General features: G+C 47.6%; 1 protein-coding gene across 4 annotated transcripts; it reads left to right on the top strand.

The window, feature by feature from the left end:
* Positions 1–515: 515 nt before the first annotated feature.
* Positions 516–41,128, top strand: APLP2 (amyloid beta precursor like protein 2). 4 transcript variants are annotated; one of them, XM_069948601.1, is made up of 18 exons: positions 517–645; positions 25,812–25,985; positions 26,102–26,231; positions 27,488–27,600; positions 28,008–28,201; positions 28,284–28,501; positions 29,491–29,658; positions 31,755–31,885; positions 31,971–32,045; positions 32,468–32,626; positions 33,638–33,766; positions 35,289–35,388; positions 35,483–35,656; positions 38,050–38,085; positions 39,019–39,095; positions 39,276–39,350; positions 40,202–40,357; positions 41,018–41,128. In XM_069948601.1, exons 1-18 carry the CDS (start codon positions 574–576, stop codon positions 41,117–41,119), a joined length of 2,283 nt encoding a protein of 760 aa, XP_069804702.1. In that variant the 5' UTR covers positions 517–573; the 3' UTR covers positions 41,120–41,128. The 4 variants fall into 4 exon arrangements, with proteins under 4 accessions (XP_069804704.1, XP_069804705.1, XP_069804702.1 ...); XM_069948603.1 differs by lacking the exon at positions 29,491–29,658 and having other exon boundaries at positions 516–645; XM_069948602.1 differs by lacking the exon at positions 38,050–38,085.
* Positions 41,129–60,948: the final 19,820 nt, after the last annotated feature.

Below are 60,948 nucleotides of genomic sequence, written 5' to 3'. Positions count from 1 at the left end.
ATGGATATTATTACAGGACAGTGCTGGATGATGGATATTATTACAGGACAGCGCTGGATGATGGATAATATTACAGGACAGGACTGGATGATGGATAATATTACAGGACAGCGCTGGGTGATGGATATTATTACAGGACAGCGCTGGATGATGGATAATATTACAGGACAATACTGGATTATAGAGCGTATTACATGACATCACAGGACGGTATATAATAATACATGACTGGGGATTATTACAGCTCCGTCACTGGATTATCTCTAATATGTGATGCACACGGGATGCAGCATCTTCTGCAGCGTATCCTCGGTGGGTGTGGCCACGGCTCTGTGAGGGGGCGTGGTTTCAGCAGGTCTAATGGAGAGCCGCAGCTGAAAGGGCGGGCTTACGCGTCTCTTTTACCTGTACCGGGCGGGGCTGGGGAGTTTTAAGCGCTGTGATTGGATCAGTGGGCGGACCCTGCGAGGGCGGGGTCATGTGACGACAGTTCCGGTTGGGCTGGCTCCGGGGCTGCTGCTTCCAAATCTCGTCAGTCCGGAGCTGGAGATTGAGCGGAGAGGAGCTGCGACCATGGGACAGCTATCAGCGCTCTGCGCTTTCCTGGCCGCGGTCATCGTTCCCAGTCTGGCCGGATACGTTGAGGTACGAGCCTCCTGTCACCGTGACGAGAAGCGGAGGAGGGCCCCGGAGAACCCGACAGAGCCCGGGGCGCCCCTCCCCGCGGGGCCGATGCTACATTGTAGCCGAGGAGCTGCACCCTCCCCGCGCCCGCTGATGTGTTCTCGATGCGGCTCTTGTGCGGTTATTTAAGGCGGTTTATAGGGCTTTGAATTCGGGGCCTGTGCTGCTGGAGGATTGTGGGGGAGGGGGCCGTGCAGGTGGTGGGGGCTGCTGCAGGGGGAGCAGGTGCTGGGAGTAGTAGTGCTTCACATATGGGGCAGGTGCTCCCCAGCATTACAGGTAGTATACTGGTGTATATAGAGCAGGTGCTCCCCAGTATACTGGTAGTATACTAGTGTATATAGAGCAGGTGCTCCCCAGTATACCGGTGTATATAGAGCAGGTGCTCCCCAGTATTACAGGTAGTATACTAGTGTATATAGAGCAGGTGCTCCCCAGTATACCGGTGTATATAGAGCAGGTGCTCCCCAGTATTACAGGTAGTATACTAGTGTATATAGAGCAGGTGCTCCCCAGTATACTGGTGTATATAGAGCAGGTGCTCCCCAGTATACCGGTGTATATAGAGCAGGTGCTCCCCAGTATTACAGGTAGTATACTGGTGTATATAGAGCAGGTGCTCCCCAGTATTACAGGTAGTATACCAGTGTATATAGAGCAGGTGCTCCCCAGTATACCGGTGTATATAGAGCAGGTGCTCCCCAGTATTACAGGTAGTATACAGGTGTATATAGAGCAGGTGCTCCCCAGCATTAAAGGTAGTATACTGGTGTATATAGAGCAGGTGCTCCCCAGTATACCGGTGTATCTCCCCAGTATACCGGTGTATATAGAGCAGGTGCTCCCCAGCATTACAGGTAGTATACCGGTGTGTATATAGAGCAGGTGCTCCCCAGTATACCAGTGTATATAGAGCAGGTGCACCCCAGTATACCGGTGTATATAGAGCAGGTGCTCCGCAGTATACCAGTGTATATAGAGCAGGTGCTCCGCAGTATACCAGTGTATATAGAGCAGGTGCTCCGCAGTATACCAGTGTATATAGAGCAGGGGCTCCCCAGTATACCAGTGTATATAGAGCAGGTGGTCCCCAGTATACCAGTGTATATAGAGCAGGTGCTCCCCAGTATACCGGTGTATATAGAGCAGGTGCTCCCCAGTATACCGGTGTATATAGAGCAGGTGCTCCCCAGTATACCGGTGTATATAGAGCAGGTGCTCCCCAGTATACCGGTGTATATAGAGCAGGTGCTCCCCAGTATACCAGTGTATATAGAGCAGGTGCTCCCCAGTATACCAGTGTATATAGAGCAGGTGCTCCCCAGTATACCAGTGTATATAGAGCAGGTGCTCCCCAGTATGCCAGTGTATATAGAGCAGGTGCTCCCCAGTATGCCAGTGTATATAGAGCAGGTGCTCCGCAGTATACCAGTGTATATAGAGCAGGTGCTCCCCAGTATACCAGTGTATATAGAGCAGGTGCTCCCCAGTATGCCAGTGTATATAGAGCAGGTGCTCCCCAGTATGCCAGTGTATATAGAGCAGGTGCTCCCCAGTATACCAGTGTATATAGAGCAGGTGCTCCCCAGTATACCAGTGTATATAGAGCAGGTGCTCCCCAGTATACCAGTGTATATAGAGCAGGTGCTCCCCAGTATACCAGTGTATATAGAGCAGGTGCTCCCCAGTATACCAGTGTATATAGAGCAGGTGCTCCCCAGCATACCAGTGTATATAGAGCAGGTGCTCCCCAGCATTACAGGTAGTATACTGGTGTATATAGAGCAGGTGCTCCTCAGTATACCGGTGTATATAGAGCAGGTTCTCCCCAGTATACCAGTGTATATAGAGCAAGTGCTCCCCAGCATTACAGGTAGTATACCAGTGTATATAGAGCAGGTGCTCCCCAGTATACCAGTGTATATAGAGCAGGTGCTCCCCAGTATACCAGTGTATATAGAGCAGGTGCTCCCCAGTATACCAGTGTATATAGAGCAGGTGCTCCCCAGTATACCAGTGTATATAGAGCAGGTGCTCCCCAGCATACCAGTGTATATAGAGCAGGTGCTCCCCAGCATTACAGGTAGTATACTGGTGTATATAGAGCAGGTGCTCCTCAGTATACCGGTGTATATAGAGCAGGTTCTCCCCAGTATACCAGTGTATATAGAGCAAGTGCTCCCCAGCATTACAGGTAGTATACCAGTGTATATAGAGCAGGTGCTCCCCAGTACACTGGTGTACTTAGAACAGGTGCTCCCCAGCATCACAGGTATACTGGTGTGTGTGTGTGTGTGTATATATATATATGCAAAAATGGGTCCGTGGAGCCTCAGTTACGAGTCTCAAAACACGGGAATAGCCAGATATCCCTCTCTCCAGAGAAGGAAGCCCATTGCCAAGGGGTGCCTCCTAGTGGGGAGAGCACCAAACCACCCTGATACGTAGTCCCTCAGGTCCTCACTCTGTTGCGAGCTTTAGGACCTAAATGGGGAAACACCAGGGTGGCCCCTGTGAGTCAAAGTCTAACTCTGTGGCGAGTATAACGACATAAGACAAGGGTTACCAAGGCTAGGCATCCATCCACAGACTGCAGTTTCGGGGTATTTGCCCCTCGTCAGTGTGGAGCAGGATTCTGGCTACTGGGGCAATGATAAATAGACCAACAAAACACAACAATCACTGAACTCAGGGAGAACAGTGAAAAATTCCAATGGAGTACTCATTTACGAGTCTCCATTGATTGTCCCATACAAAATTTAAATATGCAAAAAAGGGGTCCGTGGAGCCTCAGTTACGAGTCTCAAAACACGGGAATAGCCAGATATCCCTCTCTCCAGAGAAGGAAGCCCATTGCCAAGGGGTGCCTCCTAGTTGGCAATGGGCTTCCTTCTCTGGAGAGAGGGATATCTGGCTATTCCCGTGTTTTGAGACTCGTAACTGAGGCTCCACGGACCCCTTTTTTGCATATTTAAATTTTGTATGGGACAATCAATGGAGACTCTTAAATGAGTACTCCATTGGAATTTTTCACTGTTCTCCCTGAGTTCAGTGATTGTTGTGTTTTGTTGGGGTATATATATATATAATCTGTTGCTCCCCAGTATTACAGGTAGTAAACCAGTGTATATAGGGCAGGTGCTCCCCAGTATTAAAGGTAGTATACTAGTGTATATAGAGCAGGTGCTCCCCAGTATTACAGGTAGTATACTAGTGTATATAGAGCAGGTGCTCCCCAGTATTACAGGTAGTATACTAGTGTATATAGAGCCGGTGCTCCCCAGTATACCAGTGTATATAGAGCAGGTGGTCCCCAGTATTACAGGCATACTGGTGTGTGTATATATTGCTGGTGCTCCCCAGCATTACAGGTAGTATACCAGTGTATATAGAGCAGGTGCTCCCCAGTATTACAGGTAGTATACTAGTGTATATAGAGCCGGTGCTCCCCAGTATACCAGTGTATATAGAGCAGGTGGTCCCCAGTATTACAGGCATACTGGTGTGTGTATATATTGCTGGTGCTCCCCAGCATTACAGGTAGTATACCAGTGTATATAGAGCAGGTGCTCTTCAGCATTACAGTGATATATTGCAGGTGCTCTTCAGTACTACAGATAATATACTAGTGTATATAGAGCAGGTTCTCCACAGTATTACAGGTAGTATACCATTTTATAAGGAGCAGGTGCTCCCCAGCATTAGTTATACTGGTGTGTATATAGAGCAGGTGCTCCCCAGTATTACAGATAATATACTAGTGTGTGTATATAGAGAAGGTTCTCCCCAGTATTACAGGTAGTACAACAGTGTATATAGAGAAGGTGCTCCCCAGCATTACAGGTAGTATACCATTGTATATAGAGCAGATGCTCCCCAGCATTACAGGTAGTATACCATTGTATAAGGAGCAGGTGCTCCCTAGAATTACAGGTATACTGGTGTGTGGTGTGTGTATATACAGCTGGTGCTCCCCAGTATTAGTGTATGCAAAGCAGGTCCTCACCAGTAATACATGTAGTATACTGGTGTATATAGAGCAGGTGCTCCCCAGCATCACAGTTATGCTGGTGTATGTATAGCAAGTGCTCCCCAGCATTACGGTAATATAGAGCAGGTGCTCCCCAGCATTAGTTATACTTGTGTGTGTATATAGAGTAGGTGCTCCCTAGTATTACAGGTATTATACTGGTGTGTGTGTGTATAGTGCAGGTGCTCCCCAGCATTACAGTAATATAGAGCAGGTTCTCCCTAGCATTACAGTTATACTGGTGTGTATATAGAGCAGGTTCTCCCCAGTATTACAGGTAGTATACTAGTGTATATAGAGCAGGTGCTCCCCAGTAATACATGTAGTATACTGATGTATATATAGCAGGTGCTCCCCAGCATTACAGTGATATAGAGCAGGTGCTCCCCAGTATTACAGGTAGTATACTAGTGTATATAGTGCAGGTGCTCCCAAGTATTACAGTTAGTATACTAGTGTATATAGAGCAGGTGTTCCCCAGCATTACAGTGATAGAGCAGGTGCTCCCCAGGATTAGTTACACTAGTGTGTATATAGAGCAGGTGCTCCCCAGCATTAGTGATATAGAGCAGGTGCTCCCCAGCATAAGTTATACTGGTGTGTGTGTGTATATAGAGCAGGTGCTCCCCAGCATTACTGGTGTGTGTATATAGAGCAGGTGCTCCCCAGCATAACAGTTATACTGGTGTGTGTGTATATAGAGCAGGTGCTCCCCAGCATTACAGTGATAGAGCAGATGCTCCCCAGGATTACAGTTACACTAGTGTGTATATAGAGCATGTGCTCCCCAGCATTAGTGATATAGAGCAGGTGCTCCCCAGCATTACAGGTAGTATACCAGTGTATAGACAGCAGTCCCCCCCCCTTGCATTATAGGTAGTATACAGGAATAAATTGGGCCGGTGCTCTCCAGCGGTACAGATAGGATTATGATGGTTAGAGACAAGTATACTCTAGCATTACAGACAGTATACTTGTGTATATAGAGCAGGTGCTCTCCAGCATTAGATAGTATACTTGTGTATATAGAGCAGGTGCTCCCCAGCATTAGATGTTGTATTAAATCGATGTCCAGCACTACAGCTAGAATACTTGCTCTCCAGCATTACAGATGTTGTACCCTGGTGTATGGTGACGGTGCTCTCCAGCATTACAGATGTTGTACCCTGGTGTATAGTGCCGGTGCTCTCCAGCATTACCGGTGTTGTACCGGGGTTTATGATGTCGGTGCTCTCCAGCATTACCGGTGTTGTCCTGGGATGTATGTGGCCGGTGCTCTCAAGTATTACCGGTGTTGGAGCGGGGTGTATGGTGCCGTTGCTCTCCACTACTACAGATGCTGTACCGGGGTGTATGGTGTCGGTGCTCTCCACTATTACAGATGTTGTACCGGGGTGTATGGTGCCGGTGCTCTCCACTATTACCGGTGTTGTACCGGGGTGTATGGTGTCGGTGCTCTCCACTATTACAGATGTTGTACCGGGGTGTATGGTGCCGGTGCTCTCCACTATTACCGGTGTTGTACCGGGGTGTATGGTGTCGGTGCTCTACACTATTACAGATGTTGTATCGGGGTGTATGGTGCCGGTGCTCTCCACGATTACCGGTGTTGTACCGGGGTGTATGGTGTCGGTGCTCTACACTATTACAGATGTTGTACCGGGGTGTATGGTGCCGGTGCTCTCCAGCGTTACAGATGTTGTACCAGGGTGTATGGTGCTGGTGCTCTCCAGCATTACCGGTTTTGTACCGGGGTGTATGATGTCGGTGCTCTCCAGCATTACCGGTGTTGTCCTGGGATGTATGTGGCCAGTGCTCTCAAGTATTACCGGTGTTGTACCGGGGTGTATGGTGCCAGTGCTCTCCACTATTACAGATGTACCGGGATGTATGGGGCCGGTGCTCTCCACTATTACCGGTGTTGTACCAGGGTGTATGGGGCCGGTGCTCTCCACTATTACCGGTGTTGTACCAGGGTGTATGGTGCCGGTGCTCTCCACTACTACAGATGTTGTATCAGGGTGTATGGTGCCGCTGCTCTCCACTATTACCGGTGTTGTACCGGGGTGTATGGTGCCGGTGCTCTCCACTATTACCGGTGTTGTACCGGGGTGTATGGTGCCGGTGCTCTCCACTATTACCGGTGTTGTACCGGGGTGTATGGTGCCGGTGCTCTCCACTATTACGGATGTTATACCGGGGTGTATGGGGCCGGTGCTCTCCACTATTACGGATGTTGTACCGGGGTGTATGGTGCCGGTGCTCTCCACTATTACGGATGTTATACCGGGGTGTATGGGGCCGGTGCTCTCCACTATTACGGATGTTGTACCGGGGTGTATGGTGCCGGTGCTCTCCACTATTACAGATGTTGTACCGGGGTGTATGGTGCCGGTGCTCGCCCTTATTACCGGTGTTGTGCCGGGGTGTATGGTGTCGGTGCTCTCCACTATTACAGATGTTATACCGGGGTGTATGGTGTCGGTGCTCTCCACTATTACAGATGTTATACCGGGGTGTATGGTACCGGTGCTCTCCACTATTACAGATGTTATACCGGGGTGTATGGTGCCGGTGCTCTCCACTATTACAGATGTTATACCGGGGTGTATGGGGCCGGTGCTCTCCACTATTACGGATGTTGTACCGGGGTGTATGGTGCCGGTGCTCTCCACTATTACGGATGTTATACCGGGGTGTATGGTGCCGGTGCTCTCCACTATTACGGATGTTATACCGGGGTGTATGGGGCCGGTGCTCTCCACTATTACGGATGTTGTACCGGGGTGTATGGTGCCGGTGCTCTCCACTATTACAGATGTTGTACCGGGGTGTATGGTGCCGGTGCTCTCCCTTATTACCGGTGTTGTGCCGGGGTGTATGGGGCCGGTGCTCTCCACTATTACGGATGTTGTACCGGGGTGTATGGTGCCGGTGCTCTCCACTATTACGGATGTTGTACCGGGGTGTATGGGGCCGGTGCTCTCCACTATTACAGATGTTATACCGGGGTGTATGGTGCCGGTGCTCTCCACTATTACAGATGTTATACCGGGGTGTATGGTGCCGGTGCTCTCCACTATTACCGGTGTTGTGCCGGGGTGTATGGTGTCGGTGCTCTCCACTATTACAGATGTTGTACCGGGGTGTATGGGGCCGGTGCTCTCCACTATTACAGATGTACCGGGATGTATGGGGCCGGTGCTCTCCACTATTACCGGTGTTGTACCGGGGTGTATGGTGCCGGTGCTCTCCACTATTACCGGTGTTGTACCGGGGTGTATGGTGCCGGTGCTCTCCACTATTACCGGTGTTGTACCGGGGTGTATGGTGCCGGTGCTCTCCACTATTACCGGTGTTGTACTGGGGTGTATGGTGCCGGTGCTCTCCACTGTTACAGATGTTATACCGGAATGTACACTAGTTGTTACACTGTGTGACTCCAGCCTGCCCCCTGTAGACTGGCACAGGTAAGGCTCCTGTTTCTAGACCTGTTGTTGTTATCACCTGGTGTTGATGAGGCGTGCAGGGGTTAATCCGGCGGCTCCCCACCCTCCTGTGTCAGGATATCCTTAGGATACTGTTGTGCTCCACCCGGCTGCTTGGAGGGGGATGGGGCCTGTGCAGGGTTGTCTGTGAGCGGTGGGATGGGGCTGGGGGCCCCGGTGTGGCCCTTGTTGTACTGGTATCCAGCTGTAGGTCGGGCACAGCCACTCTCCTCCTTCCTGCTCTTCTTTATGGCACAGGATGACTCATAAACATGGCTGCCTTGTGGAACCACAAGTCTCAGCCTGCAGGGTGCTGAGTGATGCTGGGGGATGGGGTGGGGTTGCTCATTAACCCTGTAGTGTTTGACATCTTCCTCACCGCTGGCCTGTGAAGAACGTCCCCCCTCCCCTTTCTCATCGTACTGAATCCGTTTTAATAATTGATATTCTCCCGTGGATTTTCGCCCAAGGTCGCCTGTCTGCAGCGAGCGGCACATCACAGTCCGCCCTGCACGCCCTCCTGTCCGCCACCTCCACCCCCCGAGCCTGTGCTGTGTGTGGTCTGGCCCAGCGTCCACCTGCTTGTTTGCCAGGGAGGGGGTCCAGCTCTCTGCATCCTTGGCACGGCCCCAGTTGGCTCTTAGCTCATACCCAGCCCAGGGGTACCTGGGCACAAGGCCGGAGCGGCACACCTGGGGCGGGCAGGGGGGGTGTGCATTGCTGGAATTCCTGCTTGTAATGCTGTATCTTCCAGGTGTGAGTGGGAGATCAGCCTCGGGCTCCTGTCTGCACCTGGACCAGGCCCTCGTGGCTTCTGCTTCTCCTCTTTCATGGCGTCCAGGGCCGAGGACATCGCTGGGGGGAGGGGGATCTGAGAGGGAAACCTAAGAAATCCCCCAGTAATGTGAATCATCTACCTGCAAATTCCCCTTTGTTAATCTGTTCCTGGGAAAGCTGGGTGATAACCAGTATGGCCACCAGTATAGCTCCGTAACCTTTCTAAGAGCCCACGGGAAGCGTTGTCTGTTCTGTTCAGGGCTCAGAGAAACCTGGGTGTCTCCCCCCCCCCCCCCCTTTTTTTTTTTTTCCCCAGCCGTTCTTGTCGCTCCACTTTTCCTAGACTATGACGGTGACTAGATGGTGACTAGTCGCTGCTGTAGGAGCCCTGGCTGGCTGGGTGACCCCTGTAGGAGCCCTGGCTGGCTGGGTGACCCCTGGAGGTGTCTTGCCTGTAGTGGTATCCGGAGCTATGGATAAAGCTCATCCTCTGTAGTGTCAGTGACACCGCATAATCCTCCACCTGCGTCCTGACACGGTGATACTCTGCTGCCGCTGCGCTCGGTATCAGCTGCTGCTAGGTGTGATAATCTGCGGAGGAGGTGTGTGACTGGTGATACCGGACACGGCTTAGAGGATTAGATACGGGAGTGTATCTAAAAGCCTACGGCAATGACTTCTGACACCCTTCAGCTTCCGATCGTGTGTGACCACCGGAGGGTCTGCCGCTCCAGAATCTTCAAAGAAAATACGTCATTTATAAATAAAGTTTTCATTGTCGTTTAGGAGCATTCTACAAAGGAAGTGGATCCAGCGTGTTGTGTCTCCGAGCTGAGAGGAAGCGTCGTCGTGTAATGGGTGGAGGGTCCCATGGGCACCATATCTCTTCCGATAATAGTCGTCCGACCATGTTATCACAGGGGTTCACTCTGGGCTCTGCTTTCCAGCTGTTGCAAAACTGCGGATCCCAGGATGCCACCACAACCTTTTGCTGCCAGTGCATGTTGGGAGTTGTAGTTTTGCCATAGCTGGAGGTTGGGAAACGTGTGTGCGTTCACGTGTTGTGGGGGGTTATTCAATCCTGGAATGACGTCACAGCAGCACAGAGGGTTTTTGCTGATTAGGGTAATGTTTTTCTGTCGGTTACGGCTCTTGCTGGGATTATACAAGGCGGACGTGAACGTCTCAGGTGACCGGATCTTTTACATTCTGGGGATTTTACTGATCTCACTGTGGGAAGTTTCGGGGTTGGGTAACTAATGCCGCTGATTCTCACGGGTGATTAGGAGGTAACGTGCGCCAATTCCCGTGCCCTCAGATTGGGGCATAAATTGGCGCCCCCCCCCCCCCCCCCCCTCCATAGGACCCAGAGTTGGCATATTCTGCCACTGGGCAAGTTAGGTAATGTCCATAATGGCCGCCCAGTCTGAAGTGCGTGGGTTGTTCCTGGTTACTGCGTGATCTAGTCTCTGCCGAGCAGTTGCACAAATCCGGGATGGCGACTTCTCTCTCGAAACTTTCCGTGGTTATTTTTGTAAAACGAGAACCAAAATTTCACCTGGGGAATCTGTGTGTCAGGCAGTGACACGGTTATTTTTGGGTCGGCTGACCTTGTCCCTTTTTAGGTTTCTCTAATCGTAAGGGGTGGAAAATCGGTTCTAATCTTACCCAGACTGATACACTGTGACGAAACCTCACCGGCTTGAGCAGGATGGATTGGTCAGGGCAGAGTTGTGGTGGTCTGGCACAGATGAGGGTCTGTTACAGTGTACCAGTGTAAACACAACCTGATTGGTACATGTGACATAAAGGTTTTTCAACCCATTCACTCACTGCAAGCAGAGGTCTTGGAAATGGGGAGGAATGGAAACAACTGTATAAAAAGTCAGAACTTCTCTTTCCACATGGTGGGTTGGGTGGAGCTGGTGGTGCCGTGTTCTGTCGTTAAACGTCCTGCGGTCAGAGTCCGCTCTCGGGGTTATTACTCTCAGGAATGTGATCTTTGTCCTTCCCCTTCTCGTTGTGGTTTTAATCTAACTTAAAGGGGTTGTTTACCAGAGGAAAAAAAATAAAAATTTTCAAAGCAACTGGTGCCACAAAGTGCTAAGAGATTTGTAATGTACTTGTATAAAACAAAACAAAAAACTCAAGTCTTCCAGTACTTATTAGCTGCTGTATGTCCTACAGGAAGTGTTGTATTATTTCCAGTCTGGACAGCAGGTTTTCTATAGGGATTTGCACCTGCTTTTTAGACAGTTCCTGATATGGACAGAGGTGGCAGCAGAGAGCACTGCCAGATTGGAAAAAATACACCACTTCCCGCAGGACATACAGCAGCTGTTAAGTACTGGAAGACTTGATATTTTTTTTTAATAGAAGTAAATTACAAATTTCTGGCACCAGTTGATTTGAAAGATTTTTTTTTTTTTTTTTTGGTGAACAACCCCTTTAATAAGCGACACTTGTCCTGATCCCATTTTTTGGGAATAATTTTGAAACATGGCTTCCTTTTAGAATGTGAGGAGAGAGAACTCACTGGCGGCAGATCCAAAGGACACATTGTATCTCAAGAAACTCTCGACATTAGGTGCTGATCTGGGAAAACGGGGTCGCCACAAATATGGCCGCCGCATTGTCTCCATGGGTAGTGAAGAGTGACAATATGACGGCCAGTGATGTCTTTTAGAGGTCTGGACAAGCTGGGAGGCAGAACGCCATTGGTCCCCGCACCGTCACAGTGGTGGTTCTGGCCTTGGACGCGCGTCATGAGGTTACATGAGTTCGTAGGCCGTGTTTTTGCGCCGCTCGCTTACGGCATCTGTTTACTTATTAGATCCTCGCTCTGTTTGCCACAGAATCAGCCGCCTCAGCGTTTCTTTTTTTACAGGAGGGAACGCGTCGCCCCCCACCCGCACCCTGCAGACAGTACCGCCGCTCATCATATCCAGGCCTGCGCCACCTCCTCACCCCGCCGGGCCTGTCTTGTTTACTGCCTCCAATGCTTACATGGCAGATGGTCACAGTGTAGCATCATTTTCTTGTTGTAGTCCAAACTTTAGACTAACAACGATCACACATCATGGAGACATCCCTGTAATATAGCACTGCTATGAACGTGTTCATCCTGTACCTCCTGGTTCATGGATAGAATGCAAGAGCTACAAGAGAGGGGATGTTGATGTATGCTATGCAGGGGCTATAGAAAGTTGGGCCACTGTGATGGTTGCCTCCATTGTCATGTGGAGACAACTAGCGGACTGTGGTCCAGGATAGTTGTCACTCTTGCCTGTCCCAGTGCTGGTCCCTTTAAGAATTCTCTCCCTCACATGTTTGTCGTTCTCGTTGTTTCGGCTCTGGCCGCTAATGAATCTTTATTGTTAATAATATTCATCACGGAGTGAACGTGTAATAGAGACGAGCGGATTACGCCTCGCTATCTTTTGCTCGCAGTCGTCATAGATACGGAGCGGTTCTGATAACATTGGGCTGATTTAATTATTTCTGGTCTCGGTGATTCGTCACCGGTTATCTCAGCGGCTGCGGAGTCACCTTGGAGACGGGTGTAATCTATGGCGGTCACCTGCACGCCCCAGGCCATGAATATAAGATTACACGTCCCGTGCCGAGCTACAGTGAATGAGTGCGATAGGGGGGGTCGGTACTACTGCGCGGCTGCGGAGGTCGTAGGTGTGGATCACATGACCTCTCTATGTATCTGTATGTTAGTGTGACACCTGTTACTGATCTGCTGGATCAGTGTCTGTACAGAACATGCTCAGCTGTGGTGCATTGTGGGTGATGTAGTGAGTGAGTACTGGAGCAGCAATATATTGGGATGGATGGTTTTACTGGTATGGCTGACAGATATATATAAAGCCTTGTGACTACTAAGTACTGAAGCCGGCTCCCCACCTTCTCCCTCACCTGCGGCTGTGGAGGCGACGGGCACCTTGCAGCATTAGTAATGCCCCCCCATTGGCGGGTTTCTTTGTGGTATAATTGTAGAGCCTGCCTCGCTTGGTATTTTATGCATCGCACTTTTCCGCCGCTCAGAACGTGTGGAGAGCTAATAAGCATGAAATTATAGAGCGGTTACCGCCGCCGACGCCTCGTCTTCCCCTCACGGGACTGTTAAAATCAACACCTTTCATTCTAGAAACTCCACTGGTACCGCGGTGATGTCTGGAAGGAACGTAAATGGCTCCATGTCGCTGTGAAGGTTCTGGTAGTCTAATATGGCAATGAAATCATGGCGCAGGAGACGACGTAGATTCCTGGTTCACAAGTCTGGATATAATGCTACATAACAGTAATGCATTGTCGGGAGCTGTGGAAAGCTGTGTGACTGCACTTCACTGTACTGGTGGCCATTAGTAGTGGTCCCCGAGCAGGCTCGCTGCGGTTGGTGTATTGATCGCCCCTATCACTGGGGCTGCGGGGCCAAGGCGAGCTGGGTTACATAAGTGCAAGAAAACAAGTGAGTGTCTGTTCCAGGAGCGCATCCAAGTGTGACCTCGTAGCGGTGCCCAACCTCTCCTCCTGTGCTGCACTACATTGTCCTGCGTCCTGTAAATGTCCATCCTGGGAAAGCTGAGTGATGGAGAGAGCTGGAACCATGACTGATAATACTACTAACCCTGAGTGATCAGGACACGACGGCTGTGGTGCCAGCTCCTGCTCGGTGGCAGTCTATAGATCTCCGGGGTGGGGGAGTGATCATCTTCATCACTGCTGGCAGCTCATTGTTCTGAGGGGCTTTTAAAATGCCAGCTCCATTGTTCCGTTAATGGTCGCCTTCCATTCACATCAGGTCAATAGGTTAAAGGTCCTTGATGGAGCCATAAAATGCACAGAATAGCACAGGTCATAGGTCACTGCCTCTTTTATGTCTGCTTCATTTATGGTGGGTGGTGGGCTGTAATGGAAGGTCTGGTTGGGAAATTCCTGTAGTTCCTGAGAAAGCTGGGTGACATCTAGTGACTGGCATCCAGCTATGCAGCTCTCCAGCATCTTCAGGAATCTGGGAAAGGAGTTTATCTAAAGTGATGATGATGATGAACATGACCTTAGGGTTCCAGGTTCTTCAGCATTGCATCATGTTCTATACTCATCACCTCCAGAGCTGCACTCACAATTCCATTGCTCAGTCTACAGTTGTACTGACACTGCCATCCCTTATATAGTTTAAAGTGAATGTACCACTTCTCCAAAGAAAACCTATATATCTATATATATTTATTTATTTTTATTCCCTTTTATAGGGGTAGTTCACCCCCCAAAACATTTCTTTCAAATTAACTGGTGCCAGATTTGTAATATTCTATTTAAAAAAAAAAATCTCAATTCTTCCAGTACTTATGAGCTACTGTATGTTCTGCAGGAAGTGGTGTATTCTTTCCAGTCTGACACAGTGCTCTCTGCTGCCACCTCTGTCCATGTCAGGAACTGTCAAGAGCAGGAGAGGTTTTCTATGGGGATTTGCTACTGCTCTGGACAGTTCCTGACATGGACAGAGGTGGCAGCAGAGAGCACTGTGTCAGACTGGAAAGAATACACCACTTCCTGCAGGACATACATCAGCTGATAAGTAATGGAAGACTTGATGATTTTTTTTTTTAAATAGAATATTACAATTCTCTGGCACCAGTTGATTTGAAAGAAAGTTGTTTTTTTTCTTTCTTTTCTGGTGAACAACCCCTTTAAGCTGTATCTTCATCTGATCGTCACCTGGGGTGGGTTATACACCTTACATCAACTCATCTTTAAAAAAAATAAAAAAATAACCTTATAAGATGCATGACAGCAAAGCATACACAGTACAGACCCTGAATCTTCAGGGCTGGTGGTCTAGGCATATAGTGGGAGTGTCTTGTTTTTAGCCACATGATGCCAATTTTACAGGTCCGTCTGTTATAAGAGTGGGTGCGCTCCGCTGTATGGCGCTGTGGGAGATGTGACGTTCGGCAGATCCTGTCAGTTTCCTGGAGCTGCAGTGATTGTGGCTCGGAGCCGCCGTAATCCCTCACTGAGTGACCTACATTCAGCGCTGACGCCGTACATCTCACGCCTCCGTTTATAAATTCACCTGAGATCCAGCCGATAAAGTTCTGCGCGTTTAAAGTCACAACTTGTGCCGTCCAGGGCGAGGAGCCGAGCGCCGCGTTTGTAGTGTGCTATATAAATTATGCGGGGACTGGTCGCCATTGGTGTGTTTAGGGTGTCTTCTCTATATTGGGGCGACCGGTCAGCCGTGTATCATAAATTTGCTTCCTTTTCTTGGTGAACGGCTGCGACCCGGGGAAACTTCTGTAAATTGTCGAAAGTATCAGTAGTGTGAATGGATGAAAGTGTGCAGTCCCATGTAAACAAAGCTTTGTAGTATTAGGACTGACAAGACTCACAATCTTAGCTTAGCCTCTATCCGTAGTATAGGGCAGGGATGGAAACGTTTTAGCTTTTGCAAAACTGGTATAGGGGATAACAAGTTAATCACTGGGGGTCTGACCCCTGAGATGAAGTCACCATCAATGAATGAGAATCTTTAAACACCTCTCAAACATACCTCTTTAGGGTATATTCACACGGACGGACTCGCAGCGAGATACTCGCAGCGAGATTCTCGCTGTAAGTCCGGCAGGTCCTGGCAGTTCCCACACACTATGTATGTAATTCTACCGCCCTTAACCCCTTCTGCTCCCGCCCGGCTCCCCCGCTGTAAGCATACATTACCTGTCCTCGCTGCACGGGTCCGGCGTCCTGCTCTCCCATCCGGCCAATCAGTGGCTGCGGCTGGGCAACACACTGGCCGTAGTACATAGTGTGTGGGAACTGCCAGGACCTGCCGGACTCGCAGTGAGAATCTCGCTGCGAGTCCGTTCGTGTGAATATACCCTTAAACACGCATCTTTTTCCTTCAAATCAGCTGGTGTCAGAAAGTTATATAGATTTGTAATTGACTTCTATTAAAAAAATCTAAATTCTTCCCATACTTATCAGCTGCTATATGTCTTGCAGGAAGTAGTGTATTCTTTCACAGTGCTCTCTACTGACCTCTCTGTCCGAGACAGGAACTGTCCAGAGCAGGAGAGGTTTTCTATGGGGATTGGACAGTTCCTGTCTCGGACAGAAGTGGCAGCAGAGAGCACTGTCAGACTAAAAAGAAAACGCCACTTCCTGTAGGACATACAGCAGCTGATAAGTATGGGAAGACTTTTAAATAGGAGTAAATTACAAATTATACAATTTTCTGAAACCAGTTGATTTGAAAGAAGAGAATTTGCTGGAGTACTCCTTTAAGATTGTAGGACTACACAGTAATGCTAGCCGGCTCGCGTTGCGAACTGACCTGCACGTTTCCACGACTGTGACTAGAATTAGTTCTGGAAAGATATCTGGCTGCGGTAACTTACAGGTAACAACAAGGCCCCATTGACTTTTACTAGCTACAAGTCACCGTGTAGTCTTGGTGCACAAGACAAACCTGTTTGCCATAGCAACCAATCACAGCGCAGGTTCTATAAAGCTGCGCTCTGATTGGTTGCTATGGGCATTGAAGATTTCCTTTTTTTTAGGCAGCCAATTGCAGCGCTGCTTTCAGTTTTCCAAAAACAAAATGGTGGGCGCTGTGGTCTGGTTGCTATGGGCAACAGACAGGATTTCTTTTAGACTGCTTCCCTTTAAAAATGAAGAAGTAGAGATTAAATTGTCGTTTTAACGAGATTCTGTTGCCCATAGCAACCAATCATAGATCAGCTTTCACTTCTCGCATTGCTCTGGTAAAATGAAAGCTAAGCGGTGATTGGTTGCTATGGGCCATAAGGGAATCTTGCTATAAGACTGCAAGATAAATCTTCATCATATCTCTGGTATCTGTCAGTGAATGGGAACCTTTCCTGTCGCACAGTATATAGCACAGAGGTCCTCAGCCGCCGGATGTTACAAGCTGGGATCTGGTAAGATCATTGCAGTGTGCAGTGGATCGGCAGGCGGTAGATTGCTCCGGGCCCCTGGGCCTCGCTCTGATCAGCCATTATCCCGGCCCTATTTGCATTGCTCACATAACTGGTTTCCATGGCGACAGAGAAATTCTAGGACGAGGGAATTTGGGCCAAATACTTCAACCTGTTCCTGTGTTTGCGCAGTGTAGAATTAATCATTGTCTGCGTCCTCGCTCCCGCGCTAATGCCGATGCCAGGGCGCCTAATTGCCCAGATGTTCAGAGCGGGCACCGTGCCATCCTTGCTGGAGTGGAGTCCTGAGGTCCATTACAGTAGCAGCGCTGTGGCCCCTAGATGTAAGTATCCAAGAGCCCAGCTGCACGTCCTAGGTGGCTCGTATTCATCCAGGCCTTAAAGGGACAGTAACCCCAAAGTGTTGCGCTTATAACAGTGAGACGTCTCGCTCGGCTTTCTCAGAGTCTCGATTTAGCGTGATGAAGTTTTCTCGCGTGTGACGCCCTCATCTGGGTGGAGGTGCTGAGGCCTCCGTTGTCCACTTATGTAAGGACAATGGTGGCTGGATACCGCAGATTACAGGAGATTAGGTCTCCCCCCTGCCGCGCTCCGCCGCCGCCTTTTATTGGAGACAAATTACTGAACTAATGAAGCTATGCCGCTGACTGGCCGCCCGTTATTACAAATGCTGAAAGTCCCCACTGCCAGGCCACCTCCGTGGTGGAGCGGGGCCTGATGGGAAAGGTGTTTGACCCATGGTCATAGTACGATGGATACTCGTCAGTGACTGTGGGTGACGCCGCGGTGCTTCTCTTGTGTATTTTTTAATATACAGTGTGACAGTAATAACTTATAATGTGACGTTCAGGTTTCTTGTTGTCGTGGAGACAGAAGGCGCAGTCTCCGGGGAGAAAGTTGTTCCTGTAATCAGGTGACTAAGAGCTCGGAGGTTGTTATAGGGAAGTGGGGAGTTCAGATCCTGTGTGGGTGACGGTGGGTGGACGGGACATCCCTGCTGGGTCAGGGATCCTCTTTTATGTAGCTCTGTCATCTGGATTATAAATTCTGATCTTGAAGGGATACTGCACTCTTCAGTCTGTAGTGATACACTGTGGATGTACTCACCATAAAAGTGGAGGGCAGCGTCTGGTCTGATGGGAAATCACTTGGATTGCCGGGTACATGCCCAACACTTACCTGGAGAAGGGATGCACTATGCCCCCGCCACCTTTCGTCTTCCCAGTGCGATGGGAAAACGTCTGATCCTTGGCTGATTGTATATTTTGTGGGGCTTTAAAATCTATCACTATTGGCTGCGCATGTTGTGTAAACGAAATGTGCGGCCGATAGCAATAGATTTAAAGAGACTGTCAGGACAGCCTAAACCTGCTATCTCAGGGTAGCATAAACTAGTGACAGAGAAGCTTAAAAGAATGGTGTATCACTTAGGCCGCATTGACACGTTCCGTGTTATGTACGGAAGGCCTGTAACGGACTCTAACCATGTGTACGTCCTCTCCATTATGTGCACGAGCCCAGTAGTCCTCAATATTTATGAGAACCAGAAAACTCCACCCACCGGCTTCTGATTGGCAGTTATCTATTCATGCTGTGTATAGTCAATCAACTGTCAATCAGCAGCTGGAGGGCGGGGGAGGGGTGTGGCAAGAATCCTATTCTCCTGCATATTAGAAGAACGGCTGAATAGAATGATCTAAGTAATACACCGATCTGTACAGCATTTATATCACTAGTTTGTGCTGTTACTATGTTAGTGTGCCCCAGTCACTCTATTAATCTTTCCTTCTAAAGGCCCTGACTGCTAGTCGCATGTGGACGTGGAGATCATTAATGTTCATGGTCCCTTACAGAACTGGCTGCTGATACCACAGGGGACATCATCGGTGGTGTGAGGTCTTGGGGGTCTTCACAACCTAGTATTAGTGTCCTTTTTCGAAGCTATTACATTGCCCGATAATTGTCAGATTAGGCCAGTATCAGACTATGTAATAGGGACAGCCATCCGCCATTTGACATGCTTAAAAAAAAAAATCAATGATTGAGGAGAGGTTCACAAGATTACCAGGCCATGTAATAGGTTTAGTAAATGAGCACCAATCGGCAAGGTTGACGCTGCTCTACTAAGGGACCTGGGCCATGTAATAGGACACTTACACTGTCAGGTGGGAAGCATCGGATGAGATTGCTGGCCCTTCAAAGGGCTGATTATTGGTTTCTAGAAAAGCTTCATAGCCTGTTTATCATCTCGTGTAAAAGGTCCAGACTGTTTTAATGTTCTGGCTGATGGGAAGGGGGGAGGGTGTATCGGCATCCATGCCTTTTGAAGACCACAACCCCCTGCTGGACGTTCAGAATGATAGAGGACCGCTTCTCATACGCTGTGTGGTGTGTATGTTGTCTTCATTATTTATGTGTTGCTTTATTGCTGTCTTCCTGTATGACTGTGCAGCGTTGTTGGTTCAGGTGCGGCTCCTGGTTTCCTGCCACCTCGGGGCCCCTCCCCGCACCTGGGTGTCAGTCTGTGTAAACACTACCTCTGCTGTCTGCGCCTTCACCTGCCGCAGCTTGTGCTGGCATTGTACCTGCTCGGGATGTGTGACGCCGCAGTCATGTGACCTGTCAGGATTGTCCTGTTTCCATGGAGCGGTTACCAGGGTGTGTGGAGCTGATCGCAGTATTTCCATTAGATGGGAATTGTGGCGCCTCCAGCCATTTCTCCTTCTTCTCAATCATTGTTTACTGTGTAACATGTCTCCCATCCGTTCAGCCGTCTCTCCCCTAGTCTCCCATCCGTTCAGCCGTCTCTCCTGCATGTGGTTGTAGTCTCTCTGTGCGGACGTTCTGTGGTAATCTGGTTACCTGGTGTCTGCGGTGTGAGGTTAGATCATGGCTCTCACGGAGAGTTAATCCGTATCGCCATCATGAGTATGGGTCAGGTCTGGGCTCTGGGGTGAGGCCGCATTTCTTTTAACACTTACCTGCCTGGATTCCCTGATTATTAACAACTCTCCGTGATCTATGGCCCCAGCACCTCCTGTAAATAACATGGTGATAGCTGTAATGGCGGCCATGTTGGCACCCAGATATAACTGCATGAATGGTAGATGCCCATTTTTTGGGTTATGTGAGGTTAACTGTCAGCTCCTTGGCCTCTGGAAGCAGGAGGGGGCCCCGGGGTGCCGGACCTGTCAGGATGTGGAGAGAGAACAAATCTCCCTCTAAATCTCCTCTCTCTGAGGCCCGGAGCCTCCGGCAGCTGAAAGTCATTGCGGCCGCCCTTGGCGGAGATGTGGACTGAACGCTTATCAGCTCGGCAGCCCCTCGTCTCTGATGGATGGGGGTGACATTGGTGTGTTAATTTTATTTTTTTTGCATCTGTTCTCCTATAGTTCTCCTGCTCTGCTGCAATCCCTTTCCTATAACAGTGTTCATCCTGAGCTTTCTGGTTTATGAATAGAGGCTGATGGAATATACAGTAGGTTTGCACAGTCTCTTCTATACACTATTGTGTGTGCGGAGAAAACGGTGAACAATGGGAGACGTGATATTCGCGGGAATTCACATTAATGTGTCATCCATTTTGGAGGGTGACGGGACGCGTGTTGGCCAAAGAACCCGTCCGACCGGTTTTATGGAGATCCCGGAGGAATGACTTTCTGCATTGTGCTCCTGACTTAACCCTCGGTGTTCTGTGTACGTTTACGGATTACACGTGCTGCGGAAACTGCCAAACCTCCACCAGGGTCTGGGATGGAGGCCGACCACTCCTCAGTATCTGTACTGGAGCATTATACTACACACAGACTGAGGACAAGAGGGGCGCTGTTTCTGGAAGAAGCCTGCTGTGTTCCCCAGTCATGGTCTTTCCATGGTCCTCGCTCTGTTTGTCAGTCAGTTGATGTTGGACAATGTCCGGCCTGTGGTGCGGCCTCTCTGTAGGCGGCTGTGGCCGCCCGGCATCCGTCTTAAGGTTTATCGGGTTGTGTCTTATCCTGCGGCCGCAGCTCAAATGGGATCTTGTGGTTTGTGGACAGAGATCTGCAGATTGTTTGTCAGACTCAAGTGCTCACAAGAGTCTTATGTAATAGCATGGAGCCCGCAATCGAGGAGTCAGGGTTATACTCTGGTTGCCTCCAGAGCTGCAGTTACTATTCTGCCACATCTTATCCTCTAGTCCCCACCAGAGCTGCAGCCATTATGGCCTTACATGCTATTGATGTGGAATGCTTGGCTGGCCGAGATCAGGTCTACGTTTCATTAACACCGACCCTCGCAGGACTTTTTTTACTGGAGGCTTATGGCATAGGGTGGCTGCATTGCATTATTGGAGATTAGGGTACACAACTCCTGGCTTTCCTCAGCTGTGTATATGTAGCTATCGGAAGTTCCATCTTCCATCCGTCAGTATAGATCAGGGTGACTGCTGCTCTGTAGGCCATAGTGGTGCCCATTAGTGGAGGCTGATATACGATCTGGTGCAGGGATAGACTGTGCGTCCGGCTGCCCATCCCCCTCCCACCTCGGCTCTGCTGCATAATCAGCTATTGATCCGTACATCCCAGATCCGTGACAAGGTTATTGCAATGCATTGTGTGAATAGGAAGGAAAAAGCATCAATCGGTGGAGACCGGAGGTACAGACAGCACCTGGGATCCCCACTCATTTATAGAACATCGCTGCCATGATGCCGCCCATCCACTCGGCACCAGCATGCCCACATAGACGGGTGCACAGACTGTATACTGAGAGGCCCAAGTGCGATATACTGATCTGCAGAGTAGGGATGTCACGATACCAGAATTTTGAGTTTAATACCAATACCAGCTTTCTTATTTCGATACTCGATACTAATTCGATACTAAATAAAGTTTGGGAAAAAAAATATGTAAAAATACAAATATAATTAAAAAAAAATTTGAAAAAAAGGGAACGGGGATTATTAGAACCTTTTATTATGATTATTGTTTTTTTAATTTAAACTTTTTTTAAACACTTTTTAATTCCTCTCTACCCCGCAGCATACCTCCCTGTGCACAACTCCCAGTATACCTTCTTATGCACTACAACTCCCAGCATACCTTCTTGTGGTGATTTGTAGTGCACAAGTGGGTATGCTGGGAGTTGTGGTGCATATGAAGGTATACTGGGAGTTGTAGTACACAAGGAGGTATGCTGGGAGTTGTAGTACACAAAGAGGTATGCTGGGATGCTTTGTCGGGAGGCTGCTGCTGCACAACTGCAACTCCCAGCATGCCTCCTTGTGCACTACAACCCTCAGCATACCTCCTTGTGCACTACAACCCTCGGCATACCTCCTTGTGCACTAGAAATCCCCAGAATTTCTCCTTGTGTGCTGGGAGTTGTAGTGCACAAGAAGGTATGCTGGGAGTTGTAGTGCACAAGGAGGTATGCTGGGAGTTGCAGTTGTGCAGCAGCAACCTCCTGACGCAACTTCCAGCAGCACAACTTCTTGTGCACTACAACCCCCAGCATACCTCATTGTGCACAAAGAGGTATGCTGGGGGTTGTAGTGCACAGAGGCATGCTGGGGGTTGTAGTGCACAAGGAGGTATGCTGCTTGGAGTTGTAGTGCATTAGCAGCCTCCTAACACAACAACTCCCAGCAGCATACCTCCTTGTGCACTACAACTCCCAGCATACCTGCTTGTGCACTGCAACTCCCCACAAGAAGGTATGCTGGGAGTTGTTGTGTCAGGAGTCGCGGGCCGCAGTCATTAGCAGTGGGGGCCGCTCCATATGCAGCAGACTCCTGCTGCATATGGAGCGGCTCAGGAGGTGTTAATGCCGCTGTCAGGTGTGACAGCGGCATCTACCCTTTAAAATAGCCGGCACTAGCGATCGCTATGTGTCGGCTATGTAAATTTGGCGCTGCCGGGAGCGCGCGGGCGGAGGAGGGGACACCAGGGGGCAGGGGACGACACACAGAGAACATGGATGGCGCTCAGGTAGCCGCCGGCCGTGTTCTCTGCACCATACTTTGTTAAGCTGCGTTATTAGGCAGTTTAACATAAAGTATCGATACCAGGAAATCCTGGTACTGAACCTTTTTTCTGCCCGAAATATCGATAGTAGTATCGATATTTCGGTGCATCGTGCATCACTACTGCAGAGTGTTGTCGCCCGGTCACGGGATCTCGTGTTAGCACTGTGCTCTGCGTTGTAGTACCTGGTGCGGATGGGGAATTATTTGGAAGCATTTCTGAATGTCTGAATACTTGGCATTAGTGACTAATGAATCACATGACTCGCTCCGGACCTTTCCTAGAGTCATTTGCGCTCTCGGGGTGGGTGTTACGTGTTTGCTCTGGTATTCGCTATTGAGGTGATATCATAGTGTAGTCCTGGTAGTGCCATGGGGGGGGGGGGGGGGGTACTGGTTACTGGGTATGAGACAGTCATGTGACTTCAGTGCCTCTGCTACATGTCACCTAATGGACACAATGACTCTTGTGTGTAGGTTGTCACCCCTCTTACCCTGCCCCATACACTTTGGTTTTCCACAGAGTGCAGTGTTCTGATCAGCGCAGAGAGCACTTAGTTCTATGAGCCGGGGATTAGGGTGTTAGGCCGTCCCCACGGCCGTGGTGTCCCATGTGATCAGCTTACAAAGCATTTGCCGACATGAAGGGGACGATTACAATTTAGGTCATGAGCTGAAAAAGATTTCCCTTCTGGGAGAGAATTAAAGCAACAAATCCGATTCTGCCTCAAAATGCAGAAAATAAAAACCTAATGGTTCTGGTGTGTTCTGTGGGGTCCGCTCCCGCCACCGTGATGGCCGCCTGGCGCTACCCTCCTCTGCAGGGCGCTATGTTGACTTTTACAGGGGGGTGGTCAGGTTATCGGGACTGGGCACTTGGCACAATTTTTACCCTTCCACAATTCCCTAAAAGGTGGGCCTTATTCAGAGATTGGTGACACCTCACAGAATGTACATCACCTGAACCATCTCTGTGCATCCACTGAACTCACAGGGGATGCTGGTAGATTTCAGCTCCACAGCTGCAGAATTAAGAGCAGCCTTGGAGTATATTGATATATCACTGGCATATATTCATCACCACATCCTAAACCAGTGCTTCTCAAACTTTTTCTACTGGAGCCTCACCCAACAGACCAAGGCAATGCCTGGGCCTCACCAGAATGACCAAGAGGATGCCTGGGCCTCACTGTCTGTGGTGAAAGTCCTTTTAAAAGCTGAAAATGCTAGGGCTAGCTTTCAGCCATCTGCCAAGCTTTATATACTAATAAAGCAAGTGCAAAATAAATTAATAATGTTGCTAAAATGGAGATTTTGGAGGACTGTGCAGATTATGGTTACTTTTGTGAAAACTGGCTCCCAGCTGGGCCTCACCAACAACTAGGGGGCACCTCACTGGTGAGGCCTCACAGTTTGAGAAGCACTGTCCTAAACTATATATGTGTGTGTATGTGTATGTGTATATATATATATATATATATATATATATATATATATATATATATATATATATATATATATATATATATATATATATATATATATATATATATAATAAATTTTAGTTCTCATGCTCTACAACAAAGCTATACTTACTGTATGCAGGTCCAGTCTCCTGAAGGCAGCTATATAATAGCTATACTTACTGTATCCAGGTCCAGTCTCCTGAAGGCAGCTATATAATAGCTATACTTACTGTATGCAGGTCCAGTCTCCTGAAGGCAGCTATAATAGCTATACTTACTGTATCCAGGTCCAGTCTCCTGAAGGCTGCTATATAACAGCTATGTGGGATAAAAGTCCAACACTATGTCCATAAAATGTTAGCTCTTTATTGAAGTCGAATCCATAAAATCACATAGTGAGTAGAAAATGTTAGACGCTTTTAGGCCAACAGGCCTTTGTCACAGCATACTTGCTTGTATCCAGGTCCAATCTCCTGAAGGCTGCTATATAACAGCTATACTTACTGTCTCCAGGTCCAGTCTCCTGAAGGCAGCTATATAACAGCTATACTTACTGTATCCAGGTCCAATCTCCTGAAGGCTGCTATATAACAGCTATACTTACTGTCTCCAGGTCCAGTCTCCAGAAGGCAGCTTTTTAGTCTTGTGCTGATTAAAAAAAACAAGACCAAGTGCCGGAAGTACTGCACTCACAGAGAAGGCAGGGATGTGATTGATGGACACATTGAGCCGTGATACTCTGTACTGGTCGGGACTTCCTGCATTTTTTTTTTAACCAGCACATGACTGAAAATCTGCCTTCAGGAGATTGGACCTGGATACAAGTAAGGCTGGTTCCACACTGTTTTTGCAATCCGTTCGACGTATCCGTTTTTAATTGGTCTACTTTTGTGTATGTTAAAAAAAGATTCCTTTTCGATCCGTGTTTTTTTTTCCCCCCCTTTATAATGCAAGTCAATGGGAAAACAGATCCGTTTTTGCATTTGTTTTTTTTTCCTATAAACCGTTAAACAGATTGCAAAAACGCAGTGTGAACCCAGCCTGAGTATAGTTTTGTTATAAAGCATGAGAACTAAATTGCAAACTTGCACAAGTACTGTTGGTTTATATTTTTAAAAAAAGTTCTAACAATAGTGACACTTTGAAGCGCTTAGACGTATAGCATGCAGGCATTGGTTGGGCACTGTATCGGCCACCTCTTACATGTCCGGGCCATGGTAACTATGAAGCACCTTTTTCCCTCTGCCTCTTGTCTTCATCCTCTCATAGTCTGTGGGCCCCTTACTCCTCATCTATGGCTTCATAATTACATGTGGATCTCTGTACCCTCAGACTTGAAAAGTGCTGCGGAATCTGTTGGTGCTATATAAATAAAAATGTTTCTTCCTACAGGCCCTGGCCGCCAATGCCGCCGCTGGGTTTGCAGTGTCTGAGCCACAAGTGGCGATGTTCTGCGGTAAACTAAATATGCACGTGAACGTTCAGACTGGAAAATGGGAGCCGGATCCTTCAGGGAGCAAGAGCTGCTTTCAGACTAAGGAGGAGATCCTGCAGTACTGCCAGGAGGTGAGCCGGGGCATGTGCTTGTCTGGTAATGGAGGAAAGCCTCAGTCTGGAGCCCATGATTAACAGCAATTTTTTTTTTTTTTTTTTTTTTTCTCCCCTTCCGCTCCGACATATAGGTGTACCCCGACTTCCAGATCACAAATGTGGTGGAGGCCAACCAGCCGGTGAGCATTGACAACTGGTGCAAGAAGGGCAAGAAAAACTGCAAGGGCCACAGTCACATCGTCCTGCCCTATAAGTGTCTGGGTAAGTGTCCTTCTTACTGACCGCTGACATCAGTCACATGCCCTCAGATTCTTCTGGTGATTGGCCTGGAAATCACTGCCTGCGCATCCAATCAGCCGCTCCAAGAGAGATCACATGACTGACTGTCCCTGCAGTTGGGTACTTGGACAGAGGAATAGTTTCTTGATGCTGAAAAGGTGGCGGTGAAGTTCAGACAACCAGGGGTCTCTTATTGGAGGACAGTGGGGGTGGTCTGGCTGCCAACACCTGCTCTGATTAGTGGGTCATACCTGTATCTCATCCTCATCCAGCACAGTATAGAAGAGTGGTCTGATATAATGGTATAAGCGGTTATTACACCCCTCCCCCACCGCTCTATAAATCGGAGATGTCAGTTCTTGCAAATCATCCGGGTAGCGCACATATCCCAGCACACCCGTCCGTCACTTATGGCGGTCATCCCATCCCCTCTGTGGGATTCACACACTTTGTACTGCCAGGAGCTGGGCCTCGATTTATGTGGTCGGGGCCTCTGCATCCGAGCATCAAGGTCTGGGGAGGGTAGAGCTCCATGATTTATTGCCCGCAGGTTTCTACTCCCGTAATTTACAGGAAGCTTCTCCTGCAAGATCCATGTGTCCGTGGCATGCAGGCTAGAGAATAGGAAAGCATTGATTCATGACGTTATCTGCAGGGGGCGACCGCGTAGCTATGTGATGTAACCGTGTAATGAGATAACTGTATAATGGTGCAGCAGCATAACAATGTAATGAGAGAACCCTGCAGTGTAATGACATAATAGTGATAGGACTATGTAATGGAACCATGTAATCATATAACTCAGGCTGCTCTCACACGTAATGGTCGCGGCTAGCGCTCATAATTTACCGCTGATTGCCGGATGCACCTGGATTTGCTATTGTTTTAAAGTACAATATGACATGTAGCTGTAAGCACACCTGCTGACCGCAACCGCTAACACTACGCGTGGGATCACCGTAGCATTGTTATGACGGATTCAGTATAACAATTATGTATGTATGTGTGTGTGTATATATATATATATATATATATATATATATATATATATATATATATATATAATCTCTATCTCATGAAAAAAAATTAACAAAGAAACAAAACAAAAATATATATATTATTACACACACACACACACACGCACACGCACGCACACGCACACACACATGCACAGACAACCTGGCAAAGAGTTGCACCTTTGCTCCCTGTCTCTGACCTTCGCTGCCTTCTCTTTTCAGTGGGGGATTTTGTCAGCGATGTACTTTTGGTTCCTGAGAAATGCAAGTTCTTCCACAAGGAGCGGATGGACATGTGCGAGAGCCACCAGCACTGGCAGAACGTCGCCCGTGAGGTAACGTCTGCCCCACCTTGAGGTTGTGGGATCTCTGAAAGGGTTAAAGGGATTGTCCGGGAAAATTCATACTTAGCCATGCTGCTGGAGGAGATGTCAGTAATGTATATATACTCACCTGTCCCACTCCCCCACTGCTGCCCATTCCCTGTCTGTCCGCTGTACACTGCTGTCAGCATTTTGAACACAGTGGCCGCACAATGGCCGCACAGCGTAGTGTATGCTGAGCGGTCGTTTCCTATGTCTCTTGGACAGGATCAGGAGCACATAGGAATTTTTCTATTCAGACATCCAGTAGAGACTTTATAAATGGGGAGGGATTGAAACATAAGGTAGGACGCTGAGGGGAGCGGCCCTTCCTGCCTTGCTGTTCTGATATGTGATCTATCCGATTTCCCCCTCCCCAGGCCTGTATGACAGAGGTCATGGTCCTCCACAGTTACGGGATGCTTCTCCCATGTGCTGTCGATCAATTCCGCGGCACCGAATATGTCTGCTGCCCGCAGGCCAAGAGAATAGAGGAACCTCTGTCCAAAGAGGAAGAGGAGGAGGATGAGGACGAGGAAGAAGAGGATGAGGACGACTACGAGTCTTATAAGAGGTCAGTACCTTCCTTGCCGTAGTCTTCACTCTCTCCTCCTCTTGTGTTCTTGTTCTCATGAAGTGTTCCTCTGCTTTTCCAGCGAGTTCCCAACTGAGGCTGATGTGGAGGACTTCACAGCCGCCGTGGAGGATGAGGAGGAGGAGGTGGAAGATGAAGACGATGTGGTGGAAGACCGTGACTATAATTACGACGACTACAAGGATGAGGACTACAACGATGAGATGACCACAGAGCCACCCGCACAGCCGACTAAGGGGAGGGCGCTCTCTGACAAAGAGATCATCACTGATGTGAAAGGTGAGGCCTGCAGGAGTACCTACCCCATGGACTCATGACCCAGTCCTGCTCACACAGCTGGGGGGTTGTTACAGTGTAGCCATACCTGGGCTGCTGCCAGGTGCATGCATTGTAACAAACCCTCAGCTGTGTGGGATGGGACTAGCTCAGAATGGCTGAATACCTGAACATGCAGGATCCATTACTGTCCAGCAGGTCACACTACAACCCCCATCATGTCTTGTTTGCATAATTGGAATTGTAGTTTTGTTTCAGCTGGAGGGCCACAGGTTAGGGGGAGAACTGCGTTCCTGTGTATCAGTGCATCCTCTGGTACAGAGAGTTAAAATGAAATCTTGTAAATAATTTACTGTCAGCAAGCAGATGGATTGACTTCAGATTTACTGAACATTAAAGGGGAACTCCAGCTAAAGTCTTTCTTTCAAATCAGCTGTTTTCAGAAAGCTATGTAGATTTGTAATATAATTCTATTTAAAAATCTCCAGTCTGACACTGCTCTCTGCTGCCACCTCTGTCCATGTCAGGAACTGTCCAGAGCAGGAGCAAATTCCCATAGAAAACCTCTCCTGCTCTGGACAGTTCCTGACATGGACAGAGGTGGCAGCAGAGAGCACTGTGTCAGACTGGAAAGAATACACCACTTCCTGCAGGAGATACAGCAGCTGATAAGTAGTGAATGGATTGAGATTTTTAAATAGAAGTAAATAACAAATCTATATAACTTACTGAACCAGTTGATTTGAACGAAAGTATTTTTTTTTTTTTTTTTTGCTGGGGTTCCCCTTCAACCCTTCAGAGGAGGTCAGTAATTTAGGGGGGGGGGGGATTATTTATGTCTGATCACTAAACGGTGTCGGCCCCATATGTACACAGTGCAGGTATGTGCCCCGAAGGAGACAAGCGATGTGCGTAACAGAACACATAAACGGCGGTGGGAAGACGTGACCAGTCTTCCCTCGCCCTGCTCATTGTCACCCATCTTCTCATAGCTGTCTGCTCCCAAGAGGCCGTCACTGGTCCGTGCCGCGCCATGTTTCCTCGCTGGTACTTCGACCTCAAGCAGAAAAAGTGTATCCGGTTTATATATGGCGGCTGTGGCGGCAACAGGAACAATTTTCAATCTGAGGCGTATTGCATGGCCGTGTGTAAAGTGATCAGTAAGTGGGGCCGGCGCTCACCAGGATGATTGTGGTGCTGCCGCTGCCTGCCTGTCGCACCTTTTACATGACAGACGTTTCCAATCACTAATCGCTGCACTAAGTGCACTTCCAGCTCGCATGGCAAATAACGTAACAAGCGCTTCACCCCGAGAGCTTCAAAGAGTTAACGTGTGCACCACCACCACATCTGCAGCTTGGCGGAGGTTGCCACTCCTCCCTGTTGTCTGCTTTTTCCGCCACGTCTGCCGTGGCTCAACCTCTGCATAATCCAGTATCTGCTGTCCTCTGAATTACAAGTGCGTTCAGGGAAGGGAGGGGGCGCTCTGTGTGTGAGTACATACTGCATCAGAATGATGAGCGCAGCTCTGAGGTATAACACAAGTCGTAAGTCAGAATTTGTATAGAATTAGAGATTTTCCAGGAATATATACTTTTTATAGGGGAAAAGTAGGAGATTGCAGGGGGTCCGACCTCAGTACCCGCCACAGATCTTCATATTGGGCCCCAGCTTTTCTATTATGAATAGAGCTGTGGGTACGGCATGTGATCCACAGCTCTGTTAATTCCTATGGAGCGATGGAAAGAGCAGAGTACAGTGCTTTTCCTGTGTACTCTGCTCTCTGTTGCTCCATAGGAATGAATAGAGCAGCAGGTCACGTGTCGTACCCACGACTGTATTCGCAATACAGAACTTGGGGGGGGCCCCCATACAGAGATCGTGGGGGGTACAGAGGTCGCATAGGGGAAAATCTTTTAGTTTTCCTGGAATACCCCTTAACTGTGTACATTACTGCCTACATTGAGCCTACGTTCTGCTGTTGTGTGCTAAAACTAGAAAGGGATGGAACATTACAGGTTTGGTTCAGGTAACGGGGGGGGGGGGGGGGGAGGGGGAGGCGGCGCTGATCACTGAAGCAATGACAATGCCGCTCTTGTTACTTGGGTTTATGTTGTAGAACTGGTCTCCCTGACTATGGTTCTCTCTGATGGCAGATCCTGGGGTAAAGAAGGATTTAGTTTTCTATGTACTGGTTCAGACTTGATGGGCAATGGTTCTGGCTGCAGTTTATTTCTCTATCCCTCTTTGGAACACATGCACTCTCAAGGCCATAGTGCAAACATGATGGGAATTGTAGTTTTGCAACAGCTGGAGGGCCGAAGGTTCCCCATCCCTGTTTGCTTGCATTGTCTGATTCACTACTCCCAGTGTGCACATATGTTCAGTGTTATACCCTGTAACCTCCATGACTGTGATGTGATAGTATACAGTACACTGAGGACCGGCACCCTCGCCATCAGACAGTGATATATAAGGAGCTATAGATGTGAGCTCCACCCCCTAAGTTATCAATGTTATGTGAATGTCATGTGACCACTGTTGGTTCTGTGGAATGAGGGGGCGGGGCTTTTGCTGATGCTACCCGATGGACGCTTTTTAGTGAAGTTTACTTTTGTATGTATATGATGAACATCCCTGAAGCCGGTCGATTTCCCCCACCCTGTGTTAGTGGGCGGCAGTGGAGCCGACAGCTCGGTCTGTACCAGACACTGGGAAAATAATATCCATGGTTTCTAGGTGTGCAACCGCCCCCGCAGTCTGCAGAGAGCGCAGGTTAAAGCTGGAGAACATCTCACAGTAAACATCTCCATTGTAACTGATCCGGAGTTACATCATCTCTTGTAAGGGCAGATGCATGACATGATGTAACAGCAGAATAGTGAGTGCAGCTCTGGAGATGACTGAATATGATTTAACAGCAGATTAGTGAGTGCAGCTCTGGAAGTGACCAGAGTATAAGACATGATGTAACTGCAGAATATTGAATGCAGCTCTGGAGGTGACTAGATATGATGTAACAGCAGATTAGTGAGTGCTGCTCTGGAGGTGGCTAGTATAACACATGATGTATTTCAGGAGAGTATTTCAGGAGAGGGTTGTGCAGTATCTCGTTGGCGGGGTCACGTAGCCGCCATGTCGCTGTGCCATGTACTAATCCTCTGCTGCTTTGCCGCGTTCACCATCACACTCCTCTCCCGGTGTCCAGGATTTGTGGCCTCGTAGACGTAGACGCTAATGATGTTTCTCTCTGCAGTTCCCAGTACCCCGGCCCCAGTGGATGACGTGGACATTTACCTGGAGACTCCAGCGGATGACAATGAGCACGCACGCTTCCAGAAAGCTAAAGAACAGCTGGAGGTCCGACACCGCAACCGCATGGACCGGGTGAGTGAGCTGCTGCGTCTGAGCTCCTCGTACGGCACAGCGCCTCCGTAGGCAACAGTATTGTTTACAGCTTTGTTTTATTCAGGCCAAAAAGGAATGGGAGGACGCTGAGCGCCAGGCGAAGAACCTGCCCAAGGCCGAGAAGCAGACGCTGATGCAGGTAACTTCATACACATACTATTAGAGATGAGCGAACCGGGTTCGGGTTAGAGTCCACCCGAACGTTCGGCATTTGATTAGCGGGGGCTGTTGAACTTGGATAAAGCTCTAAGGTTGTCTGGAAAACATGGATACAGCCAGTGACTATATCCATGATTTCCACATAGCCTTAGGGCTTTATCCAACTTCAGCAGCCACCGCTAATCAAATGCCGAACATTTGGATGGACTCAAGCATACTCCAGGTTCGCTCATCTCTACATACTATACATGCTGCATTGATACAGTGAGTGTAGAAGAAAATGGTTTAGTCAGAATTTATATATGGGAATGGTCAAAGATGTAATGGGGGGGGGGGTGGTGGTGGGGTTCTCAGATTGGTCTCCTAGATCTTATGTGGATTGTTTTGCTGCTTTTCTTGCAGCATTATCAGGCCACAGTCAAGGCTCTGGAGAAGGAGGCCGCTCATGAGAAGCAGCAGCTGGTGGAGACTCACCTGGAGCGGGTGGAGGCCATGCTGAACGACAAACGCCGCGTCGCTCTGGAGAACTACCTGTCCGCCCTGCAGGCCGACTCCCCTCGGGTGAGTGACAGGGAACGGATCAGTCTAAGGGTCCTATTCCACAGAGGGAGAATCGGATAAATCAGCCCGATTCGGCCGATTATCGCTCCGTGGAATAGAGACAAGTCAGCCGATCATGTCATCAGCTGATCGTTTATTTAGGTTCAAACCTAAAATCATCGGACACTGACCGCGCATCGCTGCGTGGAATAGTGATGCGCGGCAGGCGACCAACGATTACAGAAGCACCATGCTTTACCTAAGCATGTTGCAGGGCTTCTCCTGTGCTCGCTCTTCCTCCCGGTCCCACGCGCAGCAGCTTTGGTGCGGCCTGTCTGAGCTGACAGACTGCTCAGCCAATCACTGGTCGGGACCGCCTCGGCTCAGCCTAGACAGGCCGCACTGAAGCTGCTGCTGTGCGTGGGACCGGGAGGAAGAAGAAACGCCGGAGAAGCCCTGCAACATGCTTAGGTAAAGTATGGTGTTTAAACAAGGGCTGCAAGGACATTAGTAACGATGTCTCTGCAGCCCTCGCTAAACTATTATTGGGCCGTGTAATAGGCCCAGTAAACGAGTGCTGATCTAGCAGACCTGTGCTCGTTTACATTATTGATTGGGCCCCCATCAGCCCATGGAATAGCACCCTAAGAAGACCACTTCCAATGATTGTCCAGCTGGAACTGTTTGATTAAAGGGGTTATCCAGCACTACAAAAACGTGAACACTTTCTCCCAGAGACAGCCCCATTCTTGTCTCCAGTTCAGGTGCGGTTGGTAATTAAGCTCCAATCGCGTCAATAGAACCAAGTTGTAACACATGCACCGAAACTGGAGACAATAGAGGTGCAGTCTCTGGAAGAAAAAGTGGCCAGGTTTTTGTAGCACTGGATAACCCCTTTAAAGGGCCAGCTCCCATCTGTATACCCCACTGTTGTGGGTGGGGTGCGCCCTTGGCCCCCACCTCTTGTACCTGGCCACTAATAGTTGCATTCTTTGGTTGTGGTCAGGTGACTGACTTCTCCTTCCCTTCCAGCCTCATCGCATTCTTCAAGCCCTGAAGCGATATGTGCGGGCAGAAAACAAGGATAGACTGCACACCATTCGCCACTATCAGCACGTCCTGACCGTGGACCCTGAAAAAGCCGCACAGATGAAATCCCAGGTGAGAGCAGCTATAACTGGAGCTGAGGAATCTGCAAAGTCATATGCTGCAGTGATCTCCAAGGAACTCAAAGATAGTCTTCCCTCTGTTTACTGATTATCACTGACCATGTCCAGGTTATAGGGGTGCCAACACCTCTACAGGGGGATATGTGCTGTCTGTCCTTGGCCATAATGTCCACACCAGTATACAGTTTACATACAAAATCATTTTTCATAGCACTGTACTCCAGAGCTGCACTCACTAAAAGTCACTATGTACATTACTTATCCTTTACTGACCCTGAGTTACATCCTGTATTATACCCCAGAGCTGCACTCACTATTCTGCTGGTGGGGTCACTGTGTACATACATTACATTACTTATCCTGTAATATACACACCAGGCTCTAATGTCAGATCTGGCGTTCCCCACCTCTGTTTTTGTAGCTGGCAGATGCCTGATGTCAAGCTTGCTGACTGTTTCCCATAACACCTTGTAGTGTAATGTATGCACATAGAGCCTTGTATGATATGGTTGGAGATGGATATAACCTTGCAGCTGCAGTCACATGATCCCTGTGGTTACTGAGCTGAATCTTTCTGGATCCTTCCTTTTGTGTGTGTGTGTGGGGGGGGGGGGGGGGGGGGGGGGGGATGAAGGCTCTGGCTGCTGCTTTGTGTATGATGTGGATAGTTTCCTGGGTTCTCAGCCGCGTAGAGGAGATTTATGGGAAATGTCCGATAATTATGGTGCAGATAATGATGGGTTATCCTATCCTGTGGGGAAGGGGGCGCCATCCACATGTCTGCAGACTATTGCAGCTCTTCGGCATGCTGAATATTTGCAGTCACCTCTGTCCGGGGCTCCTGTGCCTTGTGGTCGCCGCCGTTGTCATGTAGCATCATCGTCCTCTTCATCAGCTTTGCTGCGCACTGATTTGACAGCCGCCCGTGTCCACCCCAGGGGCCGCTCTCGTCTGCGCTGCTGTCATCCAAGGTCACCTAACAGGAGGCTTGTTGTCTTTCCGGGGGTCTGGTGTTTAAATTATGTAAATCCCCCCGCCCGTTGACAACTAAGGCCATCCCGCAGCCGCATCTTCCTTCTCCCACATGAAAAGGTGTCGACTTCTCTGGTGGAAAGATCTATTGCCTCTGTGAAATGAAAACAGCAGAACGCAGAGACTGAGACATTGGTTAATCGTCCATGTTGGCTTCGTGCTCTGACTTAATAGATCAGCAGCGCCCTCTGGTGGTGAGAAGGGGCAGGAACAGCTGATCTTTTGGATGTTGTTTGCCTCTATCTGCACCAACCAATCATAGTCTGTGCAGTACCTGGTGAAGGGGTTCTCCGCTGATCTCCCCCCAACCATTAAGTATCAGTCCCCACTTCCCCTGGACCCTAATAAAGCTGCAGGATTTAAAGATTTTTCTTCTATTGTATTGGTAGATGAGGACTGCAGGATTGCAATGAGCGCAGCCGCTGTAATATCTGCTGATCAGTCATATTAACCCTATGTGCCCTGGATTATTGTCTCCGCAGGTGATGACCCATCTCCGTGTGATTGAGGAACGCATGAACCAGAGCTTGTCCCTCCTCTACAAAGTCCCCTATGTGGCCGACCAGATTCAGGATGAGATAGGTAAGGCAGCAGTGAGGACTGATCAGTCCAGGGGTCTGGTAGGATTCGGGGGGGGGAGTCTCACTCCTCCTTTTCTTCTTTTCCGCCTGTACAGATGAGTTATTCCAGGAGCAGCGATGGGACATGGACCAGTTCACTTCATCGTTCTCCGAGTCCCAGGGAGATGTGCGGGTCAGCTCTGAGGAGAGTGAGGAGACACCCATAAGAGAGGGCAAACCCTTCCGACCTGTACAAGTCAAGACCTTCCCAGCAATCTCCGAGTCTGAAGGTAACTTGTTCCTGTCCTGTGCCCAGAGGCTTCCCTGCAGAGCTGGCACTCACAAGTAGCATGTGTCCATCATACATACTGGTAGAGCGGGCTCTGCATATATAGTCCTTAGGTGACCTTCACTGTTGGCCTGTGTATCCCACTTTTCAGCTTCACAGTCACAGAGCATGTAGTTTATCACCCTGTGATCTGTGTAATAGGGCTATTGATCAGCTGACACATTAGCATTTGATCAGATCATTTTGGTCCATCAAAAAATGTTTGCTATCGGCTGCCCCTCCCCATGTAACTAGAGATGATGGCTGCGGTTACAGAGCCGTGTAATAGGCTTGGTAAATTATTCAGCAGTGTAAGAACATCATAATGGTGGTAGGGCAGGACCTGGGTGACTTACTAATGGGGCAGACTTTGCAGATTAAGGTCCTGCCCTAACCTCAGAGATGCAGTACGACCTTAAAGAGTCAGTCGTTTTTTTTGTTGCAGAAATCAATAGTCCAGGGGATTTTAAGAAACTTTGTAATTGGGTTTATTAGCTAAATATGCCATTATCTGCATTCAAAAAAGACTTTCCCCAGGTTCCCCCCCCCCCCCCCCCCCCCCCCCCCCCCCCCCCCCCCCCCCCCCCCCCCCCCCTCCTCTTTTCCATTCACTGCAAAAAATCAGGAAATTGGGACTTGTTGCATCAGACGTACCCAGTCTGTTAGGCATGATGATAGAGAGGGGAGGGGGAGGAGGGAGTTAGCCGACAGCAGAAAGCTGAGAACAAAGGATTGCGGCAGGGAGCTGGGTGACAGCTGTAATCAGCGCTCAGAGAGGTCAGTGGTGACTGTCAGAGGAGATAGAGGGTGAGGTATTTGTAGATTAACTCTTTGTTGTCCAGTTTTGGTGTTTTATTTAGCTCTCTCCATAGGAGAACAATGAAGACAGGGGGAAGAGCTTCAAACTACTTTTTTCATGATAAAAATTCATTTTTCAGCTAATAAACCCAATTACAAAGTTTCTTAAAATCGCCTGGACTATTGATTTCTTCCCAAAAAAATTTCACGACAGTGACACTCTAAAGGCATTGTTTACCGATTTCCCCCCCCTTCAAATCAAGTGGTGCCAGAAATTTGTAGTTGTATTAAAGAAATCTCCAGTCTTCCAGTACTTATCAGCTGTTGTATGTGCTGCAGGAAGTGGTGTATTCTTTCCAGTCTGACACGGTGCTCTCTGCTCCCACTTCTGTCCATGTCAGGAACTGTCCAGGGCAGCAGCAAATCCCCATAGAAAATCTCTCCCGCTGTCCAGACTGGAGAGAATACACCACTTCCTGCAGGGTATACAGCAGCTGACAAGTACTGCAAGACTAGAGACTTTTTAATAATGGTAAATTACAAAATTACACTTTCTGGCACCAGTTGATTTGAAAGAGAAGGGGTAGTTTTGGTGAACTACCCCTTTAACCGGGCAGATCATGCTAGAAACCAGTCTGCTTGCAGAGTTATTGAACAAAAATAGAAGACATTGGGGTAGAGGCAAAGACTTTTTTCTGTAACATTGTATCATTTGGCTCCTGTACTCTCGGGCCCCGCAGGATATCAGTGACCGGATTCTATCTTGTGGTCACTTATTCTACATAATAAATCATTTCCAGCCAGGATACTGATACATACAATACTTTACCTGAACTAACTTTCTCTTAACCATATTCCAGGTTCTATATATATAAAGTCTCCATTGTATCATATTCACTGATCTGAGTTACAGCCTCCAATATACAACAGAGCTGCACTGGTTGTTACTGGGAACGGTCAGCAAGCTTGCAGGTAGATCCCCAGCATAGCTGAGCTCTTATCGTACAGGAAGCTACTATCCCCTGCTCTGTGCAGACACTGAACAAGCAAGAGGTGCTGGGAGATTTCACCTCTGAAGCCTGCAGAATAGCAGCGAGTGCAGCTCTGGAGTTCCGGACCTGTGCTCTCCAGCCTGTGGCTTTCCAGCTGTTACAGAACTACAACTCTTATTGTTGCCTGACAGCCTTTGGGCAGGAGTTGTAGTTTTGCTGGAAAGGTACAGGATGGGGGAGCACGGATCCAGGCTGTGATTCGGGATCAGTGATGATGCAATATGGTGGGATCCCTATCATGATGTTATTGGCTTGGTGCATCAGTCACACTCCTCCAGCATGTCGCATGTGTCCACACTTCCAGAATGCACCTGTGAGGCCACAGCCTGCCTTATTGCCTGACACCCGCACGCCTCTCTAGACGGGTCATGTGACCAGCGCTCTGTTGTGATGTCACTCGTCAGTCCTGACGCTTCACGGACCTTTCAGTTATTTTTAATCTCTTCTGCTTTTTCTATCTTTTTGTTTTCCTTCTCCCCTCCCCCGCACCTCCCCTCCTGCGTAGAATCGTCACGGGACTCCTACCTTCCAGTGAGAAAAGGTTGGTTGTGCTCTCGCACCGCTCCCATCCCATCTCTGTTTCTGTCTCTTCACATTAATTCCTTGCCTGCTGAAGACAGCAAATCCCACTCCGGTGCTAGAATTGTAAACGCTTTTCTGCTCTCATCCTTCTCTCCCGGGTGACTTGCTGCCTTCCTCCTGGTGAAAGGGGATCACTACTACTCCTCCTATTCTCTCGGTGTTCATACACTCTAGTGTAATTGGTGAGGTGTAGGAATAATCGGTGGTGGCTATTGGTGTGTGCTCAGTGCTGCCACCACGTGACGGGTGAGAACGAGCGAGTCTGATGGCTTCGCTGTAGGCCGGAGCGTCTACAAGTTGCTGACCGCGGAGCCAGTCTGAAGCTGTAGGCCTCTAGCAGAACTTTTATTGGATCCTGTAGATGACTCTTCATGGCCGTATAATGAGAAGTCGGGTAACCTGATCAAGTATTGGGATCTTTCCAGTGCAGTCCCTACATGTCCTTTACCACAGCTGCATTGCGTCAGTGTGGCGTTGGCCGACATCTTAAGTGCTCTGTTGCCCTAAGACAGGGGTAGGGAACCTTGGCTCTCCAGCTGTTGCAAAACTACAACTCCCATCATGGCTGGACAGCCAAAGCTTTCGCTTTGGCTGTCCATGCATGATGGGAGTTGTAGTTTTGACAAGGTTCCCTACCCCTGGCCTATCCCATAGCATAGCGTCCCCCCCAACTTGTAACCCTCTAGCTTTTGCAGAACTACAACTCCCAGCACACCCTGACCTCTGGGGGTTGCAGCTTTAGAATGGCTGTAGAGTGTCAGGTTTGGGGGACATTGTCACAGCTTCTGGTTCCTGTTGGTGGCGCTCCGTTCTCGACCCTAACGTGGTGGTGGCGGCTATATGTCAGTGACTCCCGTCTCTGCTCTGATAACGTTGCCTCTTCTCTGTCCAGGCTCGGGCATGGCCGACAACAAACCGCTCATCGGGGCTGAGGAGAAGATCCTGAACAGCAAATCCGATAAGAAAGTGGTGAGGACGTCTTGTGTGTCCCTTGTCTGTGGGGTTCCCCTCCCCTATTTCCCCTATGTAGCCTCACTGTGGATGGTTCCTGTATACTGTCCAGGCCCTCCCCGCTCATCATTTCTCCATACTTTGTGTTTTTTTTGTTGAGTTTTATATTTTTTTTGTTAATCTCATGACTGTTTCCAGGTCATTGATGAGACCCTGGATGTGAAGGAAATGATTTTCAATGCAGAAAGAGTCAGTGGCCTTGTGGATGAGCCGGTATGTATGTGCGAGATGCCGCCACGGCCGCCAGAGGCTTCGTGTATGTTGTGCATCCTCTCATGTTGTCCCCTCCACCCCCACCTGTTCACCAGAAGGAATAAATCCAGAAATCCTCTATCCTGTCCTTTCCATGATTCCCATTGAGCTCCCCCATAGCACCACATATCCCAGCTGTCTGGTGTGTGATGTGCTGATACATTGTAACAGATCCGCCGCTTCTCATCCCGCCTGACGTGTGTTGGACTATGATGTAATGATGATGACGTCATGGAGAACTTCATCAGTTTAGCCCATTCCCTGACCCCAATTATTATGAGATCTACAGTAAATCCCTTACCTTACATATCTTGTACTGATCCTGGATTGTGAGTGCAGCCCTGAATGTGACTGGTGTGTAGAGTGGACTGAAGAGCAGAAGTGTGATTACAGCTCTTGCTGTGACTTTATAGTATAGACATGATGACGCAGAAGAATAGGGAGTGCAGCTTTGGCAGTAATTGGAGTATAAGACTTGATGTAACAGCAGAGTAGTGACTGGAGTACAATGTGGTAACAGCTGAATAGTGATTGCAGCTCTGGATGTGACGGATTCTGTATGACATGACTGTGGATCTGTACAAGATAATGTAATATACTTTACTGTTCACCCTGGGATATGGCTTTTGAATCAGCTCTTGCCGGTGCAGGTTTAGTCCCTGTCGATCTAGTGCCAACTCTCGGCTCCTTGGTTGTGCCGGGTGGCTGTTCTTTTACTTCACTGCAGAGGTTGTTTCTCTATTCCCTGAATTGCTGACATATTTAGCGGCAGTGCCTGTGTCTTCATCTTTCCACTCTGCTTTCTGCTCCAGGACACAGACGGACCTATCCGCAGTGACTTCAGCTTCAGCAGCGGCACATTAATCGGCCTCCTGGTCATCGCCGTGGCTATCGCCACCATCATCGTCATCAGTCTGGTTCTGCTGAGGAAGAGACAATATGGCACCATCAGTCACGGCATTGTGGAGGTAAGAAGGGTTGCTGCATTTAAAGGGATATTTCTATTACTTGCAGTTTCTTGACTGTAGCGCTCCCCTTTAACCCAATGATGGGCTGATTGTTCTCTATTGTATGGGCAGAAGGAGGAGATAACTGCAGTCTGCTGCTGTTGCTCCTATTACATGGAGCAACGGCCAGCAGACCATCGCTATAGTTACCTGGATTTTAGGTCATGCCTTAAATCGGGGATGGGAAAACTACAGTTCCCATCATGCCTTAACAGCTAAAGCTTTGGCTGCCCAGGCATGATGGGAATTGTAGTTTTGCAACAGCTGGAGGGCCGAAGGTTCCCCATCTCTGATTTAAATCAACGATCAGCCGACATTGTGCATGTTTGCTGATCATTGATTGAAAACATGACCTGTTACTCGAAATGATTATTGGCTAATGGTGCGTTTACACAGGCAGATTTATCTGACAGATTTTGAAGCCAAAACCAGGAATGGATTTGAAAAGAGGAGAAATCTCAGACTTTCCTTTATGACCCATTCCCTGTTAATGGTCTGTGCCTGGCTTTGGCTTCAAAAATCTGTCAGATAAATCTGCCTGTGTAAACGCACCATAAGAAGGGCCAATAATCACTTTGTATATTAGAACCCTAATACACTCCTTACCTCTCATTGTTATAGGTGGATCCCATGTTGACCCCCGAGGAGCGTCACCTGAATAAGATGCAGAATCACGGCTACGAGAATCCCACCTACAAATACCTGGAGCAGATGCAGATCTAAAAGCTGGGGGGGGGGGAGGGAGGGGGATGGGGTGGGGGGGGGGGGGGGGTCTACATAAGCCTAGATCGGGTCTGTAGTTTGAAATGGGGCCAAAGATAGCGGGTGGGCATTGATCTGGGATTCACTGCTGACCAATGGTGTTGAATAGAGATTGTCCATTACCCTGGACGCTCGTGGACTCTTTGATCACTTCCGAGATTTTTTTTTTTTTTTAATTTTTCCATTCTTTTAAACGGGTGACAGGATAGGGTTAATACAGTCTTCACTGAATATTTTATCTTTTTTTTTTTTGTCGTATTTTGTTTTATATGAATCAGATGCCATCACTGTGTGAGTCTCCTGCATACAATATACATAGATAAAAAATATATATATAAATATATGGACGGGACCGGCCGTTTCCGCGAGTCTCGGTAGGACGCTTGTCGCCTCTTTCTATTTGCTTATTTAAGAGAGAAAAAAAAATCTTTAAAATGTAAAAAAAGAAAAATCAGAAAAGATGCGAACAATCATTGTCAGGATGGGGATCGGTGGATGTCGCTGTAAATTTTATTTCCAGATGGATGGCACTTTATGAAGTGATGGCAGGCGGCGGTAATCTGTGCTGTTTGTGGCAGCGGTGGGACTACAACTCCCAGCCTGTTCTGGATATCCATGCTGATTCTTGTATTAAAACCGCTAATGTAACGCCAAAGTTTGGGCCCCCCCCTATTCTGTGGAGGTGACAGTAAGAGAGGGGGGGGGATGGGGGTCAGTTCTTTCTGAGCATTGTGACCCCCGTTTCCCCCTCGTAATGTTCCAGACTGGAGGATGATGAGATCCTGCAGACGTTGTACTACTGATGTGTATTCTGGGCCGCTGCGATGCTGACTTGCGTGATTTTGCTCTTGTCCTGGTTACCAATAAAGTTGATTGATTCATTCCCTGGGGGGTTCTGTATGGGATCACTCGCCACATTGGAACTGCTGCACTTTACTGACTCCACCCCCTTCCTATATTTAAAATAACTAAACTTTATTGGTAATAAGAACAAGATGGTGGTGAACATTAGATGCTGGGATGGTGCAAAACAGCCACCTGATCCCACATTGTGGTTTTGGGTCCAGAGTTGATAATTCACTGTGTGTCAGAGCGGGGCGACCGGCAGCTCCTCCTCGCCTCTCGCCCTGTTGTGCGACGCAGCTCCTCCCCTCCCACCCTTTGTCTGTTTGGCTTGTATTCAGCGCATCATCTCAGAGTCTAAGGTTCTGGTAACCTGTGGTTGTGTCTTTTACCCCGCGCTCTCGTTTTAACGTGTTTTTTATTTTTTTTTTTAATCTTTTTATTCCCCCCCTTCTCTCCCCGAATTCTTAATTTTAATCGCACTATGCACAGATTCAACTTTAACCTGCAAGATCCCTTGTGTGTTCTGTGGGGAATGTAAAAAATCGGAGAAAACACGTCAATAAACACTAACTTCCATAAAGCCAGCGCCTCCGTGTGGTCTGTATGGGTGTTGCGTCTGTGAAACCTGCTCAGTGTGCTGAGATTGTTGGGTGCTGATACATGCCAGGGGTTGCTAGATGGTAATAGAGGTGGGCTCTGGTGTTTTACTTGGGCACTTGGCACGGTGGCCAGGAGTTGGTGATACCCACCCCCGGATACACTGGCATCGGCTTTGTAAGGATAGCACAAGTGTGTGTGGATATGGACAGAGTCCAGGACTTAACCAAAGTATAGCTCTTCAGTGCAATACAAGAACAGATTAAATGAGTGCAAAAGATAATCACAAAAGTTGGTGTATAACAATGGCTTTTCCTTGATGGACAACACAAAACTTAGGTAAGTTCAGGTGATGTGTTGAGGTAGCAGGTGCAAGGAAAGTTTCTTGAGACTAGATAGGTGCAAGGTGCTGCCTTGGGGCCTTGCCTAATAGGACAGTACTGTGTCAGGATGGCTTTGGTATAGAAGAAGAATCTCGTACTCAGTTAGGATAAAGAAGAAAGATATAGACTGCCTTATGCCAAGTTGAGTGAGTGTCAGGTTTTGTAGCGCGAGTCCCAGGATTTCAAAACTGGGTATAGCTAACTCAAGGTTTTCCAAGTAGTCAGAGCAAGTTTCAGTGGAGTACTTCAGCTTTGTGCTTTTTGCTCCACTGCGGTTGTCCTGACTGTAATACATATCTCAGGTATGGTATGGTGTACCTAGGTGAGTTACCCCACTACATAACATTTCTCTCACAGACCTATAGAAAACACACACACCAGGAACTAAGCTAACACCCCCCCCCCCCCCAATAGGGGTTACCGGGTCTAACCTCCCATTGGTGAGGAAGCCAGAAGAAGCGATGTGTGAGTGTGTGATAGGGTGAAAGTGTGTTAGGCAACTGAACCAGCGATTGGACAGGACAGTGAACAGACGAGTTAACCCTTCAACCTTCAGCTGTGCACAGAGATAAGGGGGAGAGTGAGACACCAGAAAAGCACCCATCATCCTAGAGTCTGACACCTGACAAGTACCTTTTTACAGGTGGAATAGGGTGGCACACCTGTACTGGGACATTACATGTGTTCAGTAGAGACAACAGTGACAGCCCATAGAGATGGAGCGCAGTAGTAATAATCTTATATAGTGCTAACATCTGGAGCACGTGCACCACATAGTAACAAGCTTATTAATATAACTATTCTAAAGTTTTATACCTATTCCTGTCATCCAGGCCACATAGAACATCCCTGGATTAGGGGTATTGTATTCTCATATGTGATAGCTTTCCAGATCATCACACCAGCAGGGGGCAGTGTGTCACCTCACAGCAAAGGCAGGATTGAAGCGCTCACTATGAGGCCTCTATGCTCAAACCCAATCATCACAGCATCCCAAACAGAGCCTGGATTAGTCCCCTAAAGGTTATTATTTTTTATTATTCTTTATAGAGCGCACTTAATTCCAGAGCGCTATACAGGCGACAGGGGTAACAAACAGGAACATTACAAGATCAAAACACATTACATGAAGGCAGATGGCAGACTGGTACATGGGGAAGAGGAGCCTGCCCGCGAGGCCTTACAATCTATAAGCAATGGAGTTCCAATCCATAGCAGTTCAGGTTTGTTAATAATGACACCAACGCTAATGAAGGTGACTGTGGCTGCTGTTAATGGCAGAACATATAATGGGCACCATGATACCAGACTTCCTTCTGGTAATAATTCGGAATTGGGTGCAATTAAAGGGGCAGCTAGTGTCTGCATGGTGGACAAGATTGAAAAAGCAGAGCTGCTTGTCTCCCAATGCTTCCTAACAGCTTGGTCAGAATGTCTCATTACCAAGACTTGTCCCTTAGGTAGCAATGTGCTGTATTAAGCAATCTGCACAGTCACCAAGGCAGCCGAGCGTACATGCGTCCTTTACCTTATTATCACACGAGACCCTGGAGCTCTGTTTTTAAGATTGCCGGGACTAGAGATGAGCAAATTTATTGTAAGTTCAGGGTTTGGTGAACCCAACCTTACTGTAACTTCACTCATCTCTAGCCATGACCACAAGCTATCATTCACTTCTGTGGAGGGGGATAAATGTTGGCAGCAGATCCCTTTAAAGGGGAACACTCACCAAGATGTCAGGAATCTGATATGGAAAACACATTGTCAGACTCTGGAGATGCAACCTGCAGGGACGTCCTGGATTGTATTCGTTCTCCTCTGGGGATCTTTTGCTGATTAAGTTAGACTCCTGTTCTTTCTTAAAGTACCACTATAAACCAGGTAAACTTCTAGCAGAACAGAGAACGGGATGTGCACCTATGAGGATTTGTTGGACTGGTTTGGGGGGAACTTATTCCCCTGATAGGGTGCGTTCACACAGGATCTGCAGCAGATTTGATGGTGCAGATTTGATGCTGTGTTCAGTTATTTAAATGAAATCATCTGCGGATCTGGTAAGTGTGAACGTACCCATAGCCTAATATGATAGGTGAGGATGTAGAAGTGGATTATGCCTTTAAAGTCTCATCCCCAGGATATGTTTAAACAAAGGTAAGAAAGCTTGACAAGCTATGATGAAAGAGGGGGACAATGTTCTATACAATGTGGCCACTGTACATTATCCTGTACTGATTCTTAGTTATACCTTGTATTATACTTCAGAGCTGCACTCACTATTCTGCTGGTGGGGATCACTGTGTACATACGTTACTGATCCTGAGTTACATCCTGTATTATATCCCAGGGCAGAGCTCACTATTTTGCTGGTGGAGTCCCTGGTAGATAGCTGCAGTAAAGTAAACTACTTTTGATGTTGGCCTATATGTAGTTATGAGCTGTGACCACTAGAGGGCGCCCAGTTACAGTACATTGTGTATGGAGATCATGGCTATAACTAGTCCTCACTCATACAGGATATTGTGCTGCATTTTAGGGTGACCTATGGAGCTATCTTATGGACCCCACTGATGTTCTCCTCTGGCCCCTTTTTATGACTTGTTATGCTACAGCTAGAATTCTGGTTCTTACTAGAATCTCTTATCAGAGGTGAGAAAATGACTCTTAGAATCACCCCTGTATATAACAATCACGAGGGGCGTCTCAATGTTCAGCACCTCTCCAGGCCGCTCTGGCTGTGCAGGGGCCACAACTACATGGAGCTTGCATGTACGTTGACCCTCTCTGTATAACAGAAGTTACTTACAATAACTCCTCTACAGGAGCCGTGTGCAAGGGTGGCACATATATAACTATTCACTATTAGGCCATGTTCACACAAGGTAAGTTCTGCAGTAATCACGGCCATTGTTGCAACGGCCGTGATTAGTACGGAACTTACGTTGTGCTGCAGCCTTAGGGAATCCAGGCCAGAGTCTATACACATAGTATACGCTCCGGCTGGGATCCCTAGCGGCGCTGCAAGAAACTGACATGTCAGTTTTCTGCGGCTGCTATTCAATGAAAAAAACCCTGCCAGTTCATGCAATGGAGCGTTCGGCTCTGGCCGTATGCTCCATTGTGTGCAGTGGGGAGGTCTGATGCGCCCGCATTAGAACTCAGCGTTGCTAAAAACTACCCGGCCAGGACGATCTTCTCTGAGACCGGCCGTTCCGTAACCCGGCCGGTCTTTTGCAGCGTCTGAACATAGCCTTAATGCGTTCGCTATTGTCTTCTGCTCTGATCCCGGGTGCGATGATGCATCGGTCAACCCACTCACAGCGCTCTCTATAAATCTGTTCTTGGCGTCGATTTAACATTTTTTCCACTTGTTGATACAAAGTTACGCAGCGTCCTGGACTGGACATCTGAGCGCTGCCTCCGCCTGACATCTGGGCAGCATGTGGTGTGACTAGGCCGCTGTTATTATTGATAACATGTATCACCGGCTATACACAGATGGTGCAAAACTAATTGTGGTGTCTGCACAATTACACCCCCCCCTATTGTGACCCCTATTGGATGGAAAATCACTGTCTGACTCTTGTTCTCTGAGAGATAAGCCACCACCAGAGCCTGCCTGCAGCTTACCCCTCCCCATAGAGAACATAAGAGCGTTCCTGTGTATGGGGAGGATGGGAGAGGTAGTTGTTGGCCGGAAGGTGTATGCCCACCTTTCCACAGTTGCCTGAACCAAAGGTGGTGGGTTAGGTCGACTTTAGTCTAAGGTGTGTGAACATGTTTATAAAGCAAACACCCTATATACAGAGCAATCTTCCACCCACATCATGGTAGATTCCAGCATTACACAAGCTGTATACACTGTATACACTGTGACATCATCTGTGATCAGTCATTCTCTCCTTTTCTTCTCCATCCGGCCCAGACCACGATGACCGCTTCCCTCCATGACTAATATCCACAGTGTCTGTCGGCTACACATCACCCATAGTGCCCTAAATGGTGGTAATACTCCTTTCCGGTAGGTCGGGTCCCCCCAGTAGGTAGGTAGATAGCCCCCATGGAGGTAGACAGCTGACTATGCCTATTGCAACCAATCACAGCGCTTCTTTCTCATCCCAACAAGCTCTGGTAAAATGAAAGCTTAGCGGTGATTGGTTACTATAGGAAAAAAAAACAACTATATGTGCTCCTTATTAGCCTTATAAAAGGCTATGTACTAGCCCAGGTGTTGATGCCGGCCCAGGGAGCCCTAACAAAGCCTCTGGAATTCCAGCCACTTTTCAGATGTTCTCATAGGGGTCATTTGTGCTGGAATTCCTGACAAAGGTAAGTCAGGGCCTATAATTTCCAGACCTATTCAGTAAATAAAAAAAAAAATTGAAGGGTATCCATGCCCAACAGAAGCCTATGGGTCCGGAAATTTATATGGACAAAAAAAAATAAATACTGGACATGAAAAGTACTGGGCATGTGCATGGGCCAAACGATGAGGCAAAAATACAGCTGCTTTTTACTCTGTCAGCTTTCATCTGCATGCACATTCTAGGGTCACACTTATAGCTGAAAGTTATGATTACCTATAATCAGGTGCTTACCCCTGGTCCCAGTCTAAATTTACAGTCTGCCATCTGCTGGCGAAATCAGAACATTACATAGGAAATACTGACCTTTCACCAGATGGCTACACCATTACATATAAACAGTGGAGTGACATAATCCATCAATGTCGCTTGGATTCGCTGTGTGATTTAGGTTGTCAGATCCTTATGAAATACCAGGACGCTCCTGGACGACAATGAGATGGTCATTTTGGGAAGGTCACAAGTCGTATTGCAGAAAGTTTGGGTTCGGCAATGTGTCTCCAAACCTGATTGCCCGGCATTGGACTCTCGGCAGGTTCGCTCAACACTAGTCACAAGTATATGTTGGTGGAGGTTCTGATCAAATCAGGGGTATTGAGGTAGCCAAAGGGGGCCATGATCAATAAAGGTGGAGGAGGTTATATCACTTAGGGGTCAGATAGAGGTTATATGAATACAGGAGGGGGGTATATCACCACAGGTTGGATACAGGATCACATGAGGCATGGGGGTTATATCACAGCAGCGGTCTCATCACTAGGCGTCTGATTCCCATTGTCTTGGACGGGTTCTCCATGTTTATATCTCGGGATGAGGAGGAAGATTCCGACTTCATGAAATGTTTGGATTTTCGTCCTTTGATTCTTGGAAACATTACAGAGATTTCTTCTCATCCGTGCTTCATGAATCTTCCCTCCCCCGCCTACACTTCTCTTTTCCAAACTTTTTCCCTGGAAACAAATATCAAAAAGCTGAAGTAACACCCTCCAAAATCCACAGGCTGGGCCAGCATGCCGGTATCTAATAGTTACACAATACAAACTTGGAGCAGACAGTGGAAGAACGCTCCGGCCTTATCACCGGGACAATCTGGAGCATCCTCACATACTTCTGTCTGAGTTCACATTAACTAATAGTATAAAGATGGTGGATTCCCACAGCATCTGTATTGCTTCAGAAATTCACGCTTTAGTATGTAAAATGACGTGAAAATCCGATAACGGACACTTCACATGATGCGCTCAACATTTATTCAATAATAAAATACATTGGTGCCTTAGATTACAAGTATAATCCGTTCCGGGACGGCGCTTGTAATCCAAATCCACTCTTAAACCCCCATAAGAAATCATAGAAATGCAGATAATTGGTTCCACACCCCAAAAATAAAGATTTATTATTCTGAATAAGATGTAAAACTGATGAAACAAACATTCAGAAACAGCAGAATCTGTGATATAAGTTACTGCACAGTAATGGAGAGGATGGCAAAAACAAGGGCGGAAAGAGGCTGCAGGGAGCATGAAGGAATGAGCAGGGCAGATGTGGGCACATACATGCAGCACTCTGTCCGGGGAGAGGAAGGTTACAGGTATGGAGAGATTACCTCCACAGTCCTGTCCTCTGATGTAAGCCCCAGCCTGATGTGGATCTGCTATGGGAGGGAGACTTCCTGGGTCAGAGTATAGGCCTGTAGACCCCGCTATACAGACCATGCCGCTCCCCCTCCCACCCAGTACAGGGAGCTCTTAAACCAAGTCACAATTTTGAAAAGGTGAGAGCTCTTAAACAGAAAAATGCTCTTAATTCAAGTTATTCTTAAACCAAGGTACCACTGTATTTGTTCAAAAAGACACCAATAGATGGCGCTGTAGCTATGTAAATCACACTACAAATGTTATATAAGTCTACTATGGTTTTCAACAATGCTGTCCATTCACAAATCCAGTAAGTCAGCTTTAAAGGGGTTATCCAGCGTTAGAAAAACACGTCCACTTTCTTCCAGAGACAGCACCACTCGTCTCCAGTTCAGGTGCGGTTTGCAATTAAGCCCCATTCACTTCAATGGAACTGAGTTGTGAAACCTGCACCTAAACTGGAGACAAGAGTGGTGCTGTCTCTGGAAGGAAGTGGCCGTGTTTTTCTAACAATGGATAACCCCTTTAACCCTTATCTGCACTGAGATATTGCTGTACATCTCATTGCCGGTATAGCAGGAGTTTAGAGTCAACCTCCTGTTATGCTGGGTGGCCTACGTGTAGCTTCATGCCGGCATTGCCCGATTGCCGTGCTGGCATGAATTAACAACTTAGATCCTAAGGGGCTTTAAAGGGGTTGTCCAGCGAAAATCTTTTTTTTTTTTTTTTTTTTTTCAAATCAAGTGGTTTCAGAAAGTTATATAGATGTGTAATTTACTTCTATTTTAAAGGGGTTATCCAGCGCTACAACAACATGGCCACTTTCCCCCTACTGTTGTCTCCAGTTTGGGCGGAGTTTTGAAACTCAATTCCATTGAAGTACATGGAGCTTAATTGCAAACCGCACCTGAACTGGAGACAACAGTAGGGGGAAAGGTGGCCATGTTTTTGTAGCGCTGGATAACCCCCTTTAAAATCTCAAGTCTTCCCATACTTATCAACTGCTGTATGTCCTGCAGGAAATGGTGTATTCTTTCCAGTCTGACACAGTGCTCTGTGCTGCCACCTCAGTCCATGTCAGGAACTGCCCAGAGCAGCAGCAAATCCCCATAGAAAACCTCTCCTGCTCTGGACAGTTCCTGACATGGACTGAGGTGGCAGCAGAGAGCACTGTGTCAGACTGAAAAGAAAACATTTCCTGCAGGATATACAGCAGCTGATAAGTACTGGGCTGGAGATTTACAAGTAAATTACAAATCTATATAACTTTCAGAAACCAGTTGATTTGACAGAAAAGAATATTCTTGCTGGATTACCCCTTTAAATGCGTCACCTGGTGGTGCAGTTGCGATCCCCGTGTCCCGTGCCCCCCCCCCCCCCCCGTGCTCAATCTCCTCTTCACCTGTAGACCGCAAGCCTCCTGCAGCCTCTAACAGTGGATCGCTAAAAAAACAGTGATCATAGCTTTCTTATAAGAAATCAAAGGATTCCTTACAATAGTCTGCTTAAGAGATTTAAAATGTCTGTAAAAAATATAAAAAATGTTGAATAAGAAAAAACAAAACCCTCCCATAGTAAAAGTTAGAATCACCCCCTTTCCCCATCTAAAACACTGCAAACAAATAGTCCAATAACATATATGCTATCACCACGTGCACAATGCAAACTATTAAGATATTAATATATTATTATATTATTATTGATCACACACAGTGAACAACGTAGACGAAAAAATTCCACCCGTCAAAATCATGATTTTTTTTTTGCTAAAAAGAAAAAAAATTATAAAGAAAACATCGACAACAAAAAGTCCAATCCAAGCCAAAGTGGTGCCAATGTAAAATACAGACCATGCCGCAAAAAAGTGAGCCCTCATAGATCTCCATAGGTGGAAAAATAAAAGGGTCTGAATAGGGCACATAGGCCTTTAATTTTTATTGGAAAATGTTTTTAATTTTTCTAAGGTTGGAAAATAAAATAAAACTTATATAAATTGGCTGTAATCGTAACATCCCAGAGAGTGACGAGAATGTGTCGGTTTAACCATGAATTTTATTGCGTACATTTATTTATTTTTTTTCAATTTACCTCACAATGGAATTTTTTTCCCTTCTCGTTTTATGGTACAAGAAAAGATGTAATTACAAATTAAATTTAGTTTCCCAAAAAGTAAGCCCTCATATGACTTTTTTGATGGAAAAAAATGAAAGTTATGAATTTTAAAATGCGAGCAGCGAAAAAACAAAAATGCAAAAGTTAAAAATTGCAAAAAGTGAAAAAACCCTGAGGGTTAAAGGGGTAGTGCGGCGTTTAACTTTTACACTAAATAACATTTTTTTCACTAAATAACACACAAAGTTAGGGTGGGTTCACATTGAGGAATTCTCGTGGATAAACTCAGCGTAATTCCACCGGCTGTACACGCTCACGGACGTGCATCTTTCTGCCAGCTCCATAGACACCATTCTATGGGCCGGCTGATTCCGCCGAAAGAATTGACATGTTAACAAAGGTGCGCGGCCGTGCGCGTGTACAGCCAACGGAATTACAAGGAGTTTATCCGTGAGAATTCCTCAATGTGAACCCACCCTTATACAACTTTGTAATGTGTTTTATGTAAGTGAATGGCCCCCTTCCCCGTGTTTCCCCACCCCGGTTGACCACGGCCACCATCTTGTGTCGACGACGTCATCTTCTGGAGGCCGGCCGAACCGCTCTAGCTGTCCCTCATGCCGGCCCCCCTCTGCCGCGTCATCCACTGTTCAGCCGCGATTGGCTGAGCATAACTGTAACACATAAGTATAATGCACCAACACTTCCGGGGGTGGGGGGAACATGGGAAAGGGGGCCATTCACCTAAATAACACACATTACAAAGTTGTATAACTTTGTAATATGTGTTATTTAGTGAATAAAAGTTAAACACCGCACTACCCCTTTAACACCCTCCAAATTTCGTAGTTTTGTACATTGTTATACACTTTCTTTAAACCCTTTATTTTTACCATATAATGTATAATAAAGTAAAAATCTGTGCATGTTCTGACCCCCATAACTTTTTATACCTACAGAGCTGACCGAGGACTCTTTTTTCGTGCTGTGATCTTTTGTGGGTACCACATTTGCAAATATGTAACTTTTTGATTAATTTTCATTTCATTTTTTCTTCCATGTGGTGTGACCAAAAATCAGCAATTTTTGGTCTTTAAAGGGGTCCTCAGGGCTATGTGTATTTTCAGTGTATGGCCGGGGAAGGGGTGGAAATAGAGGCCACCGATCACTTACCTCCCCGGTTCCAGCATCAGTCTGAGCTGCAGCTTGAGACATGACATCTCAAGGCAGCGGACGAGGCGGGACACCCCGACGACCACTGAATGGCTGAACTGTCTTGAGACGTCACATCTCAAGCCGCAGCTCAGACCAGGAAGTTATATTTGCATTATTCGTATTCCGCATGCAGTTATACCAAATATACATATATATACTTTTTTTTTAATCTAGAAAAAAAAAAGGGGGGGGTGATTGGAACTTAAAATAAGGGAAGGATTGAGCATGCTGACACTCATGCTGGTCTGACGTCTGTGAACGTGGGAACAGCCGCCCTTGGGGGGGAATCCCAGTGTAAGTCACCTAGATGGGTTCAGCCTGTGGAATATAGATGATATATAGTAAGGATCAGCGACGGCCATGTAAAGCATAAGCTCAAATCCTGGTGGTTTACTGCATCACAAGTGTGTGTGTGATATGTCATAAACCACCAGGATTACAACTTCTGCTTTCCGTGATGTTGTTGCCGATCATCCCTATGTACAATCTACTGATGCAGGTCCGTCATGAAACCCCATAACCAGCAGTCACATGGGGGGAGATCGGATGATCTAGGAGGCCACGCTATTGGGAAATAACAGCTGATCGCTCACGTATCTCTTCTTGTGACATGTCAAAAGGTTTTTATTTTTATATTAATGACAGGTATGCGTTAAATGGGGGTTCTCCGATGAAAACGTACTTATCCCCTATCCAAAAATAAGAGATTGTGTGGGGGTCCGACCTTTGTGCAATCCGGCGATCTCTAGATTGCCCCCACGTGACCCGCTGCTGTATTCATTCTGTGGATAGGGGACAAGAAGGTTTTCATCGGAGAACCTCTTAAATATTAAACTGATCCCCAGTATACACATGATTGTGGGGACCTGGGCCTGTATGGCGGTAGGAAACCTTTGCTAAATTAGATGGATAGAAAAGTGTCTGCTTCTACCGGAGGTTGCATTGGTCTCTATCCCTGCGGCCAGGTCTTGGCATATCTGGCTCAGTCCACATGGTAGAGTTCCTAAAGAAGATTATGAAGAATGTCGGTGACTTTCTAAGTGAGGCTCCTGTGTGTTATTAAATACTCGAGGTCTGTGACATCACTCCCGGCCTGGAGGACGGCCCCATAGATTATAGTGGAAGGGCCACATTCCTGCCATATACTATTTATAAATGTACCTGTCTAGCCGGGCTGAGTGTTTGGGCCGCAGCTTGAAAATAAAAATCTTAGAATATTTCAGTGCGGGTAAAGGACATGGAATAAAAAAAGGAACCCTAAACCCTCAGTAGGACATGAACATTTATGGACTGGAACTCTATCGTCTTGAAGAGGCATTGTGGGAGATTTATCAAACATGGTGTAAAGTGAAACTGGCTCAGTTGCCCCTAGCAACCAATCAGATTCTACCTTTCATTTTCCAAAGAGTCTGTGAGGAATGAAAGGTGGAATCTGATTGGTTGCTAGGGGCAACTGGGCCAGTTTCACTTTACACCAGTTTGATAAATCTCCCCCATTGTCTCGAAAAAATTTTGGGGAGAAATCAACAGGAGCTGTGATTGCAATATACAGTTTTCTGCTGAAATCAACATTATACATACGGCCAAACTGTGCTCCACGCTCTCTCCGGGCCAATATTTGGTCTTTTTTCTGTTGAAAAGAGACCAAACACAGGAAGTCCCCATCCTTTGTGCGCTCACACAGGGGCAGACACCTGTTCATCATGCAGGTTGTCTATCAGCTGAGGGCAATAAACTTAGACTAATTAAATTATTAACTTTTTCTAATTCTATTATCAACTCTGCAGCTTACCAGGAGACAATGCCCTGTCTTATGTAACAATTTCGTCACTGTGTGATTACAGAGGTTTTGGTGCTGTGTGACAGGAGAGCTGACCATACAATGCAAGCAACCCCAGGATTCTTTGCTACTGAATGTGCATGTGCAGCAGCTATATACATGCACAGTGAAGACTTATGCCTCTATATGTGCGCTAAGGAATGGCTGTAAATAAATACCATCCCCTGTCTGTGAGTGCACAAAGGACCAAAGGAAAGGGACTTCCTGTGTTTGGTCTTTTTTTTTTTGTAAACAGGGAAAAGACCAAATATCGGCCTGGAGGGAGCATGGACTGCAGTATGACAGGAAGGGAGACACCTAGAGGCCGTATGTATAAAGTTGAGTATAACATAGAAAAATTAATATAAAAAATAGTATATTGCAAAACTGCTTGCGATCACAACCCCTGCTGATTTCTGAAAAATGTTTTGCGACAGGGTCTCTTTAAGAGACAAATCCAGGTTCTGTTTGCATCAAGTGGTGCTTAGGTTGGAGTATGGAGGCCTCTTGGTTGGCACTTCAATTCTGCCTTTCCTGGGGAGATATACACTGCCCCCTACTGGTGACAGTGATGTGGGGGTAGAACTCAGTGATCTGTACAGGACATCCTGCAGCTACATGTGTTGTATCTCATGGCAGAATAATGGTCGCCCACACACAGAGAAAGGGTTTCCCAGTTACGTCTCCACCAGATTGTAACACGTCATTGGCTCCACTGGTCACAAGATTTATTACCAATCGATATGGGACCAAATAGGATGCCAACTTTGGCTACCAATGAGTATGCAAGAGGCCCAGCAGTAATATCTATGGGCAAATGTGCCACAGGATGCCATAAGGAACCAGTACGCCTTCATTCCCAACCATGTCTCATCTTGTATCCACACTAGAGGCGACCAACAGGTATCACAGCCTCCTTCTAATTATACAGTTGTTCCCAAAAAACTACACAAGAATGAACCAAGAAACTGGAATGACTAGGAACAAAACTAGGCTAGAACAACGCACTAGAACACGCATAATAAAATGCTGGGTATAACTACAATAACTACTATAATCCGCACCACACTACAAAAGCCAGGGACCTAAATAGGGCCTAACCAATCTGGGGCTCCACATTAAACTAGTCCTTAGTTAAACAGACATCAATCATGACTGGTCAATAGGTGAACTGTGAAATACATTTATTGGAAATGAGCAGATTATTGGGCAAATGAGTGTTCCATCATGTGTAAAAGGGCCAGCAATCGGCTTGTTTTTTGTGATTTAGTCTTTTGTGTCCATTTCATTTGTCGCTATCAGACACACGTCACGCTGTGTAAATGTTGAAAACAATGTTGAAAACATGTTGAAAAACAAGCGACTGATACAGCAGCGATCTGCTGCCGGCGCTCCGTTGAATAGGAGCGTCGGCAGCAGACGCTGCTATATCCTATGGGCTGCCCGGACGATCAGTGATCCTCCGAGCAGCCCCCCGGCAGCTCCCCGCCGCCGCCTCCCGCACTCACCCGCTCGCTGAATAGCGGCGTCAGCGAGCGGGGAACGAGGAGCAAACGAGCGCTGAGAGCACTCGTTTTCTCCTCTCAACGACCTGTGTAATAGGGGCATTAGTGCTGTCTGGTAATAGGTTAGAGTTCAGGGAAAGATTTAGAGATTGTTCATTAGGGTCATTGTCATGTGTCTTTAGTCTGGACAATAGGGAGGGAAGGGGGACTGACTACTAGGACAATAGGAACACCTCACACCGGACAGTCTGACTGCTGCAGACACCCCCTGCTGTGACGGAATTATTGTCTACAGCCAAAAGAGCCAATGAGGACTTCCCCAAACAACCCTGGAGGAGGATTAGGGCCCTATTCCACAGTAACGATAATCGGCTGGATCGGCCCCATTTGGCCCGATTCGGCCGATTATCGTTTGGTGAACGATCAGCCAATGATCGTGTCATCGGCTGATCGTTCATTTAGGGCCAGACCTAAAATCATCGTTCCCCCACCGCGCATCGCTACGGTTGAATAGCGGTGCGCGGCGGGCGACCGACGATTTGACAGCAGCACCATCATCATCATACATCACCTGTCAGGTCTTCTCCACGCTGTCTTCATCCCAGGGTCCCGCGCTCTCTATCTGCTGACCGGCCTTTCAGAAGATAGAGCGCGCGGGACCCTGGGATGAAGACAGCGTGGAGAAGACCTGACAGGTGATGTATGATGCTGCAAGGGCTGCAAGGACATCGGTAACGATGTCCCTGCAGCCCTCACTCAACGATCATCGGGCCGTGGAATAGGCCCAGTAAATGAGCGGCAATCTAGCAGACGGCCGCTCGTTTACATAGTTGATCGGGCCCTCCTCGGCCCGTGGAATAGGACCCTTAGGGTCCTTTTACACGCACAGATAAATCGCTTAATCGATTGTTTAGCGAACAACAAGTGATAAATCGCTATGAAAAGTTGTTAATTTGTAATTGCGTTCGTATCTATATACTGTGACGGATGAGTGTTTACACTGAAAGACTTGAGAACGATTAATAATGATTTTGAAGTCAGCTCAAAAATTGCCTACGAATGATTTTTCGCTCGTAGTTTGATGGTTGCTACGTTTACACCAGAAGATTCTCGCTTAGGGTATGTGCACACTGAGGAAAAGGCGAGGAATTAGGTGAGGAATTGAAGAGGAATTTCTGCTTGAAATTCCTCCCGTAAAATATGTACAGGGTAAAGTCCCATTGTGTTCAATGGGTTTTCTGCTCTGTTGTTCACACTGCAGAATTTCCAAGCAGAATTTTCTGCTGTAGATCTGCTAGAGGAATCCTATAGAACTCAATGGGGGGCTTAAATTCTGCTTGAATTCTGCCTGAAAACTTTCTGCTTCGATTCCTCAAGAATTGCTCAGTGTGCACATACCCTCAAACGGGTATTCCACTAAAGAGCTAAAAAATTAAATTCTCTCAAACCTAGCTGGTCTTACTAGCCAAGTTCCCCTGAGTATTTTGAGCTGTTCCTCATCTTCTTAGCTAACGCCGTTCCTGAGCTACAAGTTTTTCTAAGAGTCTGTCTGTATCCAAGATGGCGCCGGCCAGAAAACTACATTTCCCATCATGCAATGCACCTCAGAGCCATCTGACAAGTATCCACCCCATCTTGTAGTATCAGCCCATCACTGGCTCAATCTGCTTCTGTTTTACACTGTAAACAAAATACTGTATCTTTCAATATATCTGTTTATTCACAGCCACTCTTATGGTATAGCAGTGTGGGGTAGTATCAGTGCGGTGAGTTTTTGAGATTCTGGGGGAATTGGGGGGGTTCCTTGGGTCAGGTCCCCTAAGTGTATCCTCTCTATAGCACACTTAATAAAGTTAAGCAGGTTCCATTGTAGTTAAGTTTAACAGGTTTTTTTTCAGGTGTATTCTCTGTCACTGTTTCTACCTCACAATGACAGGACATTGCTTCATTTTACCTCACAACACACAAGATCCTTCTTTCCTTTTCCCTATACTGCTCAGGAGTCTGTCACTGTTCTTTTGTTTCCCTGCCCCTTGGCCAGGAGGGTGGAACAGAGGGACCGAGACCAGGTGGACCACGAAGTTGGGATTTTCTGATCACAAACAAGCTTGGTTTATGGGTGGAGGTTGAACAGGGTTAAAGTGTTGCTGTCTTTTAATTTTATTTTTTTTTTTGCAGAAATCAATAGTACAGGCGATTTTAAGAAACTTTGTAATTGGGTTTATTAGCCGAGAAATGCATTTTTATCATGAAAAAGCAGTTTGAAACTCTCCCCCCTGTCTTCATGGTTCTCTTATGGAGAGGGGAGGGGTGGAGGGAGATGAGGCACCAAAACAGGACAACAAAGAGTTAATTTACAGCTACATCAACTGGCTATCTCCTCTGAAGTCAGCACTGACCTCTCTGACCCCTGAATATCGGCTTTCATACAGGTCCCACTGTGTAATCCTTTGTTCTCTGCTGCTGACTAATTTCCCTCCTCCCCCTCCCCTCTCCATAGGTTACACAGGGCTCGACTGATGTAAAAGAGTCGAGATTTCCTGATAATAGACTCCTTGTCCGTGCAGCCTTTGCCTTTAGTGTAAAATAATAAACTTTATACTTACCTCTTCACACACACCAGTGTCCTTCTAGCTTCTGCCCGCTCCCCACAGCCTTTGCTGGAACTTCAGAGCTGGTCTCTGAAGTGACAGGTCGCTCAGTTAACCATGGCTGTGGTGCTGTCCCATCTCGGCCAGTGATTGGTGGGACGGCCTGTCACTTCAAAGACCGGCTCTGAAGCTCCAGCGACGGCTGCGGGGAGCGGGGCAGAACATCTAATTTCACTGCAGACTATTGCACGACTACAGCACCAGCTGCAATTACTCCACTCCCTATTTACTCTTTCTGTAGCATCATTCACCACATGGCAACAAACACCAAACCTCATTCTACCTAAATCTCCATATATATATATATATATATATATATATATATATATCTATCTGTAATAACAATTTTCCTAATAGTAATTGCACAAACAATTTAATCAGCTGCCAAACAGTTATTTGCACGTTTATTGGCTGCTCGCCGGCCCTTTTACACAGGATCCTTATGGGTAATGGGTAATAATTGCGCCTAGAAAGGCTAAAGAAGTTATACTTACCTGTTCCGGTGCCACCAGCTCACAGTCAGCCTCCAGTTTTCTTCTAGTTCCTGTGTCGTCACGACTTTGCAATAACTAACCAGAGAGATGTCCCGCCCCAGTCACTGACTGGCTGAGCGGGCATTTCTGATGCAGGTCATGACGTCACAGGACCGGGAACTATAGGATACCGGCATGTGACTGCGAGCTGTGGTGCTGTGGGGCATGGGGATGGGTAAGTATAACTTCTTTATAATATTCCCACCGCCCCTTCAGAAACTCTTCTCTCATGTTTCTCCTTTACGTTGGAGAGGCTGCGCTGAGAGGGTTACCCTTCTTCACACCTTCTGGAGCTGCCCCAAGTTGTCTCCTTATTGGAAGGAAGTCTAGAAGATTCTCTTATTCTTCACTAACCATCCTCTTCCTCTTACCCCAGCCTCCATCTCTCTGATACACCTCTGAAGACCGCTGTTCTGTTGTCTGCCATATGGCAAATGCAAAAAACACAACATGCCAGCACTGAGGAGACACCTGGAAGCCTCTACAATAGTCCTCTGGCTACGACAGGTTGCAGCTATCTACCATATGGAGGATCTGACTGCACAGCTATATGATCATAACATTCGCTTCTATCATACCTGGCTCTATGGCTCTACTGGGTCCAATATGTAGAAAACAACAAATATAAATCCCTGATGTCTTTTTGGACTACAAGTAGAGCCCCCCCCCCTCCATCTCCCGTTTCTTCTTCCTCCCCTCTCACCAGCTCTCTTCAGCCACTTAATATTGTACCGAGCTGTAATACGTGACGTTTCCCCCCATTGGAGTTATCTTGCTTATTGTCATATTGTGAAAACGTTAATAAAAAAATGGGGGGTATACAGGAGGAGTATATTATGTATAGTGGGGGTGGGGGTATACAGGAGAAGTATGTTATGTATAGTGGGGGTGGTATACAGGAGAAGTAAATTATGTGTAGAGGGGGTGGTATACAGGAGAAGTATATACAGGAGGAGTATATTATGTATAGTGTGGGGGGGTGGTATACAGGAGGAGTATATACAGGAGGGGTATATTATGTATAGTGGGGGGTGGTATACAGGAGGAGTATATACAGGAGGTGGGGGTGGTATACAGGAGGAGTATATACAGTAGGGGGGTGGTATACAGGAGGAGTATATACAGGAGGTGGGGGCAGGGGCGGTTTTGGCATTTCTGGGGCCCCAAGCAAAGTTATGTCTGCCCCCCCCCCTCGACACGCGTTCCAAAACAATAGACCGCTGTGTGTTGCCCCCAGTAGTATATACCCCTTGTGTGCTACTGCCAGTAATATATACTCCTTGTGTGCTGCCCCCAATAGTATATACCCCTTGTGTCCTGCCCCCAGTAGTATATACCCCTTGTTTGCTTCCCCCAGTAGTATATAGACCCCTGTGTGTTCCCCCAGTTATATATAGCCCCCCTGTGTGCTCCCCAGAAGTATATAGACCTCCTGTGTGCTGCCCCAGTTGTATATAGACCCCCTGTGTGCTGCCCCCAGTTGTATATACCCCCTGTGTGCTCCCATACAAGTATATAGGCCCCCTGTGTGCTCCCTCGGGGGTATTTAGCCCCCCGTGTGCTCCCCCACTTGGATATAGACCTCCTGTGTCCTCCCCTACTTGGATATAGACCCGTGTGCTCCTCCAGTAGTATATAAACCCCCTGTGTGGTTCCCCCAGTAGTATATAGACCCCCTGTGTGCCCCACCAGTATTATATAGACCCCTTGTGTGCTGCCCCAGTAGTATACAGACCCCTGTGTGCTCCCCCAGTTATATATAGACCACCTGTGTGCCTCACAAGTAGTATATAGACCCCCTGTATGTTCCCCCAGTAGTATATAGACCCCTGTGTGCTCCCCCAGTAGTATATAGCCCCCCTGTGTGCTCCCCCACTTGGATATAGACCTCCTGTGTGCTCTCCAAGTTGTATATAGACCCAATTCTGCTGCCCCAAGTAGTATATAGACCCCCTGTGTGCTGCCCCCAGTAGTATATAGACCCCTCTGTGAAGCCCCAGTAGTCTATAGCCCCCCTGTGTGCTCCCCCAGTTATATATAGCCCCCCCCCCCGTGTGCTCCCCCTGTTATATAGCCCCCCTCTGTGTTCCCCCCATTTATATAGACCCCTGTGTGCTCCCCCTCCCATATA

This window comes from Dendropsophus ebraccatus, chromosome 12, assembly GCF_027789765.1.
Source record: "Dendropsophus ebraccatus isolate aDenEbr1 chromosome 12, aDenEbr1.pat, whole genome shotgun sequence".
NCBI classification, from domain to species: Eukaryota; Metazoa; Chordata; class Amphibia; order Anura; family Hylidae; genus Dendropsophus; species Dendropsophus ebraccatus.
This window is presented reverse-complemented; position numbering and strand designations above follow the sequence as displayed.

Coding starts and splice junctions, on each gene's coding strand:
- APLP2 (XM_069948601.1), top strand. CDS start 574: ATGGGACAGCTATCAGCGCTCTGCGCTTTCCTGGCCGCGGTCATCGTT. Junction 28,202..28,283: donor GACTACGAGTCTTATAAGAG/GTCAGTACCTTC, acceptor CTGCTTTTCCAG/CGAGTTCCCAACTGAGGCTG. Junction 29,659..31,754: donor GGCCGTGTGTAAAGTGATCA/GTAAGTGGGGCC, acceptor TTCTCTCTGCAG/TTCCCAGTACCCCGGCCCCA.